We start from the raw sequence: 72089 nt of genomic DNA, 5'->3' as shown, positions 1-72089 counted from the left end.
CGAAAAGTCAAATACGTATTCTTCGGACCCTAAGGTGCTCGGGATTATAAGGCACATTAAGCGAAACAAAGCAGTCAGATAAATCAAACTTTATTCAACTCATACTTCTTGCTTCCTCCACTTCTGTACTATTTTTTTTTTTTCTTTTAAACCTGTCCCGTTTGGTTCTTTTGCCATCAGAATTATTGTCTAAAGGCGAAGAAAGATGCCCAACGGATTTACTTTACCAAATGGACCATCCCAGCCTTGCCGTAATGGTCCATTTGATTTACCTTTTATTGTTTATTTTATTTTATTTTATTTTATTTTTTTTACTTGCTAGATACGGGACAGGGGAAAAGAAAAGGGAGAAAGAAAGAGGGGGGAAAAAACAAAACAAAACAAAAAAAAACAGCGGAGAAGAGGGACGGGGATAAAGGGCAAAAAACAAAAACCAACAAAATAAGCAGACAAAAAATACATATATCGATCACCTGGATCACCTGTTGAGAAAGAAAAAAGAAAACAAGCAGAAGAAAACGAGAGTAATAGAATAAACAACATCACAATGATATATGGGAATATAACACTAAATACTTAATATTAAACATTATTGTGCAGCACGTAAGATCGACAGCGCACAGTGTGCTTTGAGGTAGGAGCCAAAAAGGGTGTAGTTTGTGTGTGTGATCACCTGTGTGTACACCTGTGAGCATGAGCGCGCTTGTATTTAAAAGGTTCCTTAATGTAATGATCTGCTAGAGGGTGTGGGGGGCCACAGTCCCATCCTCCAGGGCATGAAGCAGGTATGGAGGAGATCAAAACTCCAGACATCCAGAGGCCCCCAGAACACAAGAGACCAAGGAAGACCAACAGAGGGGCAGCCGCGCCACTGTCCCAGAAAGAGCTGAGGAGAGTCCCAGATGAGGGATCACTCAGCAGCCGCGGAGCAGAAGCCAGGGGGGGTTGCAGTGACGTGCCCGTGAGCCAGCTGTGCCTGAGTGACCGAGCCCCAGGCCGAGAGGCCGAGGGCACCCCACCCCCGAAGTGGCCCGAGCGAGCCCCAGGTTCCAGGCCCGGATAAGCAGCCACCAAGGAGTGAGCCGGTATGTACCCGGACGCCCACCCCCGGACACAAAGAACCACCAACGCATCGATGTCTGAGGGCGTCTGCCACCGGCAGGGGAAGTGGTGGGGGGAGATAGGCCTCCAAACCTTGGAGGGCCTGAGATGTCCCCAGAGAGGTGGCGTCTGATACCCAACCTGACATATAGACACAGACATACAGGCACACTCAAATACAAACATCCATTCCCACCCTCATGCTCTCATAGGCAATTACTCCACACTCAACCAACGTGGAGACAGACATAAAGAGACGCTGTACACACAATCACACTCCCCAAGCGTACTCTAAGAACCGGGTCTAGGTACCCTTGCCCCTGGAGGGGGAAACTGCACCCAGACCCAGGTGGTGTTACCCTTTTCCCTGCAGTGGGGAGAAGCAGACTGCCCCGACTCCGCAGCAGCAGGGAGGCCCCACACACCAGACCCCAGTCGGACGGCCAACTCCTCCTCCTAGCCCCCCCGCTCTAGCAGGCTGCAGAGACCGGGGGTGTGAGAAGACTCCAAACCTCCCTCTACCCGCTCATATGTAGTGTTGATGTATATGTGTTCTAAGGTGCAATTAAAACCCAGGAGGGCATGGAGCTACCTGCCAGAGAGCAGCAGGTAAGCGCATAGCCCCTCCTGATAGCCCTCAATGTCTACGTGTATTTAAAATTGAGAGGTGGGCAACGACGCCAGGGGTGCGGTGTACACCCTGATGGTAATTTGGAGTCCGTGTTGTGAGCCCACCCCCAAGATCCTATATGTATGTGTTATGAGAGTGTGAGTAATGTGAATGTCTAAGTTGTGAGATAAAATTGAGGCAGAGGCAGCCAGAAGGGGACAGAGGGGGGGGATGCCTCCTCTGCACCCTGGTGACACACCCCTACCCCAAGGCCCTGCATGTGTGGGTGATTGTGGTGGAGCGGGAAGAGGGAGGCAGCTGGAGATGGGGAGGGAAGAAAGGGAGGGGCAAGTGACCCCTCCCTGGGGCCAGCTCCCCCGCTGACCCCAGTAGGCACCCCCATGCTCTGCAACCCGCCAGGGAAAGGGGGCCCAGGCCCATCCGGACCAGGGCCCAGTGCAGCAGCGCCGCCCGGCCCCACAGAGCCCGGGACAGCCCACCCGACCCCACTACAGAGAAAACTGCACCCACCCCATCATCCACTCATCTTCCAGACTACACAAGACAATAGACGCCCAGGCTGAGATCTTCCTCCACCTCTCCTATATCTCCCCCTCCTGCAGAGAGAATTCCTGAGGAGAGGAAAGCTCCTGCAAGATGTGACAACCTCCCCCACCAGTTGAAGAGTCCCCCAGGTGGCTCGATGCACCGGCGGCGCCCTGCGCCAGGACTGGGCCCCCATACACCCACCCGCCCACAACCCCAGCAACACACCAACCAGGACCCGAGCCCCCGAGGCCCGGCCAGGGCCCCAGCCCAGAGACGGAGCGCCCCCAGAACCTCACGCCTGTCCCGGACCCACCCTGGGGCAGCCAGGCTACCAGGTCAGTAACCCACGTCCGTCAGCACAGACCCTCCCCTAGCCCCGCTGCACGCAGCCACGAGGAAACCGTCACCTAAGAGCCAACAGAGCCCTTAATTGGCCATGACCGCTACCCCGGGTTGAGCCCCCCAAGGAAGATGCTCCTGGGGAACCCCCCGACGCCCTAAGCCTGTCCCTACCCCCACACCAATCACAACAGTGAAGGTGGGACCAAACTATGAACCCCCACCCCCACTAGGTGATGGAGCTGATCAAAGGAGCCCAGAGCAATTGATCTGATGTGGTGGCAGAGGCTGTATCAAGACTAATGTAATCTAATAGATAATTTCTATACTGGTTAGAATTAAGATTATTTTTATTTTTCCAGTTCATGAGGACTGTTTTCTTGGCTATGCATAGGGCAGTGAAAACCATATGGGCTATATTCTTTTCTGAAGTGACATTATCTAAGCTGCCCAACAAACACACTAAAGGGGAAGTTGGAATGTTACATTTCAGACACTTCGATAAGTCTTCACATATCTCACGCCAAAACTTCTGAACTGGTGGACAGAGCCAAAGGGCGTGGATATAATTGTCCGGTGAATTGGTTTGACAGTGTGAGCAGTTGTTGGTAGACGTAAAGCCCATCTTGAACATCCGATGACCTGTATAGTGCACTCTATGTAGTATTTTGTATTGAATTAATTGAAGACTGGGATTTCTAATTAGATGAAAGGTTTTTAAGCAAATCTGAGACCAAAAGTTTTGGTCTAAGTTAACTGATAAATCCGCTTCCCATTTTGCAATAGTTAGTGATATTGATTCATCTATTTTAGAAAGCATTCTGTATATTTTGGATAGTAATTTGGGGGTTTTAAGAGTAAGAAATTGAACCACACTTGGTGGTGTTTGTAGTTCAACTTGACCCGGTTTAAATTTCTTTTTTACTATGGATTTAATTTGTTGATATTCTAAAAATCTTTTCTTGTTGATCCCATATTGTGTAACTAGTCTGTCAAATGAAATAAATTCTGTTCCTTCTAGTATATGTTCTAAATATTTGATTCCTTTACCACTCCAATCTGAAAAGTTTATCATATTATTGTTTTGTAATATGTCAGGGTTGTTCCAGATAGGTGTACGTTTGCATGGGATTAATGAAGACTCTGTCAACTTCAGAAACTCCCACCATGCTGTCAGAGAGGAGCTAATGTTGACGCTTTTGAAGCATTCATGTCGTTGAATGTTTGAGCTGATAAATGGTAGATCTGAAATCTCTAGATTATTGCAAAGTGCTTGTTCTACATCTAGCCAAGGTTCATCTAAGAGGGTATGTTTTAGCCATCCTGAGATAAATTGGAGCCTGTTGGCTAAGAAGTAGTGCTGAAAGTTAGGTAGTTCTAATCCTCCTTTATCCTTGGTCTTTTGTAGTGTTTTTAAGCTTATACGTGGGGGCTTATTTTTCCAAAGGAATTTGGACATATATGAATCTAGAGATCTGAACCAATCTTGTGGCGGTTTAGTTGGGATCATTGAGAATAAATAATTTATTTTTGGTAAGACCATCATTTTTATAGCGGCAACCCTTCCCATGAGTGATATGGGTAGACATTTCCACCTAGCCAGATCGCCTTCTACTTTCTTTAAAAGTGGGATATAGTTTAATTTAGTTAGATCTGCAAGCTTGGGAGAAACATTAATACCTAAATATTTTATATTTCCCAATTGCAGTGGAGTAGAAGAGGAATTATGGAAGGAGCAATTAATCGGAAGGACTGTAGATTTTGACCAGTTAATTGAGTAATCTGATATTCTTGCAAAAGAGTTTATCAATTCAATCACCCCAGAGATATTGGTTTGTGAATTTTGGAGAAAGAGTAAGTAGCACATCATCCGCATAAAGGCTGATTTTATGTTCCACGTTCTTGCATTTTATGCCCTTAATTACTGAATTCTGTCTAATTGCTGCTGCTAGTGGTTCAATAAAAATTGCAAACAGTGAAGGGGAGAGTGGGCATCCCTGCCTGGTGCCCCTCAGGAGACAGAAGCTGGAGGATGTCTGGTCATTTGTTCTGACACAAGCTGTTGGGGAATTAGAAGATCCAAAACCAAATTTGTGTAAAGTTGCAAATAGAAATTTCCAGTTAACTCTGTCAAACGCTTTTTCTTTAATATTGTAGTTTCAAGGTTTTTACTGTATGAGTAGTCTATCAAATTAAGTAATCTACGTGTATTAGTTGATGAGTGCCTACCTTTTATGAAACCAGTTTGGTCAGGATGAATTAAGAGGGGGGTTATTTTCTCTAGTCTCTTCGAGAGAGCTTTGCAGATTATTTTAAGGTCTACATTTATAAGGGATATTGGACGATAGCTTGAGGGATATACAGGGTCTTTGCCTGGTTTTAGCAGGAGATTAATGTTTGCAGAATTCATATTTGATGGGAGTCTGCCATTTTCTTTGATTTCCAACAGCGTTCTGTAAAAAATTGGGGCTAAAATCGTCCAGAATTCTTTGTAGAATTCTGCAGGAAAGCCATCTGGACCTGGAGCCTTATTATTGGGCATACTTATCAGGGCTTCCTGGAGTTCACCTGGTGTCAGTGGCGAATCCAATGCCATTGCTTGAGAGTCTAATAATTTTGGGAGAGTTATGTTGTCTTAAAACTGATCAATTTCCTTTTTAGATGGGTTTATTTGTGGTGAATACAACGTTTTATAGAAATCCCTGAAGATGTTGTTTATTTGTTTCGGGTCATATACTGTATTCCCAGATGAGTCTTGAACAGCACATAGAGTTGTTTTTTCTTTATTTATTTTTAGCTGGTTTGCTAGAAATTGACCGGATTTATTACCATGTTCATAATTTTGTAAGCGTAGTCTTTGTACTAAGAATTTTGTTTTTTTATCAATTATCTCATTTAATTCTAGTTTTGTTTTGCGTATTTTGTTCAATGTTTCCTGATCTTGGTCGAACGCATAGGCTTCTTCTAGTGATTTGATGGTTTTTTCTAATTCCTGGATATTTTTGTTTTCTTTTTTCTTTTTATGTGATGAGAAAGAAATTATTTTACCTCTCATCACAGCTTTCCCTGCTTCCCATAGAACAGAAGCTGATGTTCCGGGAGTGTCATTAAAGTCTAAATATGAAGTCCACTCTTTTTTAAAATATTTAATAAAGTCTTCATCTTTAAGCAGTGATGTGTTAAATCTCCAGTTTTTACTAGGCGTAGTATTATTCTTGTGCATTAGTGTTAAAGATACAGGAGCATGATCGCTGACAGCTATAGGGTGAATCTCAGTGTCTGAAATGTCCCTCAGCAGTGAGCTGCTGACCAAAAAATAATCCAGACGAGAGTAGGAGTGATGGACATGTGAGAAAAAAGTATATTCCTTACTGGTGGGGTGAAGGGAGCGCCATGCATCGCAAAGACCAAAGTCGCTCATATACTGTTTGATTATATTTATGGACTGCCAATTACGCTGAGTTCCTGCTGTATTGAGCCTATCCATTTCTTCATTTAGTCCAAGGTTGAGGTCGCCTCCAAGAACAAGTGTGCCATCTAAGTGTTCAGAGAGTGCACTGAAAAAACCGTGAAAGAATGAGGGATCATCAACATTTGGACCATATACACTTACAATACATAGCTTTTTATCAAGTATAGATAGTTTAATGATTAAGAATCTGCCCTCTGGATCTATAACTGTATCGAGTACTGTGAAATTAATATTTTTATGTATAAAAATTGCTACTCCCCTTTGTCTAGAATTATAACAAGCTGAGAACACATTAGGAAACTCAGGTGTTTTAAGTTCATTCGAACCTCTAAGAGGTCTGTGGGTCTCTTGTAAAAGGACAACATCTGCCTGTAGTTTTTTGAGTTGGTTAAATATTTTTAACCTCTTTTCTCTGGAGCCAGCTCCATTTACATTCCATGTAACGAATCTTAGTGCACCCATAGATGTCCGTGTATAACTAGGGGTGTGCGCTGTGTGTGTCGCTTAGACAGGTGGAGAGAATACATCACTTGTTCGTAAATAAAAAGAGGGGGAGAGAGAAAAAATGTGTGGTGAGATGCTCCCTGAGTCTGACTATGTGTGTGCATATTTACTAATATGAGTACGCTTGGTTTAAGTGTGTGTATCCTATACGACTGTGTGCGCTGTCTGATGTAAATGTGCTGCCGTTGAGCGCATGGCTGTGCGTGATCGTGCTGTGCGTATGTGTCCAAATAAAGGATGTTGTTTGTGTATGAGTGTGGAAACAGGTGATCGAAGCAGTGAAAGAAAGAAAAAAGAAAGAAAGAAACCAAGGACAAGGGTGAGCAGCATAAAAACAAGAGGGGGAAAAAAGAGAACAAAAAACGAGAAGAAAAAAAAAAAAATCCGGAAACATTCCGATCAAACCATTGACGGAGAGTGACGATGTTAATTCTGCTATGAAATCACACCTAAGATGTGATTTGATACTAGTAAGTTAAACAGATGTTAATGCAAGTTAGTGTGAGTGGGTGGGGAAAGGGTGTAGCGGATTCTTATCTGGTGTGAAGTTAATATAGCCACGGAATGATGTCGGGGTCGCGGTGGAGCTGTCCGTCCACGTACAGCCGGTCCACAGCGATGACAGCACGGGAGCCCTTCTGGATAAAGCTGCGTCGGATTGGGAAGAGGACCCTGCGTCGTTCCAGGATCTCTTTGGGGAACTGGTCGTTCACGCTGAAGTCCGTTCCTTTCAATTCCCTGCCGCGGCTTTTCACCTGTTCCTTTTGTTTGTAGTGGCCGAATTTGGCCACGATAGGACGTGGTCTCCCGGTCGCAGCCCGAATGGGGCCGAGGCGATGCACCCTATCAAAGACGATGTTCTTCACCGTGTCCTCGGGCAGCTTCAGGTGGGTTTTGATGAAGCTTTTTACCGTGGTCTCCGCGTCCTCTCCAGCGGCTTCTGGAATACCAGAAAATACCAGATTATCACGCATGCTACGAGCTTGTAGATCTATAACTGTTTCTTTTATTTTTTTATTTTCTCTATTTAGCTGAGTAACATTGTCTGTGAGACATTTCACCGACTCCCTTAGCGTGGCATTTTCAGCAGCGAGCGTTTCCACCTGCTGCTGGCTGAACTCCAGGGACTCTCGCAAGGATTTAAATTCCCGGTGAAGAATCTCCACCAAGGACAGCCTTGCATCGAAACTGGACAGTCGTTGGTCGATTGACTCCAGTATGTCGACAATATCTTTGCCGGCTGGCGATGTTGTCCCGGGGGAATCTGCCGGGCGAAGTCTTTTCGACGACGGCGTGTCAGGTTTGGCCGGGGAAGCTGCACTCTGAGCCTTCTTCATCACGAGATCCTGGAAGTACTGATCAATGTAATCTTGGAGAGCCTCTAAACTCTCCCCGTTGTTCTCCAGGGTGTTGGAGATGATTTAGACAAATGTTGTTAGTTATAAGACAATTGATAAGTGTATTTGGTTATGCTGAAGCTTAAAGGAATTTATTCAAATCTAAACTACCATTCGCTTTAATTTTCCGCCAAAATCTCCGGCGTCTGACGTCAGTTACAACATGAGTCGCTTACCTTGTCCGTCACTTCATTCACTTACCTCTCCTACACTTCTGTACTATTGATTCACTAATGTTGTATTCTATCACAGCTGCTCTATTCCCATGTTGTTGCAGTATATTAATGACTAAGATAAGATAACCTTTGTTAGTAGCATGCGTGGTAAATTTGTTTTGTTACAGCAGTGGACAGTGCAAAGTTGCATATAAAAATAATAGAAAGACTGGACTAAGATATCAATAAGATACCGTACACAATAGAATAGAATAAAATAAAATACTATATACAAATGACTAAAACAGAATAAATGAGAATACAAATGCTATATACAATATGAGTATAATACAACGATGCCAGAAAGAGTATTGCACTTAGTGTTATTACTATTGCTCTTAATGTGGATGTGTGTGTTTGATCAGCTGAAGTCCAACTTCGTATTGTGGATTTATTATCTCAGTTGTTCTCTTGACTGAAGTTTGGTACGTTTACAGCATTCTGCCATGCGATTGCATTTTTCTCTAACCATCAGGAACCTTCACGTTAACCTCCTAAGACCCGAACTCTTCCACGACATGCATTTTTAATTTCTCTTTGATATTTGGGCATATTGGGGCCCGATGAATGTAAAAACAAAAAATTTCCAGATTTTTTTTTTTTTACCTTATTTTTGTTTTTAAGAAAAATGAGAGCCACAAATGAGGATATTCATTTAAAAATGTGATAGAACAGTAGCAGTATAATGTCCTCGTAAGTGGATATCAGGCCCATGTAGAGCAAAATTGAGTATTTTGGTCTAAATAACACAAAATGTGATGTCCACACATGTGGACGGCAGGTCCTAGGAGGTTAACTTTTATAGATTGGAAAAGTGTTAGCGTTCATCCTCCAGCTTCACTGTTTATGTAATGCTAACATAGCTATGTAGCTAGCGATCATGTAGCACATCATTATTTATCACCTCAATCAATTTTCCTGTTGACTCCTGGGGGAGCATAGGTCCGCAACAACACCACGCCAACGGCCTCTGTTCTGGGCTGCTCTCTTCAGCTTATTTATCACCTAGCCCCCCAAAAATGTGCTTTGTTGTCTATCTGATGGACAAACACCAAACCAGTTCCACATCACTGAAGTTGCACCATTTTTACAAACCAATTCTGGTTCAACCCTTTCATTTCACGATCCGCCTTCCCCCTTCTCATTTTCCGTTGCCGCTAAGCTTTTTCGGGCATTGGGAATATGAAAACAGAGGATCTGTGCATGCCCATTTTACCCATATTCTATCACGATATTTTATTTTGTTATCGTTGCCTAACATTGTACTGGTATTACCGTGAACGGTATAATATGGCCCAGCCCTATCAGAGAGTGATCCGTACAGCAGAACGCTGCTGCAGGATTGCTACTGACATGTTTCTATCTTTGTTGTCACCTTACAGGATAAAACATGATCAGGAGAAGAAGCTAAACTTCACATTCTGAAATACATGAACGTCTGTTTTTGTCTTTAACAAACTATCAGAGTAGTTAATGATGAATTTTTCTTCATCAGTAGATCGTTTTTTAGTTTAATTAGAGGAAAACATGATATTTATAATCTTCTCGCATGTTTAGTTTGTAGATGTTAGACTTGAGGAAATGAACTTAGACACACTTCCTCCTCTGTGTTATCATGTTAGTGTAGTGGGATTTCTCAGTTCCCCAGGATATTAATCAGTACTGGGAATAATGGTGTTGTTCCTCCTCTGCATTACCATGGTAACTGACAAATAAACTGAGTACGGCGTCACTGATTGCAGACTTTTCTTCTCTGATTGCTTCTGTTGTTCTCCATAGATAAAGTTCAGCTAAGTCACTGTCAGCCTTTAGAGGTGCATGTAGATCAGAACAGACGCAGCTTTGCAAACAGAAGCTGTGCCGTCATGATGTTTTCAGAGAGAACAGGCTGGTAACAGTCCACACTGCTTCAGGCTTTTTCTGACTGTGTCATGAAATTGAACATTTCACCTGCTCATTGAGGCCTGTAGAGTCTCAGATGTATGTTGCTCTTTTGCTTTTTGGAGTTTCTCAGACTCGTGATGTTTTCCTGTATTCTGACCGTACACATGTTGTACAGGAGGTCATGACCTTTAATTCAGTGGAACAAGTATATATATAGTCAGAGACAGACAGAGCAGGGCGCTGTCTCTGCACATCTACCAGTTTTATCAAAACAACTTAACTTCCTTGCTTTGCATATGCAGGATTTGTTTGTCAAATATGTGAGTTTGCAGCAGGAGGAAACAGGGATGTGGCTGTTAATGTGATGGGCACTGATGTTACACAGATATAAGGCGGGACTGTATGAGCATAATGTCAGAGGGACATAAGAGGCAGTTTGGTCTGTGGGTACTTGGAGGAGAGTTCAGCTTACCCACAGATTTGAACTTGTTACTTCTTCAAAAACATTTTTGAACTATTTAATTTTTCAAAAGCTTTTTGCTTGTGTGGAATAAAACTTCAGTAAGTTACTTTTTAATGTAGATGGGATGTACAGATCACTTTTTTAACTTTAAGTGGATTTTTGTTCCATCCTGATGTTTAGAAGAGTGTTTGAAGGTTTCAGAGATGCTTCACAACAACAGTAAGTGTTTAAAATGAGCTTCTGGTCTTTTAGGTGATTGCAGTCACTTGATTTCCAGGAAGTGCTGCAGCAGCTGATGCATGCAGCAGCATGCTCTCTCTACTTGCAGACTATTTGCTGCTGTCTGTCTCTACATGATTTCTCTGTGTCTGTTTCTGCTGCTTCTTCGTCCTCACTGTAAACAGATGTACTGAGAGACTCCTGCACTGATGTTTCATAGGAAAGTCCAAACAGCCTCACTGGTTCTCCATGAAGGACAAAGATTTGCTCTCTGTGGCTCCAACAAACTAGAATACAATCAAAGGTGGACAAAGTTCTCCAAAACAGCTGTGCAGGAGGTCATGACCTTTGACTTTTATTCATTAGAACAAGTTTATTTGAATTTACTGACAGACAGAGTGGAAGGTTGTCTCTACACCTTGACCTATTTTCATGTTCATTTCCTGTTACTGTAATACCCCTTGTCACATTGCATATGTGGTCAAATGTAGGTGTGTTGGTTTTGCTAAGCAGAAACATCTGAGACGTGTCTGTAAAACAGGATGTCAAAGCGAAACGAGACAGTTGGTTCAGCTTTGTGGTGGAGTTGAGCTCATCTACAAAGTACTTTTGTTCACAATTGATTGTGTTGAACAAACCTTAATCATGTTCCTTTTAACCTACAGAAAGAGCAGATGGATTATACCAACCTCACACTTTTTTATCTTTATATGGATTTATTTCCCAACCTGATGATCAGGAGAGTGTTTGAGGGTTTAACAGATTTCTTAAGAACAACAGTAAGTGTTTGCTGTCTTTTTCTAAAGATCATTTTAAGTCTTTTAGGTAAAAAGATTCAGTTCATTTATAGTGGATGTTAACCTTGTAACGTTTGAAACAGTACATCATTTCTAGAAAACTCACATTTTATTGGTCCAAGATATCAAATGTCACTCCAACGTCATTCCGTACGAGATGTTGCATCGTTGAACTGTCGAGTGTGACGGAGCGGCTGAACGACAGATCGGTTCTAACAGTCAGTGATTTTCAGCTTTATTTAAACCTTAAATTTAATCTTGTGTCGTCAGGTTTAAACTCAGGTTCAGTTATTGAGTGAAAATACCAACAGACTCAGACATTTAGAACAAACTAAGAGTCAGATCAGCAAAAACAGAGAACACGGACATGTCTGCTGTAACTGTGTCACTCTGCTCCACTCTGCTGTTTGATGGAGTCTTCATGTTTGTCTCTGCAGGTGAGATTTAACTTTGACATAAAACAGGAAGCAAAGGTTTTGGCTGCATAGTAAAAATATTTCCCTGCAACTTATTGTCATATTGATTCAGTATTTCTTTGTGACGATGAAACGAAAATCAAACTGCCGTCAGAAACAAAACGTACTTCTGCTTCAGCGACTGAAACACAAACTGTTCATACATGACGACACATGAGAGGTTCTGATTTTGTTCTGTGGAGATCGTTCAAGAACTGAACACTAAACCTTCTCCACTTCGCCTCGTTTGTTGTGACGCACTTATTTCTGCGCATCCTCAGTCCAACCTACCAAACGTCACTCTAACGCGACGTCCTCAAAGACACGGAAGAGTTTGAACCAGATCGGCAGCTGAACGACAGATCGGTTCTAACAGTCAGTGACTTTCAGCTTTATTTAAACCTTAAATTTAATCTTGTGTCGTCAGGTTTAAACTCAGGTTCAGTTATTCAGTGAAAATACCAACAGACTCAGACATTTAGGACAAACTAAGAGTCAGATCAGCAGAAACAGAGAACACGGACATGTCTGCTGTAACTGCGTCACTCTGCTCTACGCTGTTGTTTGTCGTGTTGTCATATTGATTCAGGATTTCTTTGTGACGATGAAACGAGAATCAAACTGCCGTCAGAAACAAAATGTACTTTTGCTTCAAAGACTGTAACACGAACTGTTCATACATGACGACACGTGAGAGGTTCTGATTTTGTTCTGTGGAGATCGTTCAACAACTGAACACTAAAACTTTTCCACTTCGCCTCGTTTGCTCGGACGCACTTATTTCCGCTTGTCCTCAGTCCAACCCTCCTATACGTCAATCTAATGCGACGTCCTCAACAAACACGACAGAGTTTGAACTGCAGCTTTAGCTTTATTTAAACCTTAAATTTAATCTGATATATTCAGATTTAAACTCAGGTTCAGTTATTCAGTGAAAATACCAACAGACTCAGACATTTAGGACAAACTAAGAGTCAGATCAGCAGAAACAGAGAACACGGACATGTCTGCTGTAACTGCGTCACTCTGCTCCACTTTGCTGATGTTTGCTGTCTTTGTCTCTGCAGGTGAGATTTAACTGTTATCAAACAAAGTGAGTATCACTGTGGTTAAATTATTAATAATATTTCTCAAAGAATTATTTTCATATTGATTCAGTTTGTCTGTGTGTGTGAAGGAGACACGAGGCTGGTGGGGTCTGTGTTTCCACCCTGATGACCACAGAGGCCTTTGAGGGTTCCAGACGTCCTTCAGAACAACAGTAAGTGTTTTCTTTCTTTTTCTAAAACTCACTTTCATTCCTTTAAGTTAAAGAAAAGTTTGAATGTTTCAGTTTACAATTCACCTTAATGGAAAATGTGAAGAGAAAATTTAACAGAAAACCTCAAATTCTAAAACTGGTGAGCCTTTGTTCTTTAAATTGGACAGCACTGGATGAACTAGGGATTTACACAGTTTACTAGTTTTAAAAACTGGTGCACACTTCTGCTGTTTCTCAGGTTATGTTGGGCTTACACTCTGCGATTTTGGGCCCATTTTGAGTCGTGCGACCGTTTTGGTGATCGGCCCGATTTTGGCCTTCATCGTGCGTCGTGCAACGTGTAGTGTACGTGGGGTCACGAGAAGCGATTAACACCTCACGACCAAGCGATTGATGATCGGGAGCTGGTCGTGAGGTGTTAATCGCTTCTCGTGAGGATTTCAAACCGGTGTCATCACAACTAGTGATGTGTCGTCGCGAACGAAATGGCTCTTAGAGTCGGCTCCTTATCGCGAGCCGCGGGGTTTTTTTTCTTTCTCTCACCTTCTCTCTCGCACTTTTTTCCGCTTCACTCTGCATGCGAGCCTGTTGCTTTGCGCTGGGCGGAGGGGCGGTAGTTACACTGGCAGTAGCACAGGAACAGAGCAGACAGAGAAAGAGAGCCAGGGACAACAACGTCACATTAGAAAGGTATAGTAATCATCCACAACTATTTTCAGTTGCAGATGATAAAGGATTCAGAAAGTTTATTCATGCAGGCCCATATGACAGAGAATGTGCATCTTCTTTTTGTTTTCATATTTTAATTTATATTTAATTGTGTTGTGGTTTGCAGTGTTTTGTGTTGTTTCACTTTAAATTTGTTTAAAAGGAAAAAGCTGAAAATTAAAATAGTTAAAAGCTGAACTGTGAACAGTTGGTTTTTGTAATATATGATTTATTTATTACATTTTATGTGGAGTGAATAAATAAAAGTATATTTACGGTGGACCCTAGAGACAAAACACGTACAAACTCAGAAGCATGTAAAAACTCCAAAACATGTACAAAAGACAACAGAAGTGCTCCAGGATGCTAGGCGCAGTGTTGAGCTTTTGTTACCTAGTGGCCACACAAGCCAGGAAGTACCAACGACTGGATTTGGTGTGTGGTAGTAACAGGTAAATGAACATTTCTTTAAAAAAAATATTTGAGTGCTTGTGTATAATTACACAAACAATACACATATGCTTTCAATTGTGTAATTTAAGTGATCTAGGTAGCTCTGTTTTGGAAGTTCAGTTAACTTTAGGAATGTGTTTTGGAGTTTGTACGTGCTTTTTGGAGTTTGTACGTGCTTTGTCTCTAGGGGCCACCACATATATTTATATATAAACATATATAAATAAAAGCACTTTTTTTACATTAGTAATTCCTTTTGTGCATAATTTTATATTATTGTTAATAATAAATTACTTAAAGCAACAAAACAACCTGAAGAACTATGGCAAGCTCATCCGAGCCTTTTCGATGTGGCCTCACAAAATTATCACGGCCACAACAACCGTGAAAATAGTTGGATTTACACAGGCAATCACAGCTGCCTGTTCAGTGTTTTTCATTAGCAATTTAGCAAAGTTGATGGTGTGCGTGTCTGTGCGAGTGAAAGACAGAGAGGGAGAGTGAGAGACAGATTTCCTGTTATAACCTTCATTTTATGGAGACACAGTGTGAGCACTCAGGTCGCATCAGAGCATCGGGCCGTATAGTGTGAGACCCTGCATCGTGACCTGCAAACCTCTAACCCCTGCGAGTCAATCGTACAGTTTGAGCAGGAGCTGAATCGCGCGACTGAAAAAATCGCACTGTGAGCCCGGCATTACAGTCTTTGAAGCAGAAGTACGCTTTGTTTGTCTAAAGTCTTTTGGTATTTTCACTGAAGAACTGAACCTGAGTTTAAACCTGACTACATCAGATTAAGTTTTAAAGAAAACCAAACGCTACTGTTTGTTGGATCAGACGAAGCTTTTGTTTTTTTAAGGAAGCTACGTCATGGCGACGTTTGGTACTCTAATGCCTGGCTCACACTGTGCGATTTTTTCAGTCGCGCGATTCAGCTCCTGCTCAAACTGTACGATTGACTCGCAGGGGTTAGAAGTTCATAGGTCACGATGCAGGGTCTCACACTATACGGCCCGATGCTCTGATGCGACCTGAGTGCTCAAACTGTGCGTTCATAAAATGAAGGTTATAACAGAAATTCTGTCGCTCGCTCTCCCTCTCTGTCTTTCACTCGCACAGACACACCACCACCATCAACTTTGCTAAATTGCTAATGAAAAACATTGATCAGGCAGCTGTGATTAAGCAGCAATGTAAATCCAACTATTTACACGGTTGTTGTGGTCGTGATAATTTTGTGAGGCCACATTGAAAAGGCTCGGGTGAGCTTTCCAAAGTCCTACAAGTGCCTCCAGATCACACGCTGCACTGCTGTGCTGCTCCGTCTTTTTCACCGACGTCTTTGTGTTTGCGCGTGCGCAGCTTGAGCGGCTGCGGTGACAGCCTCACGACCAAGCGATTGATGATCGGGAGCTAGTCGTGAGGTGTTAATCGCTTCTCGTTACCCCACGTATAGCATAACATAACATAATATAGCATAACACAAACTGTTCATACATGACGACTGACACATGAGATCGTTCAACAATTGAACACTAAAACTTTTCCACTTCGCCTCGTTTGTTATGAGATACTTATTTCTGCTCATCCTCAGTCCAGCCTACCAAACGTCACTCTAACGCGACGTACGCAAGAGACATGGAAGAGTTTGAACCAGCAGCTTTAGCTTTATTTAAACCTTACATTTAATATTGTGTATTCAGGTGTAAACTCAGGTTCAGTTATTGAGTGAAAATACCAACAGACTCAGACTTTTAGGACAAACTAAGAGTCAGATCAGCAGAAACAGAGAACACGGACATGTCTGCTGTAACTGCGTCACTCTGCTCCACTTTGCTGTTTGTCCTGTTTGTCTCTGCAGGTGAGATTTAACCCGTAATAAAGCAAACCGTGTCCCTTTGAGATAAAACAGGAGACATCAGCTGCATAGAAAAAATATTTCCCGAACACTAATTTTATATACATATTGATTCAGTTCTTCCGTGAGTGTGAAGCTGGGTGGTATCTGTTTGTCTTGGTCAGCAGTGCAGTTTGCAGCACAGAGACAAAGAAGTGTAATGTGTGTGTCAGTGTGATGTGTTGTAGTGTCAGGAGTCAGTATACAGCTACAAAGATTTTTGTTCAGTGTATACAAACAGCTGTAGCTCCATAAAGGCAGCATGCAGAGACTCACAGTGTCTTATAATGAGAGGCTGCTTTCTCTCACACATTATGTTCGCTTATTATCAGCACATGTTGTTGTTCTGTGGAAGCTGCAGGAACTGTGGAGTCTTTCCAAAATGATCTTGTGCTGATATTAAAGCATTTCTGAGAACTGCAGTGCACCAATCACTTTATTACAGCAGTTATTGTTCTTCCTTTAGATCCTACCTACATTTAAGCAGTGACAGTGAAAAATGAGATTTGACACAAGTGACCTTCACTCTAATTGGCTGCTGTAGAGGTGAGCGGTTGTATGTTGACCTTTAACCTCTCTGCTCTGTGTTGTTTCCTCTTTCAGACGAGAAAATCATCACAGCTGAGTCTGGACAGAACGTCACTCTGACATGTCGAGTTACAAACGACAACAAAATGATCATAACTATAGAGTGGAGCAGAACTGACCTGGAGCCACAACATGTCCTTTTGCAACGGAATGGACAGTTTGTTCTAGATAGTCAGCATCCATCTTTCAAGAACCGGGTGGATCTGCAGGACAGACAGATGAAGGATGGAGACGTGTCTTTGATTCTGAAGAATGTGACCATTAATGACAATGGAACATACGAGTGTCGTGTTCAGAGACAGAGAGAAAGTTTAAGTCTCATCAGCACTCTTTACCTGAGAGTTGTTCCTCCAGGTGAGTGATCAGAGGTGAAAATGCTTGTTGTTTACTGATTATAAGTTGGAGGATATTGAGTGCTGAGCTAAATCGGGGGGTGTAGAAAATGGTACTTATTGCTACCGCTAGCTTGAGATTTAGATAGAAAAGCCTGCACTGACCTCTTAAATGTGTAAGCCTGGTGAACAGTGACCGTCTATATTTCTACTGTAATGGCGCTGATCCTGAAGCACATAAGAACAGAACACACCACTACTTTCCTTACCAAGAGGGGATACAGGGGATGCTGTCTGTCCAATTCGAAGTAAAGTCCAGGTTCAGGCTGAGGCCGATGTCTGTTAGTTACAGACAACTGAGAATTAGTGTGTTGCAAGTAAATGCAACAAAAAGGCATAAAAAAACATAGCAAAAGAAAATACACAAAAGGTGCACAGTAGTTGGGAGCACCTTCAGATCCCCTCCTGCTTAAAGACTTCCTAAGCAACCAGCCTCGATGATTCGACTCGGCCCTCACCTCTCTCCCCCCACTGTCACTCAGCACCAGATCCCCATAGGGCTGTGTTCTAAGCTCTCGACAGTACGCTGTGTACAACTATGACTGTACAACAACCCACCTGGACCCACAAGAAGAACGGGAAGTTTGTGCAGAAGGTTATTATCACTGCCCAAAAAAATCATTGGCTGCCCTCTGCCACCTCTGGAGACCTTCGCCAGATCCTCTTGTCTGAGTAACCCCCATAACTCAGGCAACTCAGAAAAGGACTCTATTCAGACTATTCAAGTCTTTTCTTTGCAATACTTTGAAGCACTTTGCAACTATTTTCTTCTCTAATGTGTGCCTTTCTCTTATTATAAATATTCTTACTGTCTGCTATTTATATTTTATTCCAGCACAATTGGTGTTTTTTCTGAACACCTCCCACCTGTTTCTTACCTGCAGGTCAATCGGGAGGACACAAAGAAGATAGAAGGAACAAAGATGGAGGGAAGGAGGATGGCTCTGTTGGACTGATAGTTGGTCTGTCAGTTTCTGCTGTGCTGCTTGTTGCTGTTGTTGGATTTTTGATCTACAGAAGACTTAAAAAGAAGCAGAGTCAGGATTCATACCGGCCTCCTGATGAACTGCAGCCTGTTTGAAATGAACTCTGAGTCTCCAGCTACAGACAGATGATCTCATCATCCAGCAGACAGACATCCAATTTGTCAAATTTTCAAACTATTGAAATATTTTTATTTTGCTCAGGAATGCAAGTAAATCACTATAATTTAGCATCATAATCAAGCAAAAAATAATATGATTTAGTTTTTTATAAAAACAATTCTGCTTTTGTTGTAAAATGGCACATTTGAAATGTCACAGATAACAATAATTATACTTTAGCATTAAAAATATTCATTAATCCACATGTGCAAAACTCCAAAAGTTACTCTTATGGTGCTAAACTGGTTCAAAAACATATCAGCTGAGAATCAGTTGTGTAGCAGTCAGTGCTGAGTGTGTCTCTCTACATCCTGAGGTTTTACAGTGTGTTAACCAAACAGTATCAAGTACATGAGTTAAAAAGATTCCTGTGTTATGACTAACATGGCATTCATGGTAGCCGCTATGTTGAGGTTACTTTTTGGTTATGCCATATTTAACAGTAATCATGTATTGGGAGCAAACGTTGTGGACAGTTTAAATTAAGTTGTCTGTAAATATGTGATTTTGAAATCATTTGCACTTTTGAAATAATGTTTTATGTAGCTTCATTATTTTTTTTTGGAAATGTTTTGGTTTATTCGATTTGTATTATGTTTGTGTAGATCAGAATACTTTATTAATCCCTGAGGACGCTGAGTGAGATTATTGAGTGAATGGATTCATTGCTAACTGCTAGAAAAATCATTAGTTATTCAACACTCTCTGAAATTAGAGCTATACAGCGCCTTTTACAGTAAGCTGAAGGAATATATCTCTGTCCCTGTTTCTCTTTCCCAATAATATGTCTTTCTCTCAGGCCTTGTTGTGGTTCCTCTGCCATCTGCAATCAGAATCAGTCAGATTCTCTCTGTTAATCCACACTTTTACAGAACGGGCTCTTGAGCCTGTGTGCTGCTTGCTGTCTTCAACATTATCATGACACCTGTTCAGACTGTGTTAGTGTGACTGTGAACTACTGTGTCTTCAGGATTTTCATTAAATTTTTTTAAAGGAGAAACAAAACTGTTTTGCATGAAGTTCAGAACTGCATTAACTCACATGTTCAGTGTTCTCACTCACTGATTCATGAAATCAGAATCAGTGGTGTGTTTGATTTTCTTTGTATTATCTTTACCCACAATGATACAATGATACTATACATATAATATTGAATTAACTTCATCTTCAAGTTCAGCAGCTGTTTGTAACATCAAACATCTTCTGTGAGGCTTGAAACACACAAACTAATCTTCATGTAGAAATCAGCTGTTATAGAATATTTACAAATACTGACCGAGCCAACTGACAAAAGAAACACTTTATGTGATTATGAACATATAAAATACTATGAATTATAGATCATCAATAATCTGATGGTGTTCAGTATCCCTTTGTCACTTTTAACTCAATGACTGAGTGTTACATTGTACACTATCATAAAACTAAAGAGAAGAATGTGTTAAATGTTGCTGCAGAGTCAGCCGTTTCTCCCTCGGATCCTTGAAGCTTTATTTGAATCTTCCTTCCATCCATCCTCTCCTAGATATCCTTTTCATGGTCATGGGGGGTGGGGCTGGATCCTATCCCAGCTACCATTGGGTGAGGGGAAGGGTACACCCTGGACAGGTTGCCAGCCTGATGCAGGGCTAACACAGACAGACAACCTTTCACACTCACATTTACAACTATGAGCAATTTAAATTCACCATTTAGCCTAACCCCACTAACTTTTTAACTCTTTCTTGCATGAGAAAGGATCTTCAGTCTGTTACTTTAACTTGAACATTTCAAGAGCTCTTTACACTCTGGTGATATTTTTTCATCCATGACTTTGTCCATTACTTAACAATGCTTAAGATTTGCATATATTGGCACTGGATGTTTGTAGTCATTCATTTGTTTTATGTGGCTCTAAAACGTTTTCAGACCTGTTCAACCAGCTGATCCAGATGCTTTGTGATCTAGAATCAGCCCAAAGAAGCCGCTGAGCAGGCAGGAAGAACAGAGGCAACCAAGAAAAACATTGAAATCCTTTTGAGACTGTCCCCATGGGATGAGAATTAGCATAGAGTGTGGACTGCTAATTTATCAGCTAATGCTAATTATCTTTGTTTATCATGCTCCACACTTAGACTCTGTACAGGACAGATAATGTCAGCTCTCTCTCTCTGTTTTTTTCAGTACACACACAGCTCCTTCTTGCTAAAAGGGGAAGTATATCCAGGCTGTATTCCATCACTTTGATCTGTATTCCAAACACTAATAATATTTCTTAAAACTATGTTAAGGACAAGTGAAACATTCTTTATGAATATATTTGCTGAGTTTGCAGTTGTTGTTATTGTTGCTGTTTTTGCTTTTAAAAAAACAACAGACTCCTATGACGTTGCACATGTGTGGATCAGCAGACTGTAAGCAGACAGTACTTTTTACTGCTGACTGTTTTTGTGAAATATGTTAAATGTACTATGGAATAAACAATTTATGGTAGAAGTATTACAACCTGGTCAGAAGGTGGACTGAACTCCACAGTCAAATGTCAGTATTTTAGGTCCAACATCTCCCTCTAGTGGCCATTTATAAACCATGTAGGAGGATGGCGTTAATGTAAAATGTGAATATTTATATATTTAATTGAAACCTTGGCAGTTCATGAGATATGAGCATGAGTGTGTTATTGAGCACAACACTGTATACAGTTGTTGTGTATTAACATCTTAGTGTCTACTATATGGAACAAGCATGTTAAACAAGCCAATAATCATATTAAATTATTGGAATATTATTGAGAATACTTACAAGTTGTTTGTTTGTTTTTTAACTTTTGTGCTTTAACCCTCTACAGCATAGCGTTGCCCTGAGGCAACAAACCACATTTTCATGCCTTACACTGGCCCTTCAAAAAAAAAAACCACTTTTTTTTTTTCAAATAATGCTACCAGACACATCTCTTTCCAATAAAATGATGAGTTGAAGGTAGTGTGACTTTCATTTTGGGGGGGGGAGGACCCCTTTCTGCAAGTTGCACTACATCAGAGACATCTCGATTAGGAGGCAAGATAAAGATCACTATTTTACATGTTTATAATGAAATAAACTTATTTAAAAAATACTTGTATGTGCATGAATATGTTAAGAAGCATATTTGATTGTTTGTTCTACTTTTTTAAATTTATTTATACAGTAAAACTGTTAATTTTCATTCGTTGCCTCAAGGCAACACTGCGCAGTTAGCCCAATTTTTTTCAGGCAATATAATGCATTTGCATATGTATGTAGAGATGTGTTTGTGTGCATTTATATGATCATAGACAATGTTTTTTACTTTACAATCTACTCATAATTACAGGACATGGATGTAAATACCTTTTATGGAAGGAAACCAAGGGAATGTGCACTTTCTGTCCTCAGAAAGTGAGGACAGTGAGCTTCCAGGGAGTGACATTGAAGTAGAGGGGTGGATCCCTGAATGAGGTTTGGGGAATACTTAGGAGCTCAGGGGTCAGGGGTCAGTTAGTAAAGTAACTGTGTCTGTGTGTGTGTTAGTGCCCACATAGCAAGCAGGTCTGGCCAGGATCTGGTATCAAGTCGGCACTGCTGGCTGACTTCTGGCATGATAAGATGTATGTCATCCAGATAAGGGCCAGGCCTGGCATAGATGGCACTGTCTATGTGATGGCATGCCATATCTGGCTTGATTGTGGCTTGGTTTATGTGGCCCAGGCCTACAGAAAATAGGTCTGGCCCAGATCTGGCATCAAGCTGGCACTTCTGACTGACTGATGTTTTGGCAGAATGTATGTCAACCAGATGTGTGCCAGGTCTGGCAATGACCCCACTGTTTATGCGATGGCATGCCATATCTCAGGTGGTAGAGCAGGTTACAAACTGATCGGAAGGCTAGTGGTTCGATCCCTGGCTCCTCCAGTCTGCATGTCAAGAGTGTGAATGTGTATGAATGTAGTTAGGAAGCACTCAGTTTGGCGAAAGTGGATGAATGTGGCATGTTGTATAGAGCACTTTGAGTAATCTGGGAGAGTAGAAAAGCATTATATAAGAATCAGTCTGTTCACTGTCTGAACAGAGTTTCGGCATGTTACTTTTGCACTGTTTTGCATGTTCTGGCACATGTTGTTATTACATGGCTTGATTAAGGTACACATTAGGCTGACATCTGGGGCCAGAACTGAAACTGTTCTGGGCCAGCACAGGGCCAGCAGTGTGTCTACAACTGGCCTTGTGCTGGCCCATGTGTGGGCCACCTCTGGTAAACCAGGTCTGGGCCACCAAAGGGCCGTCATTCTTTGCGGTATGTGGGCCATGTGTAAGCACATTGTGTGGGCCTGATCCGGGCCATACCAATTTTGCTGTGTGGGTGTGTGTGTGTGTGTGCGTGTATTACTTATTGTTGTAGGGACACAAATTTGTTTACACACTCACATTGTGAGGTCTCGCCTACTTTATGGGGACAAATTGCAAGGTAAATCATTCAATTTTAATGTGAAGGCTTTAGTCAGGGTTAGGGTAAGGTTCAGGCAGGGAATAGTGATGGGTAGAGTCAGGATAACTCTCCAGAAAATGAATGTAAGTTAATGAAATGTCCCCAAAAGTGATGGAAACACAACGTGTGTGTGTGCGCGCGCGTGCATGGGGTTAGGGTCAAATGTTGGATATTTTGGTGTTTTATTGTTCTGTGGAATGTTTACATTGTTTATTTGTTGTGTATTTATTTGTTCATCCTTGTTGTACTAATACAACTTATTATAGAATAACTTGGCATTTTACTACCCTTGTCGCACAGTGTTGCCTTGAAGCAACAAACCAATATCTGTTTGGGGGGGGGCAGGGTGTCAAATTTTTTGATTGATATATTATTAGGGACCCTAAAGCTCCCCCAAAATAGGTAGAAATATTTTTTTCCCCAAAAATTAAAAAGTCATGCAGTAGAGGGTTAACACTGATACAGTACCCAGGCTAGCTAGCTTCTGTGGTACTTAAACATGCTTTTCTTTTCTTATCCACATAATAAACATAATCTCTAAAAGACAAACAAACCTTTATCTATGATTTTCTATTCACCACAGAGTTGAGGCGTTAACCAAGCATAGTTACAACATCACCGCTGAGCGGATCTTTGATCTGAGACAGCTTCCAGTGTGTAGAAAGGAACCAGGAATAAACTTAGACTCAAAGGGAAGAACACAAAGTTTGATCATCTTAAATAACTCATAAAAAAGACAAGTACATTTATAATTAGTTCTTCCTACATCACTGTTTAAATATCTGAGGCCTTTTCACTTGAAATCTAGAAAGGAAGATCATGAAACAAAAAAAAAACCTGACTTTAAAATCGGAGAGCAACCAGTACAACCAACTGTCAAAGTGGCACATTAAAAAACAAAGTACTTTTACTGCTGTCCATTTTCACTGTACCATGTATTATTGTATATATTGTATATATTGTATATATATATTATATTATATGTATAACATGATCAGGAAGTACACTAACAGTTAGTCTATTTCATGAATGTTCTTATATCCATTTAAATAAATTAAGTTCATATTTAGTGACAGTTAAATACATACTCGTGTTCAACATACATTTGATATAAAATAAATGATTATCATACAAGCATCACTCATGATCTGTTTGTATCCATGTTAGTGTTTAAAGTCCAACATCTCCCTCTAGTGGCCATATATAAAGCATGTGTGAGGATGGTGTTAATGTAAAATGTGAACCATAGTGTTCCAGTCAGTCATCAGTGTGTCTCTGCACAGCTGTAATTAAAATGTGTTCAGAGGGCCTCAGTGTCTGAATGGTTCCAGTTCAGCTCCATAACAGCAGCGTCCCTGGTTTGATTCCTGTGTTTCAGCTCATATCTGCCTCTCTCACTGAGGGGGACGTAACTACATGGACATGGATTTGTTCATCAACCAAACTACAGATCACTGAGACCTGAAAGGACTTCATTTTCTTTCTTTTAAAATTCTTTATTTTCATTTATGTGAAATAATAAATGATAGAGAGCATCATTATATTAATTAATTAATTAATCAAATTGTGTGAAAATATTTCTTATGTATAATTGTTTTACCTTATAGACAAGAGTGGATTTTCTGTATACACTTATGTTTTCCTGGTCTTTGTTTAAGAGTAGCTCTTTGTTTGCATAGCAGTTTCAAGCTACAATCTTTTAATTTCAGGGTTTTTCACACAAAGGAAAATGTTAGCTTTCAACCACTTTCTTTGAACCAATAGAAAAGCTGGTGCTCAGAGGAAGAGGGCGGGCTTTACTTGGTGTCAGTGACAGAAATGAAAAAAAGCTCAAATGAGTGAGAAGGACGATGAAGGAAACATCTGTGCTGTGTCTGCTCTGTAAGTAGAATCTCTGTGTTTGTTTGAATTCTTGTACTTTGACTGTCTGCTCTCCTGATAACTGATGATGGAGGAGAAGACATGAAAAACAAATCAGGCTGAATTCAAGTTCAAAACACCACGAGGACCAACTGCAGGTCTGAACTGACTCTTTATCTTTGCTCAGGAGTCGAGGAAACACAGCAGGCAGTGAATAAATGGCTAAAAACTTCTACCGGCTGTTTTTTTTTTTTTTCAACTAAAAAATGAGCAGATATATATCAAAGAGACGGGTTTGTGTGTTTGTCAGCTGTTTTTGTGGTGTTGTTATTTATGTTCACTTCAAATCAACCTGAGTGTCATTTCTCTTTAGTTCTGATCTCACTGCTGAGCTGCACAACAAACCAAGGTCAGTAACCTTCTTCTGTCACAGTTTAAAATGCTCACAGGTATGACCTGATTGGGTTCATGGTTCAGAATAGATTTCAATAAAACTTTGAAAAAGAAACAAACATTTATGACGCACTGACAGTGTGCATTTCACCATCCCCTTTGGTGTCACTTGGTCATGCTCTTGGCACTTGCATGCCTAATGGCACCACTCACTTAGCCAAATGCTAAGTGGGAATGTTGCTGACATGGGCACCCTGGCAGAGCCGCCGAATGAAGTCGGAAATGGTTTGGTAGATATAGGCTATGTGTTAAACTGTGTTAAACTTCCAGGATTTCTGGAGTTTATGTTCAGATGCATAATCACACATGCACGGACATGCATAAATAAACACCACACACCTCTCAGATGCATCTGTATATTCCCGTGTGCTGCCGTTGGCAAACCCACTACAGGAGTGCACATTGTATTTAGCATTTCTGATCAAATGCATCAAAGCGGTTTCTATAAATATCTTGACAGAGGATTCACCAACAGTTCAGCACAAATTGATGCCAAAATTGTGGATGTAAAGAAGTTGCTCTCGCTAAAAGCAATCATGCATAACCAGTTCAACCTTTCTGCAAATGTGCTACTCAAAGAGAAGGAAAAGATTATGCTGTCACCCATCTGGATTATGAACAGCATCCTCCATCAACAAATATGGAGTTTCCTGCTGAAGTATTGAAGAATTCCCATGATGGGTTGGAGAGGGTAGCTGAGATGTACTATTATTAAACGCAGGGTAGTTTGGGCCCAGAAGCAGGATTCGTCACGTCATCACTTAAAGACCGAATCGCCCAAAAGACTAGTGGGAAACAGAGAGCCTACGACAAGCCCAGCGGGACAGGTTTGCTGAAGACTACACTCATTCAGCCCTATACCTTGGTCACTGCCAGTTGTTTGCTTGCTCTTGCCCCTGAGTATTACTAGGCCACAAGGTTGATCAGCGAAGGATGATGGCACAGTTGCAGCAAGCAGCTGCTGCTCATTCAAACAAGATACTGAAACTCCTCATTCATGAGGTGGCTCTGTGGCACCAAAGTTCTGAATGCCTTTTTACGAGGTCTGGAGGTGGTTTTGTACAGTACTTGGACATAATGCTATTAAATGACATCAACACTCCATTTCTGACTGTACAATGTAGAGGGCTTCTCTATCAAGGCCCAAGATGGCAGACCTGCATCCAGGACAGCTATGCATATTTACGTCTTCCTATTACCTTCTGTAATACAGGGGTTGATTCTTTAGGACTGTCCTTTGTAAAAATTAACCATCACGCTGAGAAAACATGGTGGAAATTTTAAGTGTATGATAACTCAAGGCAGACGGACACTGCAACTCAGTAACATTGTTATGGTGGTAGACTGTCCAGCCATAAGCCCTGCAATATTTTTATGAAGACTGATTATTCATCCCAAAACTGTGCAACAACACAACACACACACACACATATACTTGTGTACAAGTATACCTGACCTTGGGCGTTTTTAATTAAATGCATTACGGTGGCATCTACACATGTTTTTTAACCAAAAATTAGCCAGGCTATAGGTGGAAAAGAGGAAAAACTAAGTAACTAAATACAATTAAGTATTTAGTTACCTACTTTTAGTAAATAAGTAAATACAAACTATTTGTCACAGTCTATGGTGGCAGACTGTGGGGTTGGGGAAGTTGGACCCCAACGCAGCGCTCTCTGGATAAAGACACACGCACAAACACACACACACACACAGCAGTAAAAAGGAAAACAGGAAAAAGCAGCACAAAGCAAAAACATGCCAGGTCATTCTGCGAGGACCGCCAGCTCAAGACAGACCAGCAAATATAGTCCATGAGCCATAAATCCATAAACACTAATTTTAATGCAACATTGTTTTCACTGTTGTTTCATCATAAGAATAAATTTAACAGATAATAAGATTTTTTTTAAACTCTCACAGCTCATCTGACTGTAAGTCCCAGCAGCTCTCAGTTCTTTAGAAGAGACTTTGTGTCTCTGAGCTGTGAGGAGGACGACAGCTCTGCTGGATGGACTCTGAGGAGAAACACAAGCAAACCAAACATCACTCAGTGTGGAGATGGGTGGGGAGAAAGTGCTGGTTCTTCCTGTAACATCACTGTTTTCCAATTGGACAGTGGAGTTTACTGGTGTGAGTCCAGAGAGGGTCCCATCAGTAACATGGTTAACCTGACAGTCACTGGTAAGCTGAGTGTGTGGAGTTAGTGTTGATGAAGCTGTGTGTAAATGGATGAAATGCTGTAGTTTGTCTCTGTGTTGAGGTGGATCAGTGATCCTGCAGAGTCCTGTCCTCCCTGTGATGGAGGGAGATGACGTCACTCTGCTCTGTAAAACAAAGACCACTCCCTCCAACCTCCCAGCTGCTTTCTATAAAGATGGCTCCCTCATCAGGAAGCAGCCTACAGGTCACATGACCATCCAGCATGTTTCCAGGTCTGATGAAGGCCTCTACAAGTGTGACATCAGCGGTCATGGAGAGTCTCCATCCAGCTGGATCACTGTCACAGGTGACACACTCACCTGTCTGTGTTTCTGCAGCTTTCAACATTCACAATGTGACGACAACTTAATGACTGTGTTTGCTTTATTTTAGGGGAGCACACCACCACACCTCCACCTACATCCACACCTCCACCTACATCCACCTCTGCTCCTGGCTCCAGCCCTGGTTCCCCTCTCATGCCTGTGATATCATGTGTTGGATCAGTCTGTGTTGTGGTTCTACTGGTGTTACTGGTTCTGCTGGTGAGACGATGTGTTCACAGGAAACCTGAAGGTGAGACTCAGACTTCCTGATCTTTCATGTCTGAGTTTGTTTAGAAGAATAAAGTTCACATCCATTATGATTATACCCAGACAGCACACAAATGTACTGTAGGGACTTCTTGATCTTACACCGATGGTTTTGTTTTGCTGAATAAGCTACACAATGATCATTGTTACACATCATGAAATAGAAATGTCTTTCTAAACAATCTCCTTAGATTTTTTTAACATTTGAACTATGTACAGCAATTTATATGTTGTGTAATTCTTTAATCATTTCAGCAGAAAAAGAAAATGCTTTAGAAAATGAAGTCAGAGATGACATCACATACAGTGACATCCAAATGTTACACTGTCCGCAGCAGCCAATCAAAAGAAGCGGAGGTAATATTGGTGTTGTTTCTTTGGTTTTGTTTTTATAGGAGCTTTTGGGGTGGGGTGCAAAGCTACTGTGTGAGGTTAAGTTTAGTTTTTTTCAAGTAAATATAATTTTAAGTTCTCTATAATTTCAGGAGATTTGTAAAGACATGAGATGGTGGAAAAGAAATTTTAGCTATTTTAGCAATTTCTTTTTCACAAGTGGGTGCCACAGCACAGATCTCCACCGTGTTATGGGGGATACACTTCCTCAATCAAACCAATGCTCGTTCACTTACCCTGTCACTGTCTTAACCACTATACAAAGGAGGGACTGATATCCTGAGAAAGAAAGTACTATGATCCATCCATCCATCCATCCATCTTCTACTTATCCGAGGCAGGGTTGCGATGGCAGCAGCCCGGAATACCTCACCCACGAGGCATGCTTGTCAGATGCCTGAACCACCTCAGCTGGCTCCTTTTGTTGTGGAGGAGCAGCAGCACTACTTTGAGCCCCTCCCGGATGGCTGAACTTCTCACCCTGTCTCTAAGGGAGAGGCCAGTCACCCTTCGGAGAAAGCTCATTTCCGCCGCGTGTATCCGCGATCTTGTTCTTTCAGTCACTACCAACAGTTCATGACCATAGGTGAGGGTAGGGACCTAGATCAACCGGTAAATTGAGAGCTTCGCTTTTGCGCTCAGCTCTCTCTCCACCACAATGGACCGGTACAGCATCCGCATCACTGCAGGACCAATCCATCTGTCGATCTCCGGCTCCCTTCTCCCATCACTCACACAAGACCCTGGGATATTTAAACCCCTTTACTTGGGGCAGAAACTCGTCCCTGATCCAGAGTGGGCACTCCATCCCTTTCCAGCTGAGAACCATGGCCTCAGATTTTGAGGTGCTGATCCTCATTCCCTTTGCTTCACACTCGGCTGAAAACCATTGCTCGCTGGAGGCCATTACCCAATGAAGCCAACAGAACCATATCATCTGTAAAAAGCAGAGATGAGATCCTGAGATCACCCAAGTGAAAGCCTTTTGCCACTTGGCTATGCCTAGAAATCCTGTCCATACACCCCGAGGGACACAGTCAAATGCCTTCTCCAAGTCCACAAAACACATGTAGACTGGTTGGGCAAACTCCCATGCACCCTCAAGTATCCTTTTGAGCAGGGGTCCCCAATCCCAGTCCACGAGGGCTGGTGTCCCTGCAGGTTTTAGATGTGTCCTTGATCCATCACAGCTGATTTAAATGGATAAATTACCTTCTCAACATGTCTTGAAGTTCTCCAGAGGCCTGGTAATGAACTAATCATGCGATTCAGGTGTGCTGACCCAGGGTGAGATCTAAAACCTGCAGGGACACCGACCCTCGTGGACTGGGATTGGGGACCCCTGCTCAAGAGGATAAAGAGCTGGTTCAGTGTTCTGCGACCAGGTCGAAAACTGCATTGATCCTCCTGTATTCGAGGTTCAACTAAAATAGGGACTCTCCTTTCCAGCACCCAGGCATAGATTTCCCAGGGAGGCTGAAGAGTGTGATCCCCCTGTAGTTGGAACACACCTTCCAGTCCCCTTTCTTAAAAATGGGGACCACCACCCCGGTCTGCCAGTCCAGGGGTACCACCCCTGATCTCCACTCAACATTGCAGAGGCATGGCAGCCAGGACAGCCCTACAACACCCAGAGCCTTCAAGAACTCCGGGCGGACCTCATCCATCCTCATCTGCCACCAAGGATTTGTTTCCTCCTGGGGAGTGTTAGTGGGATTAAGGAGGTCCTCAAAGTATTCCTTCCACCGGCCGACAATTTTCTCAGTCAAAGTCAGCAGCGCTCCACCAGCACTATACACAGTACAGGTAGAGCACCACTTTCCCCTCCTGAGTTGCCAGATGGTTTGCCAGAATCTGAAAGTCTTTTTCCATGGCCTCTCCGAATTCCTCCCACACCCAAGTTTTTGTCTCAGCCACTGCCCGAGCCACATTCCACTTGGCCTGTCGGTACCTATAAGCTGTCTCCAAAGACCCACAGGCTAACCAAGCCCAACAGAACTCCTTCTTCAGCCTGGTGGCTCCCTTCATCTCTGGTGTCCACCATGTGGTTCAGGGATTACCACAACAATAGGCACCAACCACTTGCGGCTGCAGCTCAGTGCAGCACCTTCAGCAGTGGAGGTGATGAACATGGTCCATTTGGACTTGGAATGCTGTTGAATCTCTACTGGAGGTGTGCGTTGAAGATCTCGTGCACTGGGGCCTCTGCTAGGCGTTCCAAGCGTGCCCTCACTTTATGTTTAGGCGCACCGGGTCTGTCCAGCATCCCCCCCTCCCCCCCCCCCCCCCCACCACCACCTGATCCAACTCACCACCAGGTGATGATCAGTTGACACCTCAGCCCCTCTCTTTACCCAAGTGTCCAGAACATATGGCGCAGGTCTGGTGATTTGATTACAAACTCGATCATTGACCTGCAACCTAGAGCGTCCTTGTGCCGCGTGCACTTATGGACACTCTTATCCTCAAACATGGTGTTCGTTATGTTGGTTTGAACAGAAGTCCAATAACAAAAAACACCACTCGGGCTCAGATTAGGGAGACCGTTCCTCCCAATCATACCCCTCCAGGTCTCACTGTCTATTGTCCCAGTAGGACAACAGAGTCTCCAGGCGGAGCACCTTCTGGCACCCCACCCAGGGACTCTAAACAGGCTGGGTACTCTGAGCTGCCACTTAGCACATAAGCGCAGATGACAGTCAGGACCCATTCCCCAACTCAAAGGCGCAAGGAACAAACCCTCTCATCCACTGGGAAAAACCCCAATGTACCGGCAGAAAGCCTTCAGGCATATTAGAATACCCACCCCAGCTCACCACCTCTCACCTTGGGCAACTCTAGATTGAGACAGAGTCCAGCCCCTCTCCAGGACACTGATTCCAGAGCTCAAGCCATGTGTTGAGGCGAGCCTGACTATATCTAGCCCTCACAACCTCACGCACTAACTCACGCTCCTTCCCCAGCGGAGAGGTGACAATCCATGTCCCAGTTGTCAGTCTTGGTAGCCAGGAATCAATCCGCCTGGGCCTCCGCTCCTGACCGCTGCCTGGCACACACTGCACTCGACTGCTACGGCACCTCCTGTGTGTGGTGGGCCTGCAGAAGGATGGGCCCATGTCCCTTTTTCGGGCTGTGCCCGGCCGGGTCCCATGGACTAAGGCCCGGCCACCAGACGCTCACCCTTGGGCACCCCGCCCGGGACTGGCTCCAGGGCGGGGACCCGGTAACCCTCTCCCGGGCAGGGAAAACGGTTCCCTCGGTGACTTTAGCATAAGTGTCTTCTGAATCGCTCTTTGTCTGGTCCCTCACCCAGGACCAATTTGCCATGGGAGACCCTACGGGGGGGGGGCAAAAGCCCCCAGAAAACACAAGTTACAGTGCGATGCAAAAGTTTGGACAACCTTGTTAATAGTCATTATTTTCCTGTATAAAAATAATGGTTGGTTGTTACAATAAAAAATGTCACTTAAATATATCATATAGGAGACACAGTGATATTTGAGAAGTGAAATTAAGTTTATTGGATTTACAGAAAGTGTGCAATAATTGTTTAAACAAAATCAGGCAGGTACATAAATTTGGGCACCACAAAATAAAGAAATGAAATCAATATTTAGTAGATGTCAGGGCTCTGTGTGCGGGCAGGTGGGGAGGAGGATCCAAACGCAGGACTCTGACACTGAATTGTAACTTAAAACCTCAGCTTTATTGCTGGCACGAAAACAAAACATAAACTGAGCAATGGTACTGAAATACTGAATACTGAAACACTGGCACAGAAACACACAGGCATATACTGATGGTACGACGCGACACTGGGTTGAGGAAAACACAGGGCTTAAATACACAGGGTAGTAATGAGGGAACGGGCAACAGAAGGGAGACACAGCTGGGAGAGATCAGGGCTGACGAGACAGGGGAACCAAACTTCACACACTCTAACATAAGACAAAGACTTTCACAATAAAACAGGAAACATGAACCCAACACAAAGACGCAGACTCGACACTGAGAGACAGACAGAAAATGACACCTGGCACTAAACCCACACAAAACATGAGAACATAAATCCTAATCACAAATAAACAGAAACATGAAACTCTAATAATAGACATCATCATAACAACAACAAGAGAACAATAAAACAATCCCAGATGCAAAATAAACCAAAGCATAATAAACTCAAAATACTGGGTCCAACGGACCCAGAACCGTGACAGTAGATCCGCCTTTTGCTGAAATTACAGCCTCTAAACACTTCCTGTAGGTTCCAATGAGAGTCTGGATTGTGGTTGAAGGTATTTTGGACCATTCCTCTTTACAAAACATCTCTAGTTCATTCAGGTTTGATGGCTTCCAAGCATGGACAGCTCTCTAACTTACACCACAGATTTTTAATAATATTCAGGTCTGGGGACTGAGATGGCCGTTCCAGAACATTGTACTTGTTCCTCTGCATGAATGCCTTAGTGGATTTTGAGCAGTGTTTCGGGTCGTTGTCTTGTTGAAAGATCCATCCCAGGCGCAGCTTCAGCTTTGTCACTGATTCCTGGACATTGGTGTCCAGAATCTGTTGATACTGAGAGGAATCCATGTGTCCCTCGACAAGATTCCCAGTCCCTGCACTGGCCACACAGCCCCACAGCATGATGGAACCACCACCATATTTTACTGTAGGTAGCAGGTGTTTTTCTTGGAATGCTGTGTTCTTTTTCCTCCATGCATAACGCCCCTTGTTATGCCCAAATAACTCAATTTTAGTTTCATCAGTCACAGCACCTTATTCCAGAATGAAGCTGGCTTGTCCAAATGTGCTTTAGCATAACTCAAGCGGCTCTGTTTGTGGTGTGGATGGAGAAAAGGCTTCTTCTGCATCAGTCTCGCATACAGCATCTCCTTGTGTAAAGTGCGCCGAATGGATGAACGATGCACAGTGACTCCATCTGCTGCAAGATGATGTTGTAGGTCTTTGGTGCTGGTCTGTGGGTTGACTCTGACTGTTCTCACCATTCGTTGCTTCTGTCTATCTGAGATTTTTCTTGGTCTGCCACTTCGAGCCTTAACTTGAACTGAGCCTGTGGTCTTCCATTTTCTCAATATGTTCCTAACTGTGGAAACAGACAGCTTAAATCTCTGAGACAGCTTTCTGTATCCTTCCCCTAAACCATGATGGTGAACAATCTTTGTCTTCAGGTCATTTGAGAGTTGTTTTGAGACCCCCATGTTGCTACTCGTCAGAGAAAATTAAAAGAGGAGGGAAACTTACAATTGACCCCCTTAATTGCTCTTTCTCATTATTGGATTCACCTGTGTATGTAGGTCAGGGGTCACTGAGCTTACCAAGCCAATTTGAGTTCCAATAATTAGTTCTAAAGGTTTTGGAATCAGTAAAATGACAACAGTGCCCAAATTTATGCACCTGCCTGATTTTGTTTAAACAATTATTGCACACTTTCTGTAAATCCAATAAACTTCATTTCACTTCTCAAATATCACTGTGTGTGTCTCCTATATGATATATTTAACTGACATTTTTTATTGTAACAACCAACGATTTATACAGGGAAATAATGACTATTAACAAGGTTGCCCAACTTTTGCATCCCACTATCTGCCCCATAGATGTAACATGTATAACTGCTGAGTATTTGTTCCAACTATTTTTGGAATCTGGCTACTCTTTATCACTATGAGGACTTGTTCTCTGCTATTTACCTCACCAAGAGGCTTACTTGGTTTTAGTCGCTATAAGTTTGGTTTTAGTTCTGTCTAATATTATGATTTATCTGAAAACATCCTGGGACATGTGAGAGATGATCAGAAGTATACAATTGAGTGTAAACAGAAAAAACTTTTTTTTTTTTTTTACAGATGTGATATTTAAGCTTAACTCTGAAATCACAGTTATTATTTTGATAGAGTTTACTTTCATACTTTACAATTTAGCTGTGTTATCATCCTAATCAGATTATAGTGTGTTTATTTAAAGTTGTGTGTTGACCATTACTATTGGTGTGCTGGACTGTGTGTTTTGTTTGCTTCATTTAAAAGAGACAAACAGCTTTGCAGTTGTCCATCTTACCATTTCCTGTTAAAAAGATTCAGCTTCAGTCATTTCAACACAGGACTGTTTCAAAAGAAAAACACAATTTATTAACAGGTATATTTCAATCTCTGTGTCTCTATCCCTTAAAAAGGATGGTAACATGTCCAGTAATTACACTGGACCAATCCAGGATGTACACTTGACTGGTAACAGCTGGGATACTGTCCATTACCTCTGTTACCCTGAATTTGATAATTGGAGGCAAACTGATAGACATTGATAGACATCCTGGCATGTTGACCAGATGTAGTCATAGTTATGAAGAGTCTTGGTGTCAGCAGAAATATGATTTGTTTAAAATGATCTCGTACAGCGATCACCACAGTGGATCATCTGACTTCGTCTCACCACACCCCTATGCTCCTCTGTCACACTAACACTTTGCACTACATCTGTTAACCTTTTCTGTTGTCTTTCTTCTTTCTTTCTGCCTGGCAGCTCCATCTTCAGCATCCTTTGTCCAACATAACCACTACTCCTCCTCTGCACATGTCCAAATTCTCCCAGCCTTGCCTCTTTAACTTTGCCTCCAATGCCATTCTGCTGCTTACTGATCATCACCTTTCTTCTTAACCTAGCTTCAGCAATTCTTTCATATTGCTTCATAGTGTGGCTTATCAATTTTATCCCTACGTAGTTACTGCAGCTCTGTACATCAGCCTTGTTCTTGAAAATCAGTACCAGTAGACTTCTTAATTCCTCAGGCATCCTCTCACCCCAAGATTTTATTCAACAATCTGGGTAAAAAGTCCCATCCCATCTCTCCTAGACATCTCTATACTGCCATATTTATATCATCTGGGTGAAATCCCTTTCCTTTCTTTGTCATCCTCATAGCTGCCTACCCTTTCTTCATTCTAATCATCTGTACTTCAAGACTCTTCTTTCTTCATTCATGTCCTATACTGTTAAAATAATATGAATAGTAGATTAAAAAAAACGACTCCAGATCTGAATGTTTTTTGTGTTTGAATTTATGCAGGAGCAGCACTTTCTATATGAGCAGCTCTGCTCTCTCACAGTGATGTCCTTGTGTGTGTGTTTCACTGTACAGAGAGTGATCCAGCTGCAGTCTACTCAGTGAAAACAGGAGATGTCAGTTATGGTGAAATTATCATCAAAGACAAGAAAAAACAAACAAGGATGAGAGGTACAGCTGCTCTTCTTTGTTTCCACCACGGTTCATGGTTTGATTTTGCTTAAGGCTAAACAGTAACTTTTAATTTTCAAATGTTTGATAGGTCTTGTATGTTCATCATGTTAACATCATGCTAATATTTTCCAATTAGCATGAGGCTGATTGGAATATTGTTAGTTTTATTGGTTGTTTAAGAAGGTAACAAAAATTCTGTAAACAAAAATGAACAATTACAATTGTGTGTGCACAAGACAAATCGTAAATCGTAAAATTTATTTGCATCCATCGATTTTCTCCTGTTCATCTTGGGCTACAAAGATGCCCAGACCTCTCTCTCCTGACTCTCTCATGATTTGCCAGGCCAGCTGAGAGACATAATCTCTCCCAGAGAAATTATCTTTCCACTGTGTCTTGAGTTATTCCAAGGTCTCAAGGCCTCCAAGGGAACAGCCAACTTAGCAATGGAGATACAGAATATGGTCCAGTCAAATCTTCCTTGAACAGCAGCATCTAGGTTTGGTATGTTTAAAAGAAGAACAGATCCAGACGTTAAAGAAAAATCTATAATAATTACTGTAGGACAAATAGTTGGCATAACTTTTGACAAAAATTCAGTTGCTTCAAGGGCCAGTGTTTCCCCACTGGAAATGTGTTGCTTAAATATGATTATATTAAGAAGGTCCGTGGTTTAGCAGCTGATAGGATTCATCAGTGTACAAATTAAAGCCTCCAATTATAATCACTTCATCCATTTTAATATTAGGAGTCAAAAGTTAGAAAACTCTGTTAAAAGTGATTCTGTTGAATTAGAATTGAAACACAATGAAACAGCTTTAGTTAACTAACCTTTTAAATTGTACTTCAGAAGAATTAAAAGATTTGGTGCCAAAAAATAGTGAAAAATAAATATTCCTGATACTTGAAAGACCTAAAACATGGTAAAGGACACGTAAAGGATTCCATTTTACATTCAGCAGCTACTTATGTGCACCTTACAGTATGTTGTTGGACAAAAGTTTTTATTTATTCTAAATCAAGTTATTAGACTGTGTCACTGCTGCATGTAACAGGTAGCACCCACTGACAACTATACATGTGTCCTATGAGCAGGAAAAGAATGATTAGACAAGATGCGGCTTGTCATTGCTGAATAAGTCACGATGTTGAGTCTACTTAACTACAGTTAGAAGCCATGTTTTTTGATTTGGCTAAGAATAGTCTTATTGTTGTGAGAAAATGTTTGCTTAGTCCCCTGTGGTGAAATGTGTTACCTTGTACTGAGAGAACATGGCAGCTTTGTGGTTGTTCACCTTCAGTTTTCACACAAACATCACGCAGGTCTTTGTCATCCGTTAGCGTTTCTCTGCAGAGGTGTTAAGAAGTGGGAAAAAAACTGTGAAAAGCTAACTGCTGTTAGTAAAAGTTAGTAAACTGCTGTTTGTAAAAGTTAAGACTTACTTGCTTCATAAACAAGAATTAAAAACATTTTTCCATAGACGCTGTGTACTATTATTACATTACCATTACCATTACTATTGTATCTGCAGTGATTAAAGTTGTCACGGTCCCCGTGCCTCACCGGTTGATTCCGTGTTTGGCAACATTTGTTTTGTTCTTGTGCTCTCTCTCCCTCTTTCCCCGGCCACAGCGGTGCTCACTGTGGGCTCCGCCCCTGGCCCACACACCTGTGCTCATCATCACACCTGGCGCTGGTTACTACAATCAGAAGGGCTTTTTAAGATGGCAGACCTACACTACTCGTCGCTGGAACGTTGAGTCACCCGCGTTAGTGCTTCAGCAATCTGTCTAGTCTGTGAGTTTCCTTATGATCTTGTGCTGACTGGATTTTCTCTGTGTATGCATAGATTCCCCTCGGACCCGTCCTTGTACCCCCGAGTGAGTGAGAGGAGCGACTGGAGTGGAAAAGAGTGTGGTTTTGGACCCTTCCCCCTGGAGCCCCGGACCCCTTCCCCGAGCACCTTGTATATATATAATCACCCGGTGACACCACTGTAAATAAACGCACTATCAGTTTCTGCAAAGGTCTCCTGGTCTGCGCCTGAGTCCGTTTACAAAACCGTGTCAGAACGTTCCAGCCATCATGGACTCAGCAGGTCAGGACCCCGTCGGTCAGGCTGTTGGACAGGCACTGGCCGCTCAGGAAGCCGCGCTAGCCCGCCATGAGCAAATGCTTATGCAGTTGCGGAACGAGATCTCCGGGCTGACGCAGGCCGTTGCCCGATTAATTCCGCTGGAAAACCCCCCACCGCCATCGGATTCCCAGCCGGCTAATCCAGCCTCTCGGGACTCCCCGGCCCCAGCTGCGGCGGCTAGCTCATCTCCGGAGGGACCCCTCCCTACGCCAGAGCCTTTTTCTGGTGAGTCAGATAAATGTGCTGGATTTCTGGCTCAGTGCTCCCTTGTCTTCCGGGAGCAACGACGTTTTCATAATAATGACGGGGCAAAAATCACCTTTTTTGTGCAACTCCTTAGGGACCGTGCGCTTAAATGGGCTCAAGTTGTGCTAAATGCTGACCCTGATATAACTTACGTTGACTTCCTGTCTAAGTTTAAGACTGTGTTTAATAGAGGTTCGGGCGCTGAAGCCGCGGCACTACGCCTGCTCAACTTCAAGCAAGGTAAGCGGAGCATGTCCGATTACTCTATTGATTTTTGGATTTTGGCTGAAGAGACCGGCTGGGGGCCGGAAGCGCTACGAAGCGCGTTGCTGAACAATGTTCGTGACGAATTAAAAGACGAGTTGATCATGCGTGATCTCCCTGCCTCTTTTGACGAATTAATGTCATTATGCATCAAGGTAGACGAACGGCTGCGCACTCGCCGGGCGGCACGGAACTACAACCCCCATGAGGCCGCGGGGCACCTCGGTGCGGCCTCCTCAGCTGAACACGGACCCTCCCGAACACTTGAGGGCGCTGGCGGGGAGGAACCAATGCAGGTTGGCAGCTCACATCTCTCTGCAGCTGAGCGCCAGCGTCGCATCTCGGCCGGTGAGTGCCTCTATTGTGGTCGTAAGGGACATATTGCCGCCATCTGCCCGTCAAAAGTAAAAGGCTATGCCCGCCAGTGAGGGTAGGAGTGCTGGTGGGCGAACTCAGTCAAGATAAATCTCCTCCACGCTTAACGTTATCAGCCCGGATTTCTGTTCGCTCCGAGTCCAAATCGCTCCCCGTCTTAATTGATTCTGGAGCTGAACAGAACTTTATTGACTCTGGTTTAGTCCAGCAACTCGGCTTAGGGACAGAACCCCTGCCTCATGCTCTACGTGTCACTGCTATATCGGGGCAGCGTCTCCCAGACATCACACACATCACCGAGTCGTTACTTCTCTCCCTTTCCGGCAACCATTCAGAGGAGATTCGTTTCTTAGTATTCAAAGCCACCCGAACCCCCCTAGTTCTGGGGCACCCTTGGCTGCAGCATCACAACCCTCACATTAACTGGCATAGGGGATGCATCACCGGGTGGGGGGAGGGCTGTCACATGACTTGCCTTAAAGCGGCCTCACCTCCTAGTGCGTTGGTCTCCTCTGAGCAGCCTGTGTCCACTGACTTGTCAAATGTCCCTCCCGTTTACCACGACCTTGCAGAGGCCTTTCGGAAGGACCGGGCGCAATCATTGCCTCCACACAGACCTTACGATTGCGCTATTGATCTGCTCCCTGGCGCCACGCTACCAACTAGCCGTCTCTATAGCCTCTCGCTTCCCGAACGAGAAGTTATGGAGAAATATATTACGGCGTCTCTAGCTGCCGGCATCATCCGCGCCTCCTCCTCTCCTGTAGCAGCAGGGTTCTTCTTTGTAGAAAAGAAAGACAAGACGCTTCGACCGTGTATAGACTATCGCGGACTGAATAACATAACAGTTAAAAACAAGTACCCGCTGCCGCTCCTCACCTCTGCCTTTGAGCTCCTTCAGGGGGCCACGATCTTTAGTAAGCTGGATCTCAGAAATGCCTACCATTTGGTCCGTGTTCGCCAGGGCGATGAATGGAAAACGGCGTTCAACACCCACCTGGGACACTTTGAGTATTTGGTCATGCCATTTGGCCTTACTAACGCCCCAGCAGTTTTCCAGGCCCTGGTAAACGACGTTCTGAGGGACTACATCAATCGGTTTGTGTTTGTGTATCTTGATGATATTCTGATCTTCTCCAAAACCCAGGCCGAGCACGAAACCCAGGTCCGACAGGTTCTGCAGCGTCTCCTGGAGAACCGATTATTCGTCAAGAGCGAAAAGTGTGAGTTCCATGTCTCCACGGTCGCATTCCTGGGATATATAATAGAAAAGGGGGACCTCCGCCCGGATCCAGCAAAGGTCAAAGTTGTGGTGGAATGGCCTGAACCCCCCAATCGGCGCCAGCTGCAACGGTTCCTCGGGTTTGCGAACTTCTATAGAAGATTTATTCGGGATTTCAGTAAGGTGGCCCTACCACTCACCCAATTAACATCACCCAAGGTTCCCTTTCAGTGGCACGATTCCGCCCGGTCAGCTTTTCAGGATCTCAAGAGGAGGTTTGCCTCAGCACCAATCCTGATTCGGCCCGACCTCACACAGCAGTTCGTGGTGGAGGTGGACGCCTCCGACTCCGGGGTGGGTGCAGTTCTATCTCAACAGAGGGAAGGTAAGCTGCACCCCTGTGCTTTCTTCTCTCGCCGTCTTTCTCCAGCAGAGCGCAATTATGATGTCGGGGACCGGGAGCTACTGGCCATCAAACTCGCCCTGGAGGAGTGGCGGCACTGGCTTGAGGGCGCGGCTCAACCCTTCGTCGTCTGGACGGATCATAAGAATCTGGCTTACCTACAAACCGCAAAGAGGCTCAACGCCCGACAAGCAAGGTGGGCCCTGTTTTTCACTCGTTTCCAGTTTTCAATCTCTTACAGACCTGGATCACGTAACGTTAAGGCCGACGCCCTATCCCGGCAACATTCTGATTCTGAGGACAAGACTGACCCTGCACCCATCTTACCTGCAACCTGCACTGTGGGAGCCATCTCCTGGGGGATTGAGGCGGCTGTTCGGGAGGCTCAGAAGACAGAACCCGACCCAGGAGGAGGGCCTGCCCGACGGCTATTCGTTCCCCAGTCAGTCAGGTCTCAAGTTCTTCATTGGGCCCATACGGCTCGTTTCTCCTGTCACCCAGGAACACACCGAACCATTCGGTTTCTGCAACGTTATTTCTGGTGGCCCTCTTTGACCCGAGACGCTCGAGAATACGTCTCTGCCTGTCCAGTTTGCGCCAGAAACAAGTCTACGAACCAGTCACCGGCAGGACAACTCCACCCTCTTCCTACACCCTCCAGACCGTGGTCCCACATTGCACTCGACTTTGTGACTGGCCTGCCTCCCTCAGCAGGTAACACTGTAATCCTTACCATAATTGACCGTTTCTCCAAAGCTGCCCATTTCGTGGCTCTCACCAAACTTCCCACGGCTCTGGAGACTGCGCAGCTGCTCACCCAACATGTCTTTCGTCTGCATGGGATCCCGGAGGACATTGTGTCGGATCGGGGACCTCAGTTTGCTTCCCGCGTCTGGAAGGAATTCTGCACCTCCTTGGGGGCCAAGGTCAGTCTCACCTCAGGCTATCATCCGCAGAGCAATGGCCAGTCTGAGCGGGCGAACCAGGAGCTGAAGGCCGCCCTGCGCTGTGTCGCCTCCTCCAATCAATCCATCTGGAGTGAGGAACTGCCGTGGATAGAATATGCACACAACAGCCTGACGGCCTCTGCCACTGGCCGGTCCCCCTTTGAGGCCTCCCTGGGATTTCAACCCCCCTTGTTTCCCTCAGTGGAAGGTGAGCTTTCTGTGCCCTCGGTCCAAACTCATCTGCGCAGGTGTCGGCGGGTGTGGCGGGCGACCCAGGCAGCCCTGCTGCGCACAAGGGACCGCAACAAGGCCGTCGCAGATCGCAAACGGACTCCTGCACCCGAATATGCCATAGGACAGAAGGTATGGCTCTCCACACGTTTCGTTCCTCTCAGAACAGAGTCCAAAAAACTCGCTCCCACCTACATCGGTCCGTTTGAGGTGTCGGCCCTGGTCAACCCTGTTTCTGTGAGGCTCAAGTTGCCCCGTAATATGAAGATCCACAACGTTTTTCATGTCTCTCAGCTCAAACCTGTCCGGTCCAGTCCTCTGTGCCCTCCTTCCAGGCCCCCTCCTCCCGCCCGGCTTGTGGATGGCCTGCCTGCTTACTCGATCACCCGCATTATGGATTCGCGCCGCCGGGGGCGCGGCTGTCAGTACCTGGTCGACTGGGAGGGCTACGGCGTGGAGGAGCGCTCTTGGGTCCCGCGTGCGGCTGTCCTGGACCGGCGCATGCTGCGTGTGTTCCACCGTCTGCACCCTGGTAAGCCTGGTGGGTCGCCGGGAGGCTCCCGTTGAGGGGGGGGTACTGTCACGGTCCCCGTGCCTCACCGGTTGATTCCGTGTTTGGCAACATTTGTTTTGTTCTTGTGCTCTCTCTCCCTCTTTCCCCGGCCACAGCGGTGCTCACTGTGGGCTCCGCCCCTGGCCCACACACCTGTGCTCATCATCACACCTGGCGCTGGTTACTACAATCAGAAGGGCTTTTTAAGATGGCAGACCTACACTACTCGTCGCTGGAACGTTGAGTCACCCGCGTTAGTGCTTCAGCAATCTGTCTAGTCTGTGAGTTTCCTTATGATCTTGTGCTGACTGGATTTTCTCTGTGTATGCATAGATTCCCCTCGGACCCGTCCTTGTACCCCCGAGTGAGTGAGAGGAGCGACTGGAGTGGAAAAGAGTGTGGTTTTGGACCCTTCCCCCTGGAGCCCCGGACCCCTTCCCCGAGCACCTTGTATATATATAATCACCCGGTGACACCACTGTAAATAAACGCACTATCAGTTTCTGCAAAGGTCTCCTGGTCTGCGCCTGAGTCCGTTTACAAAACCGTGTCAAAAGTGTTTTGTTTAACTAGTTTTAAATCCCTGTAGAACTGGAACCACATAAGCTAGCACAATAATTCTTTTTGCATATGAAACTGGAGGAGTTGTACTTCTTGTAGGCCAGTTGTGTAAAGCCTTATGAGTGCTCAGATAGAGTAGAAAAGTGCCGTATGAGAACCAGTCCATTTACCATTTTCAGTTTCTTTTTTTGTTCACATTACACCGATTTAAGGCATTTCTTGTCACATCACTAAAAGCTACATTTTTCTGGTTGAGGATTCCCTTTGTCACCTGCAATCCATGATTTCTTATTGTGGAACCAGCATACAATCTTTCTCGGTATGATTGTGTCTCTACAGGCATTCATGTCCTCAGTAAAACTGTTAACCTTTTTGTCGATGTCCATACTGATCTCGTCTGTTTGCAGCCCAATCTGTTTATTCAAAGCAGTCCCTTAGAACATTGGGAGTATAAGATGTCCATTTCCTGACAGTGAGTTCAGTTGTAGGCTGTCTCTGCACACAGGGATGGTAACATGCTTACAGAAAAACCAAGTTGTTGTCTGATCTGCCAAGTGATGCTATGAAGCTCTGTAAACTTCTTTAACATTGGTGTACAAAAAGTTCAGAGACCTATTTTCTCTTGTAGGACAGTCAACAAATTGTGTAAATCTACTAAGGTAGGATGAGAGGTAACCCTGACTGAAGTCTGTTTATACTATGAAGCGGGCCTCTGGATGTTTAATCTGTATGCTAGCAGCAGTTTAATTGAGGACTTCATGTGGAACTTCAGCTGTTCCCTTGGAGGAAATGTACAAAAGTATGACATAACTGAATTCTCTTGGTATAAAATGTGGTTGCATACTAACTGCTGATAATTCAATGTCAGGATCATACATCTTCTCCTTAATAGTTATAGTTGCAGGATTAAACCATCTTTGGTTCACATATAAAACCAGCCCCCCCACTTTTTTCTTGCCACCAGCTATTGCATCTCTGTCAGACTGTATAAGAGTGAAACCAAGTACATCCATATTGGAGTCTAAGATGTTTTGATCCAACCATGTTTCAGTAAAAAACATGAGACTGCTATAGAGTCGTCACTAATATCTCCAGCTCATCACTTTTGTTGGGGAGAGCGTTAACATTTCCTATGATGACTGTTGGCAGAAAGCCTGAAAACAGTTGATACTGTTCATCTGGACGTAGCGTTTTCAGTGGTGGAAACATTTCATCACTTATCCAAGTGACTTCTTCAGTCTAAGATGACTGCAGGTTTCTCCAACTTTATAAAGAGTATGTTGCATAATTACTGAAACCAGCACCACAGTCTAAAAATGGGCCTTGAGGTCAGTTTCATGATCATTAATATGCAAATTGTCATGACAATTGATCAATGGCCATGACTACCGCTCATGGAGAGTTGGGATATGGGTTCAATCACAGCAGAAAGGGCTTATATCTCCACTGCCAAACCTTCACTTTTGTACCAGCACAGCAACCATGAAAACACATCTTTAGGTCAGCTGGAATAGGGTGGTATTGTCCAGAAAAAACTCTTCTCAAGTGTATTCTTCTACAAGGGCATTAAGATAAGATGGTGCCTGATTATTCAAGACCTTGAGGAACAGGATTTCAAATAGATTCTGGATTGAACTGAAATGGATATGCCAGTGGAGGGGCAAAAGGCTCCCCACCTGTGAACATGCCCAGTCCTTTTTGACAACCCAACAGATGGTCTTTTATGAGGGTCTTGGCTGTCTTCAGGCTCACTGGCCAGTGGAAGTGTATCTACTCCATCATTCTAATTAGTAGCCACTCTACTACCTGCTCCAGGACCAGAAGTTCCCTGCTTTCAGGCAAGAGCTGCAAAAGTGGTGTCAGTGTTTTGTTTTTGTTTTTTTGTTTTTTTTGTTTGTTTGTTTTTTGGGGGGGGGGGGGGGGGGGTAGCCCAAGTGATCTGGAATAGCATTATGGATTTCCTACAGATGCTGAGTGTAGGCTGAACGCTGCTTCCCAGAACCTCCAATAGACACTTTGTTTGGGCCTCCACAGACAGCAAGGGAAGTAACCACACCACCCATTGTGCTTCAAGCCAATTGCATGCCACTGCCATGGCCTCAAACATGTACATAAATCGCATCATGGGTAGTGGGGTTGGTGGAACCATGGGACCCCAGACTGGATCACAAGTTTTCCAAAAACCTGAGTGTACCATGGTTTTGACTTCATGAACTTGTGAATTTTTGATTATTATTAAGTCGTCTCTATTTGGATCTTTGTTTACATTTATATCTTCATGTATTTCCTTAGTATTTTGAGTCTTTAGTTCTTAGCTTCAGTTATTGATTGTTAGCTTATTATTCCTTTCAGCATTTTCTGTTGTTTTCCTGTTGTTTGAATTGTGTGTATTTGTGTTCAGACTTTAAACCAGAGCCAGACGTCTTCTACTCCTCACTAAAGTACAACTGACAACCACTGACATCCAACTGCTGGTCTCTAACTGGTCCCCCCAGCACCACAGACCAGACGATATGCACATGTTAAAAAGATTTGTATGTATTTTGCATCATCTTTTATTTTTTAACTTGAGTTTTCAAAGTGTATTTTACTGTACAATCAGCAGTGCGATAAAAACAATGTTCATTTTTTATGTCCTCAGTAAGCTCACTGTTATTTATATTCTATTCCTGTTTGGCAACAAGACCAGAGTATAGCAAAGTAGCAATTTAGGTCCTCTGCAAGATTAATAAATGTTTGTTCTCACTTGTTTTCCACGTGTGGTTGTGTGGGTTTCACTGAGGTGTCAGATGGAAAATTTGACTTGTTTGAGTTTGGTTGTGGCTAACCGACACACCTCTCTTCAATGCAGAAAAGTGCCAGACTAAAGACAGCAGAAGTGTCACTCAGTGGTTTCAAACAACACTGAAAAGCTACAGTGCACAATGTGTGTGTTTGAAACTGATATCTGACATTTTACAGCTGTACTATGTGAAAATATGTTGGTATAGAGAGTACATATGGTTCAGTCAGAAGACAGTATTTATTTATTTTTACAAAGCATTAATTTTTCTCCCCAAGGAAGACACTTCTAGTATCTCACTCAGTAGTTTAATGCAAATATACCCAACTGAAGCATTTTAGTGTGTGTTAAACTACAAACTGATGAACATGTGACTCAGAGAGGACTTCCTACTTGATCACATCTCCTGAACAAGCTCAGAGTTCCTCCTGTCAAACACTCAGTGTAGCTTGGAATAGACACATTTAAAGTTTGCTGCAATCTACTGGTAATGTGCTCATGCTCAATCATCCAGGTAAGGAACTGATTCTGTTCGTAGCGTTTTCAGTGGGAGAAACGTTTCATCACTCTTCTTCAGTCTCAGCTGACTGCAGCTAGATTTACAGTGGGGATGAAGACTGAGATACAGTATGGTGGATGCAAGAGTTATTAATTTGCCTACATATATATAACGCCATGGCAATTAATGGCAGATCAAGCCTTCAAATAGCAACAACAATCACTCTCTAATCTAATGAGAAATGGTAGCCTCATCTACTCTCAGCTGTTAAGGACATAGCAAAGAAAGTTCATTCGGTGTTTTTAACAAATATATCCTCTTGAGCCCCTTAAGATGCTGTTTCATTTTCCACGAAGTGAAGCCTTTTATGTAAACACCAGCATGTGTGATAGAAAACCTCTGAATCACAGCTTAAAGTCCATATAAACCATTTCTACGACCACAAGATGCAGAGAAAACAAACAACTGAAAGAGAAGTTGCGTCATTTCGCAAAATGTGCCTGAACAGAAACAATGAAGCCACAAATTTACTCGACTTGATGTAAACAAGCAAACTACACATTTTCTAAAAACTGGCATCTCACAGATTCCAAAACTGAGAGTTTCATCACGCTCTGGTTCAATGAACCAGCCAAAAAAGGATGCCACAAATATTTTTCATGTTTGATAAACAATACCATGGAAACGGAAGTACGTGCTCTGTTTCTCTCGCCAAGAGCTCATGTCACTTGTTGTCCTGAATACGGCAGTGGAAACACAAATCTTCAGCGCCATTTTTGTCAACAACCACCATTTTCAGCCTGGCTACAGACATGATTGGATGAGAAAGTGTGCAGTAAATTTAGTGTCATGTGGATTTCTCGCCTTGCAACTTCTGACTGGTGGAATTCACATAAACACAGTCATGTTACTGTGATTCTATTGGCTCAAACAAGGAGTCAATCATGGAAATCGACCAAGAGCAGCAGAAGTTATAGAGTTAAAAAGAAAAGGCTTTTTAAAGTGACTACGGCACTAGGTACAAAAGGTCCAATGTACACAAGTGTGTGGGAATTTTTTTTAAATATCCAAAAACCAAATATTTTAAGGCATTTAAATAAAGTAAAATCATTTCTGCTGTTCAATACCTAAAAACAATTCAACTCACAGATGTTGCCAAAATGAGTTTAAACTGCTGTAACACTTCTGTGTTTCGTTTCAGCAGCATCAGTCTTTGCACATTGATTACTGCTGATTTAGTGGTTTTCTGGAGTTTGTCTGCTGTAGCATTTCAAAGTGTTCATACGAAATAAAATTCAAAAATGCCTCAGCAACTTTGATAGTAACGTCTGCTGTAATATTTATACCTCTGATGAAATCTCACAAGTGTTTGCTTTATTTCGATAAGAAGCTTGTTTACACAGAGTTTGTAATCGCAGAGAAATTCCTTTTGGGCACGTCATTTTCCAGCAGGAACCCCTGAAGACTCTTGGGGTTCAGACCTGTGCATGTGTCTCTGCGTAGCTGTAATTAAAATGTGTTCAGAGGGCCTCAGTGTCTGAATGGTTCCAGTTCAGCTCCATAACAGCAGCGTCCCTGGTTTGATTGAACAATTGAACAAGTGAATCACCCACCACTGCCTGTGAACCAATAGAAAGCTGGTGCTCAGAGGAAGAGGGCGGGCTTTACTTGGTGTCAGTGAGAGAAATGAAAAAAAGCTCAAATGAGTGAGAAGGACGATGAAGGAAACATCTGTGCTGTGTCTGCTCTGTAAGTAGAATCTCTGTGTTTGTTTGAATTCTTGTACTTTGACTGTCTGCTCTCCTGATAACTGATGATGGAGGAGAAGACATGAAAAACAAATCAGGCTGAATTCAAGTTCAAAACACCACGAGGACCAACTGCAGGTCTGAACTGACTCTTTATCTTTGCTCAGGAGTCGAGGAAACACAGCAGGCAGTGAAAAGCTCAAATCATTCACTCATTATATCAACACAGCTGCACAGTGGACACATGACTTTATTGGGTTATCTAAAAGTAGTGGAGAGTTTGCATAGACTCACAGTGTAGTCAGTATATATAAACATATTGAATGCTTTAACATCTGCTTTTTAGATTAAAAGTTCAAATTGGAGGAGATGAGAATGAACAGTTCTGTCAGTAATATACTTCAGTAACAATCATAAAGGAAAAATAAAGATCCAGAGAATGTGGTGTAAAATGTTTTTTTGACATAAGACACATGATGTTAAATGGTGATACTAAGCAGGCAGGATGTGAAATGGCTGGAAGTCTATTTACCACCTTTTTCAGCTTTTTGTTTTCTAAATGTCGACAGATTTAGAAACATAAATATAAAACGAGCGAGAGAAAAGTTTGTGTGTTTGTCAGCTGTTTGTGTGGAGTTGTTCTTTATGTTCACCTCAAATCAACCTGAGTGTCATTTCTCTTTAGTTCTGATCTCACTGCTGAGCTGCACAACAAACCAAGGTCAGTAACCTTCTTCTTTCACAGTTTAAACCTGAGAAATGCTCACTGATATGACCTGATTGGGTTCATGTGTCACAATGTAAAAAATAAACAGATTTTAACCCTCACAGCTCGTCTGACTGTGAGTCCCAGCAGCTCTCAGTTCTTTAGACGAGACTTTGTGTCTCTGAGCTGTGAGGAGGACGACAGCTCTGCTGGATGGACTCTGAGGAGAAACACAAGCAAACCAAACATCACTCAGTGTGGAGATGGGTGGGGAGAAAGTGCTGGTTCTTCCTGTAACATCACTGTTTTCCAATTGGACAGTGGAGTTTACTGGTGTGAGTCCAGAGAGGGTCCCATCAGTAACATGGTTAACCTGACAGTCACTGGTAAGCTGAGTGTGTGGAGTTAGTGTTGATGAAGCTGTGTGTAAATGGATGAAATGCTGTAGTTTGTCTCTGTGTTGAGGTGGATCAGTGATCCTGCAGAGTCCTGTCCTCCCTGTGATGGAGGGAGATGACGTCACTCTGCTCTGTAAAACAAAGACCACTCCCTCCAACCTCCCAGCTGCTTTCTATAAAGATGGCTCCCTCATCAGGAAGCAGCCTACAGGTCACATGACCATCCAGCATGTTTCCAGGTCTGATGAAGGCCTCTACAAGTGTGACATCAGCGGTCATGGAGAGTCTCCATCCAGCTGGATCACTGTCACAGGTGACACACTCACCTGTCTGTGTTTCTGCAGCTTTCAACATTCACAATGTGACGACAACTTAATGACTGTGTTTGCTTTATTTTAGGGGAGCACACCACCACACCTCCACCTACATCCACACCTCCACCTACATCCACACCTCCTCCTGGATCCAACTCTCCTCCTGGCTCCAGCCCTGGTTCCCCTCTCATACCTGTGATGTCATATGTTGGATCAGTCTGTGTTGTGGTTCTACTGGTGTTACTGGTTCTGCTGGTGAGACGATGTGTTCACAGGAAACCTGCAGGTGAGACTCAGACTTCCTGATCTTTCATGTCTGAGTTTGTTTAGTAGAATAAAGTTCACATTCATTATGACTACACCCAGACAGCAGTATTCCGTTATTTTACCATTTACCATAACTATTAAACTTTAAATGAAGAAATAAAGATATATAACTGACACATTCTCATTCCAAGACATAACATACCAAATCTACAAATCATTTGTATGCTTCACGTTTGGAGGTATGAGAGCCATTTGGAATGAATCTAAACATGTAAGGCTATGGTTAGGACTGGAATAGATGGCTGGAGTTTGCGGCTGTTACCGCCGCGAGCGGCATTCTGTTGGAGTCTATCCACAATCCAAAGCGGATCATACTGTACATGTACATACATGTGGAAGGGAACCATTCGTGTTAGTATGATACTCCTTGGACGTGACTAATCATCGGTATATTACCCACCTGTGGGACTAATAAAGGTCATCTTATCTTATCTTATTATGTGTTGGGAATGAGAATGTTCTGGGATAACACCTTTACATAACACCTTGGGATAATACTTTTACAGTTATGTACTACAATTCAGTGTGTAAGCTACTACAAACATTCGGTCAGTATTGAAAAATGATCAGTCCATCCATAGTTCCCACATGCACTGCATTTAACCCCTTTACACGTAGGCCATATAAATCCAGGTGACATCTAATTCAGTCGTGCTTAATGCTGGATGGAGCTCACTTTACTGATTATTTCTGTAAATGCCGACATTGCAGCGAATATCTGTTTAGGTATTTAATTGAACTATTTTCCATATTGGATCATTTCATCAGATCAAGAAGAAACTGGAGAAGATGACATCATCACTCATGTCATGTACAACATCAAAACATCCAATCATCAACAACAACCAGTCAGACAAAGAGGAGGTAATTTTGTGTTTTCTTCATAAGGGGGGGGGGGTGTTGGTTCGTAGTAAAGATGTTGGTCAGTGTACTTGTTGTTTTGTTTGATTACTGAATTGGAAATGTGGTTGTCTGAGGGGATGGATTCACTTTTGAAACACTGGAGGAATTGCAGTTTTTGTCAGTTCATTTTTCAGCTCTGGAAGTTTCTGTTTGGTTTGTTTGATATTTTTATTAATTTTTTTTATTTAACCTTTATTTAACCAGGAAGGTCATTTTGAGATTAAAAACCTCTTTTTCAAGGAAGACCTGGCCAAGACAGGCAGCAGCAGTTGTATCACAGTTACAGAAATTACTTAATTAAACACAGACAGCAACAACACACATGCAACAATAAATGAGAAAAAAAAATAAACAATCAAATCAAGAAAAATAAAGTAAAGTAAGTAAAATTCAATAAAGTTCAACAACAATCAATAAAATTCAAATAAAAATAAAATCAGTTAAAATGATAATCAATCTAATTGAAACAACTGCATGTTATGAAATTATCCTCAAGGATTCTTAGTTTTGATTTAAAAGCACTTAATGAAGTGAATTCAGTCATTTTCCATTCGCTCTGCAGTTTGTTCCAAGGCAAGGGTGCTAAATGGACAAAAGCTCTTTTACTAAATTCAGTTCAGGGAAATGGAACAGAAAGCAACAGGTAACCATGCGCATGAAGAGAATCCGACCAGCATGTTTCATTGCAAGCAGGGAACATATATAAGAAGGCAGCAACCCAAGTATCGCCTTATATATAAAACTGTATAAATGAGAGTTCCTCTGACGTACCAAAGCAGGCCATTCTACCTGAGATGAGTCTGAGATTTACTGTTAGTGATGAACCTCACAGAAGCATGATACACAGAATCAACCATTCGAAGACACTGAGCAGAAGTATTCATATATAGAGTATCTCCATAATCCAGCACAGGCAAAAATGCCATTATGGTGTTGTCAGTTTGGCTGCTACATGGTTAAATTAGCTTCTACGGTCTTAACAGTGGGATCATTAATGCAACATAAGAGTGATGGTATTTAAAAAAATATCACATTGAGATCAGGTGTGCTCAGGATGGTATGGCCGTAAGCATAGAAGATGGAGTAGCTCAGGTGGAAGCGCAGGTCACCTACTAAGGTTGGTGGTTCGATCCAGTCTGAATGCCAAATATCCTTGCAGGAGATACTAACGCCATGTTGATCTCAGACATATCTATTGGAGTATGCATGTTGAGCACGTTCTTCCAGTAGTTTTCCTTCCTTCCTTCTTCCAAAAGTTGATTCTGTTCATCTGGACGTAACGTTTTCAATGGTAGAAACGTTTCGTTCTTCAGTCTCAGCTGACTGCAGGTTTCCCCAATCTTATCAACATTACATTTGCACAATGACTGAAACCAGCCCACTGAAGGAAAATGGGCTGGGAGGTCAGTTCTTTGATCATTAATATGCAAAAGTTTAATGACCAATGGCCATGAGTACCATTCACAGAGAGTTGGGGAATGGCTGCAATCTCAGCATTCTAAGATGGTGAACGATGTACCCTTAGGCCCCCTCCTCGAGAACATTTATGCAACATAGGAGTAGCATTTTCAAGCATTTTTCAACACGTTGTGATCGGTATTAGCAAGAAATTTGTCATCGCTGTGAGACGTCTAAAGAGGCAGACTGAACAGACACGTATTTAATTAAATGAATCATTTAACTTTTTTTAAAGTTATGTATTTTCTGTCTGTACCTAATGAAGGACCCAGATTTGCTCATGTGTGGAAGTTGTATTATATCTCCTCACAAAGGTCTGCATGTAAAACCGGAGCAGCAACTTCCTGTTGTTGACTACAGTTAACTGTAGTCTGAAGCTGATGAGACTTCTAACCACAGTTTCTCCTGGTTGGGCCGGAAAAGTGTTTGTGCTGTGAGAACATGTTTGCTTTGTTGTCTGTGGTGAAGTGCTTCATCTGCAATGGAGGAAGATGGCAGCTTTGTGGTCCTCACCCTTTTCACAGTTACTCCTCCCAGTTCTTTGAGGTCACCCTGTGTTTGACTGCAGAGGCACTTAAAAAAAGAAAGGTTTCTGTGGTTTGTAAAAGACATCACTTACTGTACTCATAATGGTGTGGGAAAAAACAACAGATAACAACATTGTTTTGTAGTGCAGCCCAGAATGTTAGACACACAAACATCAACATGAAAACACACAGCATGGGCAAAAATGCCACGCTCACTTTGATAACTTAAATGACAGAGCATATATATTTTTTATGTTATACCAAAGTAGTTTTTATTGTACTGATGATGGGAGGGTTGGACAACTAAACTCAAAGATTCTAAGTGTGTTTAAGGTCTTTCTAGTGGCGGTCAATCCATGAGCAAAAATGATCTCTCATCCTCTTTCCACCATTAGTTTTGACAGTGAATCCTGAGCTCATTATTTTGACCACATAACTTTGCTGAACCTTAGCCTGACCAACCAAAGTAACCCCAAACCTCACACAGTAGACAGGAAACACGATGGGGTCACGTCATCAGCCTCTCTGATGTGCCCATCAGACAGGAAAATCTGGGTTTATCAGATCACATAACCTTTTTCCATTGGTCCACAGTCCAATCTTCAAGCTCCTTAATAAACTAAAGCTTTCTCTTTTTTTGATTAGCATCTCCAACAAATGGTTTTCACGGCTGTTTAGTCCCAATCATTGAGTTCTCTTTGCACTGTGCATGTGGAAATGATTTCTCTTTTATTATTACAAATAACTGAGTCCTACTTCTAATTTTTTATGATCTGATTTTTTTTTTAATCATGAAATCAAGTGCATTTAGGGATGCAGGCCCAACAGTCTGAGTATTGTTGCTGACCATGTCCATCCCTTTATAACCACAGTGGACCCATCTTCTAATGGCTTGTGTGCACCCTGTTTTTGTTTTGTGGTTGTGGGTTTCACCAACAGTCAGTTCGACTGTGGCTAACCGATACATGCTTCTCTTTAGTAGAACATAAAGAAACACTGAACCTCAACCACAGGCTAAAAACAGCAAGGACATCATTAGGTAGCTGCAAACTAAAAAGAAAAGCTGCAGTGTAGGATGTGTTTGTGTTTGAGACTGAAGAGCTTTTGTTCTTATTTTCCTTAGTCACTTAAAAATGATCAATATTATCAATAGAATCATTCCAGCTTTTGATCAGCACCATGGACAGCAACTAAGGTTAAAGGTCAGGGGAACAGCCACATGCATCTAATGTAATACTCTTCAGCCAGGCTAGCATAAGCCCATAGTGATTCAACCATGCTAAAGTAACATAAAGACAGCTGTTTTTAGGCATGGGACAAATAAAGTAGCCCGTTAAGCACAGGTCGTCTGAGACGGACCGGATGGGTATCACCTTACCAAAAAGGTTCACTCATTTATAGTAATACTCATTCAGCAAATGTTTCCAGTGGACCAACATCTAGATATATTACACATATATTACAGTATAACTACAAATATTCAACATATAAGTTGTAGCAGTGTTTCAGACCTTTACAAAAACACAAATTACTCACCCATGAGAACTTCATCCTTTAGGCTTTGACCTTTACCATCACTGCTCAAACGCTCTCATCTCTCCTTCCTCTTCCTCTCCTGAGCAACATTTCTTTTCATTGCTTGCTCAACATAATTTTAAATGCTGCTACTACTAACAGGAAGCAAAGGTACGAAGTACAAGTAATATATTTCCTTGTAAGCTGTGCCTTTAAAAAAAAAAAAAATTGATGAACTATAAATGAACATGTGACTCATGCCATGCACCCTTGAGGAACACATTTCAGAGCTGCTCGTGTTAAACCTCTCAGTGAAACTAGGAATGCACATGGATCATATTTAAAGTCTGCTGCCATCTACTGGTTAAACTTGGTGTTACAGCAGAGCAGCGTTAACAATAACAACAATTTAACCTTTTAATGTCCACCACGTCCCCATTTAAAGGCAGGAATAGGGTTTGGTTGCATTTTCCATTTTTACACGCTAAATGTCACATTTCAAATCAGCAATAAAAATTCCACATACAGGGTTGCTCCACCTCCACAAACTGCAGTGATTTTGTATTTCATATAATCTCAGCATGAAGTATGAAATAGTTGCCAGGAAAAATAACAAGATGAATAGCATGGGTCTCAGCACAGAACCCTGTTTAACTCCATAACTACATATGAAGAAAAAAAAGGTGCCCCACCCCCCTCAGTATAATGTTTGAATGCACTTAAGCTAAAAAAAGACTAAAATGTACACTGAGCTGTAAAATGAAATGTAAAATTGTTGTCATCTCCATAACCTGCTTAATTAATCCAAATGGGCTTTTCTGGTTTATGAATGTGCAAATCTTCCTCTTTCCTTTGTTGCTTTTTTATTGTTCTTCTGCCACACATTTCCCCCCTCATCCTTCTCATCTGCATCCTGCTTTTGTGCATGCGCGGTCATTTTTACACTGGTTAGGGAAGCAGGAGGCACTGAAGGTGCTGTAGCACCCCCTGGTGGATGATTGAAGAGTTGTGTGTCCACAGTTACTGATTAAAACACAAGGAAGTTTCATTAATTTAGTTTGTTTTTGGATTTTAATGATGTTTTGATTCCAGTAAATATTCTAGTACTTTTAACCGCATTTGCGGAAAACAACACAACAGCACAAAATAATGGTTGCTGTCTTTGTGTGCTTGTTACCCAGGTAAAAACCATGCTGCCATAATTTACTTTTAAATCTTCTATTCATAATTATTGTTAATGGATGCAGCCTGGTCACCAGAATTAGTTGATAACTTCATCACTTCATTATCTCGTTCAAAAACGGTCAATTCTGTCTATAAGGGAAAAAAAAACATGAAAGTTACCATCATGCAAATATTAAGCTGATATCACATCGATGACAGCCTTCTTTTATATACAATCTAAAATTTACCCCATGTTTGGTATATCCAGCAGCTTTGTTAGCTCCCTGGTGTCTCACAGGAAGCTGACATGTTTTTATCATCATGGGCTGCTCTCATTTTTACTAAGAGACAAACACTTTTACTGCTTTTATAGTTACGTACCGTGATGGGAATAACGGCGTTAAAAGTAACGCGAGTGCACATGAGTGCTGCTGATTGGTTTAACATGGATACTATATTCCTCAGCCAATCACATGAACAATTTAAGATGACATAGCAACAAGATGCTACATCAACCAAAGACAACCGTGACTCTAGAAAATATGTGTTAAAAGTGTTGACTTCAAACTACATACCAAGTTTTAAATTGTGTTGATAGGCCATTGATAGGCCAAACCAGCACGCGAGCAATGCAGTTTTACTTTAATACAGTATGTCAAATTGAAAAAATAACAGTAAATTCAGACATGTGAGGTTGTGCTGAAAAGAATGACACCTAAACAAGGCAAGTTTTTAAAGGGGTAATGTAGCGGTAATATCAAAAGTAGTTAAAAACATCCAATTATACCCTGGACATCGGAGGGTTAACAAACGCAATAGTTACTTTTCTTAGTAACAAGTTGCTTTAAGAATATATTAACCCAATGACTAACTCAGTTAGTTACTTTTTTGAAGAAGTAACTAGTAACTAATTAATTACAGGGTTTTGCGCTCCAGCCAATATACTTTATGTTACACACACTTCCTTTAGACATTGAAAACCTATTTTCATTGCAATGGAGATACCAAGTTATCTTCATCGATGAAGCCAGACGATGCTAATGAGTTAATTATAAGGATCTCTTAAAGACGTGGATGTGTACATATCTGTGATCCTTTTCATATCTTTAGATTTAGATCTATTTACATTGTACACTCAGATGGTGAAAACATGTGCCGATTCTACTCTATTATAAAGAAAACTCAAAAGAATAGTGTGCAGCAGGCTGATCAGGGACAGACGGGCTTTATTCCAGCAACTCCCAGTTATTCCAAGACCAGGTGAGATGAACAGTAAAATCTCACCTGTTAGGTACTCTAACCTCCTGATTAGATTAGATAAACCTTTATTAGTCCCACACGTGGGAAATTTGTTATCCACACACTGGTGATTCTTTTACTGTCATTGATTTTTTTCTATCTATGTGTTGTACCTAATTTGAAAGTAGAAGATAACTGATTTAAAATGTGACATCTTCTAGTAGAGGTTAAAGTGCTGTCATTTTTAAAGCAACCGCTCTGTTGTAACACCCGGTTTAACCAGTAGAGGGCAGCAGACTTTAAATTTGCCATTTCAGCTTTACTGAGAGGTTTACCTGTTTGACTCTGTGCTAGTTCAGGGGCCAGTCAGAGTCACGTGGTCATAAGTGTGTATTTTATTAGACACCAAAGTGTTTCAGTTTCATGTTTTATCCTAAAATACTGAGTGTGACAATAATACTAAATAATTAACCATCAAACACGGTTCACATACTGATAGCACAGGGTGTTCTTCTTCTTTCATTCTCTACATAACTGTAAAATGCAGACTATAATGAAAACTAACTATTCAGGTTTGTTATATTGTTGACCCCAAAACATATTCATGTTTGAGAGAAAACTGAGAGAAACTGCTGCCAGAAACCACATTGATTTAAATGTAAAAGTGTCTCCATGCCAGCTGTTGTGCAGTTGGTTTCTGGATCCCTACAGCAGTAAAACTCTTCCTCCATCAAGCATGCTGACGCTGCTCTGTGCAGTTTGCAGTGCCTGCTGCGTTGAGTCTTTGGCTGTGGTTTAATATACATCTTTTTTGTTTTGTTTTCTGCACTGAAGCCAGGCATGTATTGGTAAGCCACAACAAAAGCGGAGAAAATCAAGTTTTCCATCTCCCCCATGTTTGAAACCCACAGAACCACACGAGGAGCATGAGAGAGCAAAATTGAATCAATCCCACAGAGATACCCCCGACCCATGGGGGTGCGTGGGAACAGGACAAATGTAAATAATTACCACAAAACATCTGGAAGTTTTTAATGTTACATAGAAATATCCCTATTTACATTATTTATATAACTATTTCACATTGCTGATTTTGCATCAAAATGCAAATTATGAATCACGGGTCTAACAACAGGAGATTAAGACACAAAATATATTTAATAAAATCTGTAACATGTGGATGTCCTCTGGTCTGAGGTGCTGGGGGAACCAGTCTAACCAGCAGCTGGACATCAGTGGTTGGACTGGTGGACTATTTCAATGAAGAGTAGACGACGTCTGGCTCTGGTTTAAAGTCTGAACACAAACAGTTGAAACAACAGGAAACATGATTAATGATCAGTAATGAACAGCTCATCAGCTTCACTTAATGACATTTAAATTTAAACTGACAGATTTTATCAGACAGGACGAGCAGAGACGCTTAAAAACAGGAACCAGAGTCTGCCGCCTGTTTGCAACTCAGCAAGATTTTCAGAGGAAACTGTGTAATTCTCACATGAAACACAGAAATAGTTTCCACACCATCATCTGAGGCGTTGCTGTTTTTTGGGGTTTTTTCTTACTGTTTTACCCTGCTTTAACTTTTTTACCGACTGAAACAAACTTTAAGCATCAAATGATCAACTTCCCTATTTAGTCTTACTGTGGTGACCAAATTAGTGGTTTGACACTAAAAGCTGAGGCTACATGTTGTCTACAATGTACCAGGATGGTCCACTGGTAACTAGATGTGTTGTTGATTTATGTTTTTCATGAAATATCCTGCAAAACAGACTTAAGTATCCATATATACTCTATGCTGCACTGTACACAGCAGGCTGTGGTGTTCATGTAGGTTGCAGCAAAGGCAGTGGGCATCGATCTAAATTCAAGGTGATGATGCTCACTCAGTAAACCCCACCTTTTAAATTAGCTGTCTCTTATCAGGGGTTTAAAATTCATGAAAGCTCATGAAACATCTGCTTTTACGTGTTTAAATCAGCTGGCTCAGTTCACAAAGATCAGTGAATATCAGTCACAGCCTGTACCCACAGTAAAGTCTACCACATGATACATATGTGATTTACTTTTAAGTAACTCTTTTCCCCCAGCTGCGCCACTACAGCCAAACTTAAGGTTTCCCCACCTGCCAAATCACACATTAACCCCTGCCCTTCACTAAAATGTGACTACTGAGATATTTCCTTGTTGTGTGGGTTGATTTTGACCAGATTTTGGCATTTATTTTGTCAGTTTTCTTAAATTTGGCTCAAATTGGTGCAGCACTTGAAATTGAAAGTCGTTCTCAACAAAGAAAAATCCTTCTTTATCTTACGTTGGGCCTTGAGCTGATTGGTTCGTCTTCGGTCTAAAAACACGCTAGTTTAGTCATTTCAAAACTTGTTATCAGTGTAGTATGCTTATGCATCACACTAAGAGGAGGAGGAAGTTGTTTGGTTCCTGCGTCTTTCAAGATGCGAGGGTTGATATCCTGAGCTTGAGTGAGAACATGGCTAGCTTAGCTTAGCATGACATGGCTAGCTTTGCTCTGTTTAAAGTGAGAGGTAAAGAGCCGCTGTACCTCTCGTCCTCTTTGGGCTGATGGCTACTTGTTCATAACTGAGATCTTTAGTTTTCACTGAGGAGTAGACCGCCATGCTGTCGCTCTCTGTAAAATAAAACACATTTAAATTACTGCAGGTACAACAACTGCAACACCACAGCTACTACAAAACACTTTATTTGTTATGTTGCATCATGAAGAATACAAGTGATGAGTATTTTTTAAACTCCAATGGGGTTTTCACATCTTTTCTCCTCTTCACACCTCTGCTGTGAGCCAATGAGTGACCTGATAGAAGCGTGAGGTGTTTATGTGCAAAACAAAGGTGACATCCACAAAACCGCCGTGCTCTTTTACTGCAAACTGCCACACTTTCCCCACAGCGCATGAAGCAAACATCTTATTGCAACACTCCACTGTTGGCCAACCCAAAGCAGACTGCACTGCAGCTGGCCTCAGGCTACAGGAGGAACTTTCTGCTGTGGTTTGACACGCAAATTAAAAAAAGATAAGTTAATGAATCGTATTAAAGGACTGCTTGAGAAGCTCCTTGGAACCACCTCTGACACAAATCACAGTTTCCATGCTGCCCACACTTTAACTGTTATTTGAATCATCCATGAAATTAACAAAGAGCGACATTAAAAAGTCAAACACTCGTTGATTCCAACTTCTCTCTTTTTTTCCACCCTGACAGATAGGCGGAGGTGTGAGACGTAAAAACAGGAACCGCCTCTAAAGTCTGCTGCCTGTCTGCATCGCAAGAGTCAGCAAGATTTTCTAAAGACACTACGTCCTTCCTCAGAAGAAACTATCCCGAAACTATTTTTTGTTTCTTTCTTTAACTTTATCTGTCTTCTGTTTTTATGATAAGAATAACTCGTGTCTCAGACAGAAAACGACCCTGCTTACACTTACTGCTGTGATCGTGCAGCGTTAGTTATGGCACATGAATTTATTTTTTCCTAATATTTACTTTGTTTGATTATAATATACATTTACATTGCATCGTCATAAGTTTTACATATTTAACTACTTCATACACACCATCTTGTAGGAGGTAATTTTTGTTCCTACCTAGTGTTTACAGAGGGTTTTATGGAGTGTACCGTGTCCTGTGTGCCATGTGTCAAGGAGACGACAGAGTGAAAGGTTGAGTTTACACCGTCCTGCCATGTTGGTGTTTTTTTTGTTGTTTTTTTGTTTTTTAAAATAGAAGATTATTTTAAGAGAAAGCCCAACACACACCCATAGCCCAGAAAGACCAGAGAGCATGGTTACAATTGCACAATTGTGTTAACACAGGCCTGAACGGTCTAATAATAACTAGGACTCTGCAGGTATGTTCAGATATTTGTTCTTTAGGCAGGTGTTCAGTTGTTAGTTTGACTTCTTTGTCCAACTTCCCTCCTGATCATTATTCTCCCGCTGAAGTGAAGGATTATGTCATTGTTTCTGTTTGTTGTCAGTTTGTTAGCAGTCTAGTGTCCACGGTTTTCAATATATCATGTTCAAATTTTGTGTGACTGTAGATACCAGTAACAGCTCAGGCTGAATTAATTTAGGTGAAAATCAGGTCTCACCAAATGTGAAAATCTGTAAAAACTTTATATTACCCCAATTTTACTTCAAGAGTATCTAATAGCCTCTGGGGGACATAGGTACCTTTAATGTCAAAGCTTTTGACCGTGACCTTCATTGTTAGTACCCAAGTTCCTAATTTACCCAGTCACAAGCACCTACAGTACTTTTATCTATGCCTAAGCATTCTGGCATTCACACACTCAGTCACACTCTGATCGATGTTTCAGGGAGAAGTCATGGGTTGATCTGCTGACCTTGTGACTGGTATTACCCGAATCTACCACAGCCACAGACGTCCTATCCTCCTGATACAGACTAAGTAATGGAATCACACAAAGTGAGTTTTATATAAATGTATTTTTTAGCTGATTTTTTAGCTGATTCAGTCTTAACACGACAGTTATCTCTGTAGTATTAAGCTGATGCCAGCTTTATGACAACATTTACAGTCACATGACCGAGATCATTTAAAACAGCTGCTTGGCTTTTAGAATCACTCGGTCTTTTGGGAAGTGATATCTGTATGGCTCTGGTGTAACAATAAAGAAGATGTTGTGTGGGGGTTTTTAAAGGGAAGAACTTAAATAGAAAGAAAAATAGGACCTAAGGTTGAACCTTGTGGTGCACCACAGACAGTGGGAGCTGTAGATAAAGAGAAGTAATCCATGGTGACCAAAAGGTTTCTTCCTAAAAGGAAAGAATAAAAAATACCCCCAAAACTTAGTGATGCCAGTCCATGTTTTACTTTGATTGATGCGCCTGAAGAATTACAGTTGCTTTTTCTCCCATTTCAACTTTTAAATGAACATTATTTGTCAGCTTAAGTGGGCAAGTTTCTGTACTGTGTAGAGCTTTAATGTAGCTAAAAAATGAAGCACAGCTGTCGTCTAATGCTTGTTGAATGGTAATGTTAGACTTAGACTTAGAGCTTTTTATTGTCATTGTGCAGTTTCTTGCACAGAAAAATTGGGTAGCTGGACCACAAAGGTGCTAAAGTAAGAAAAAGAGAAACCAATATACATCGAAGGTGGAAATAAATAAATAAATAGAATAAACAGAATAAAATAAAAAGCAGTGTATATATATATATATATACATGTGTGAGTGGAACTATATACATGGTGTATGTGTAGGAACATTGTTCACTGTGTCCGCATGAGAGCTACAGTTAAGTAAGTGCACAGCTACCTGTGTTCAAACAACACCCCAGCAAACATGTTCTCTTGGGCTCTCCACTGAGGAGGGGTAGAAGGCCAGCAGCAGCTTCTGGCTATTTTTCGTCAGGACACGGAGGAAGTGCTGGGCCTTCTTTACCAGCGTGTTTAAGGGAATTCAGCTTGAGGTAAATTTATGAGCACCACCAGGACATGTTCACTACCTCCTGTGTGCGGTTTTATCTTCATCATACTTGACGGTGATGTTGGTTGGGTGAGTTGGTGTACAGTCACAGTCGTACAGGGTGTAGAGTGGGGGGTTGAGAAGGCGGCGCTGTGGGGATCTGTTGCTGAGTGACAGTTGGGGGTAGAGATGGTCCAGTTTGGGATTATGGTGTTGACCAACAAGAGGAAAGTTTGTCATTTATCCTCAAAGACAATCTATAACTGACCTCATATGCTGCTCACATGTCTTTATTAAAAGGTTGCTTTCGGAGAAAGATGAGAAGTTTGATATCATTTACAATTCTGACCAAAGCCTAAGAGTGAGTCATAATGTCACTCATAATAGTGACTGCAAGAGGAAGTACGGGGAAGAAGAGGAAGTAAATCTACTCTGTTCACGGTTAAACATAACGAGGAGCTTTATCCCTGGACCTCGTTGATCCGACCTGCTTAGTTTTTTCCAAAACTGATTCCAGAACTGCTTTTGATATGATTACTGGGAATAACTGTTAGGTCACGAAAAATATGTCAAAACTGTATTTGTAATGTTGCATCATGTAGAAAGTACGTGAACGTCATACACTGCAGCAGAACCTCACAGTTTTTTTTCTCCTCTTAACACCTCTCTGCTCTGAGCCAATGAATGACTGGATAGACCTGTGAGATGCTTTGTGTGAAAAAGAAAGGTGACATCCACCAAGCTGCTGCTTCTACAATCTAAATGACACACTTCACCACAAGCTGCATTCTTACAACATGAACACGATTACTATCCAAGCCAGAGCACATAGCAGACAGAAATCTCACCTGCTTCAGACTAACTGGTTTCAACCACAGGACGTTGCTTCTCTATCTTGTGTGTGTACCAAGGCACATCTGGGCCTAATGTGGGCTGCTTTTGGCATGTATTGCTCAATTACAGCATGACCGATGTTCTGTGGTAGAGAAGTGGCCCAAATGTTACTGCACACATGGCATCTGGTCAATTCACAGTGCGCCTGTGGCTGAACTGAGGCAGACAGTTAGAGAGCAACATGTCGCTCAAAGAAAATGGCAGATGTGCCATATTTGTGCTAAAATCACATCAGAAAGCACAACTATTGAGCTGGATGACCTGTCTGTTCATCATCATAACAACATGCTTACACACACCATCCCGCAGCAACAAGTGTGTATTAATCTGCTGCTAAAGAAAATTGACAACAAGTGCACCGTTTCCTGTTTCTTTGAGTGAAGCAACACAGAGGAAGTTTGTAGGTTAGATTTTTAGTGTTTTAACATTTTGTATATTCGGTTGGAACCAATGAGCCGCCACAGACAGTCATGCTGTCAGGAAGTGCTGAAAGAACCAATAATACATTTTTGTCTTTGGCCTTTCTCTAAGGTTACTGTCAACAGGAATTAATAAAAAACATTAAAAAGTTAAAAGTGTGACATTTACAGACTGAAAATGTATCCATACATTTTCAGTTGCTTAAGCAGTGATGCTACATTTCCATCCTCCAGCTCCTCTGAGTGGGACACCACAATGTTCCCAACCCAGCTGAGGGACGTCCTTTTCTTGAACTGCTTGAACCAGTTCAACTGGTCCCTTACCATGTGGAGAACCCCCACTAAATAATTGAGTCTACTTCCGGCGCCCCCCGTGTGCGGCAGCCTGTTACAGCAGCTCTGCTCATTCTGAGTTTCTTTCTTTCTTATCTTTTCTTCTCGTAATTTTTCTATAACTAACGTATTAGTAATTAGACTCTGTAACCATGTTCTACCGTTTTGTGCTAGTTCTGGTCGTTTTTCTTAGTTTTTTTCTACTTTTTTCACCCGTGTCTGGGGACCCAGAGCAGGGATCCTTTGTTTTTTTAATGTTCCAGATCAATGCCAGTAAAACAAAGGAGCTGGTGGTAGACTTCCGCAGGCACAAACATCCTCCACTGCAACCACTGAACATCCAAGGTATGGACATTGAGGCTGTGGACAGCTACAGGTACCTTGGTGTTCATCTGAACAGCAAACTGGACTGGACTCATAACTCAGACGCCCTCTACAGGAAAGGGCAGAGCAGACTGTACCTGCTGCGGAGACTCAGGTCTTTTGGAGTGGAGGGCCGACTCCTGAAGACCTTCTATGATTCTGTGGTGGCCTCAGCCATCTTTTATGGTGTGGTCTGCTGGGGCGGCAGCATCTCTTCTGGGGACAGGAAGAGACTGAACAGGCTGATCTGCAGGGCCAGCTCTGTTCTAGGATGCCCTCTGGACCCAGTGGAGGTTGTGAGTGACAGGAGAATGGTGGCTAAGCTGTCATCCCTGTTGGACAACATCTCCCACCCCATGCATGAGACTGTGACAGCACTGAGCAGCTCCTTCAGTGGGAGACTGCGGCACCCACGGTGTGGGACGGAGAGATTTCGCAGGTCTTTCCTCCCCACTGCTGTCAGACTGCACAACAAAGACTCCAACTGATCAACACACACATTCACACATGTGCAATAATCTTTTCTGGTATCGTTGTATTTTTACTGAGTTGTATATAGCACTTGTATTCTATTTTTATCTTATTGCATATTTTATTCTATTTTATTCTACTGTATATAGTATTTTATTTTATTCTATTCTGTACAGTTGTATACTGTATTTATTCTTATTTTATTTTATTCTAATTTTTGCTTCATAACTTTTGCACTGTCCACTTCCTGCTGTGACAAAACAAATTTCCCACATGTGGGACTAATAAAGGTTATCTTATCTTATCTTATCTTATCTTAGCTCCTCGCCCTATGTCTAAGAGAGAGCCCAGGCAGCTCTGCAAGTTGTATCCAGACCCTACTCACAGCTTGTGGCTGTAGAAGGAGAGACAATTAGCTCAAATTGTAGCATCAACCCTGCTGACATCCTCAGATGTTACTACCTCTCCAATCTGCTGTGCCTTTTTTGGGGTAATGACATGCAACCCGTTCTCACTCCCAAATCGTAACATTTTACGCTAGGTGACAAATCGTCAACATATTACGTTTTCGGGCACCCAAGGCGTTCCTACGTCACGACATCGGAAAACTGCGGACACATGAGAACCGTTTGGACTCAATCTACACATCTTCACTTTTTCCCTTAAAATCGCTTTAGAAAACACTATTTCACCTCATTAAAGTGCTGGTTAAGGTTAGGAATAAGGTTATGGTTAGGTTTAGCGATAAGGTTAGGTTTAGGCTTAGGTATACGGTTATGGTTAGGTTTAGGCATAAGGTTATGGTTAGGTTTAGGCATAAGGTTATGGTTAGGTTTAGGGATAAGGTTAGGTTTAGGCGTAGGGATACGGTTATGGTTAAGGTTAGGAATAAGGTTATGGTTAGGCTTAGTGATAAGGTTAAGTTTAGGGCTGCAGTACAGGGCTGGAAACCGCCGCGTACCATAACAACGTGGAAGGTCACCTTTCGCGTTCCTCAGGAACGCCGCAGGACGTGACAAAACGTCGGGATGTTACGCCTCGGGAGTGAGAACGGGCTCTGACATGACCAGTGGCAGCTGTTTAGGATTGATTGACAGCAAAATTACAACTTACAGCAACTGTTTTGGGGGTGACGCCACAAGTTACAGTGGCTGTTGTGTGTAACTGTTAAGAGAGACTGACACAGTGAGCTGAGCTTAATGCCAGATTTTTTTTAGTGTCATGAAGGTGATTCTGTTCTCTGGTTATGTCAGATGATATTGACAGACAAGATTTTGCAGGGTAATAAAAGTTACATGTTTTTTTTAATTCTTTCTTCACACAAAATCCTCATTTGGTCTCACAGTGACAGACCTTAATGTATGTGAACTGCAGGATATAACTGCTGCTGATTTATTCCTCCCTTATAAAGCTCCTGTAAATAATCGAGCCACTGTTTGGATTTACAGTCACATAACACAGGAAGTACAACCTCATTGTGTCCACAGGAATTTCTAAGGTAAGCAGCCAAACACTAATCAAATATACTTAATTAACTGATCATCAGTAAGTGTTTACCGCAATTTCCCCAGCAGTCAACATCCCAGCAAATTGACCCCAAACTGCAAAACATCCAACAGCTACACTTCAGACTCTACAGGTCTTACATGCTAAATGTCAAAGTTCATTATGGTAAAATTAAAACAATTCAAATAAAAAAAGACTTTCCAGGGGAAAACGCCTTCTCTCTTTATGTTTTGTTTTGGGATTTTTCGCTTCTGAACAAACCAAGAAATCAAAAATCAAGATTTCTAAATGACAAGACTGTGAAAGTCATATAGATATGAAGAAGATGAAGAAAAGAAGATAAAAAAATGAGATATACTTAATTTTTCATGAAAACAGCTGAGGATTCTGTGAAAATGTTCATCATCACATGACCGTAGGAAACTAATCAGGAAACTGGCACATGTATGTACTATCAGAAAAATCTAATTTACCTCACTGTCTAAAAGCAGCAGTATGTTGTTTGTTTCTTGTGTTCACGATGCTTGGCAATTACTAAATATTAGCTAAATTAACTAAATATCTGCTACTAAGATGGTGAACATGTGAAGTTTCAATTTTATGAGATATTGTATTTTATTGTAGAAACAAACCCAGATGGAGAAAAAGAGGAGCAGCTTTACCTTTTGTCTTTGACTTTCTCTTCTTGTCTTTGATGACGATTTCTCCATAACTGACGTCTTCAATTCTCGTTTCTGAGTAGACTGTAGAAGAATCTCTCTCTACACAATAAAACACAAACTATTTAGATGATTTAGAATGTTTAAAATTGTTTGAGCAGAAGATTGAATCACTGAAAAGGCTTCTTTTACATATAATATGTACACAAGGAACTGAGTGACCACAGATCAGATAAACGTGCCACGATATCACACAACCAACAAATGATTACCTTGGTAAAAGGTAGATTCAGAGTCTAAACAAAGATACTGAGATTAATGGAATTGAAAATAAGATAAGATGAGATGAAACTTTAATCATCCCCCGAGTAGGTTCCTCTGGGATATTTGGTTTCCAAATAGCACAGCACCTACAGAAGTTACAGAGCGTGAGCGGAATATTATATATACACATATATAAATACAGAGACATATATAGATAAGAGAATAAAAATGAGATTAAAAATAAATAGGAATCAGAATACAAAGGAATTGCACATTTCAAGTATTGAAGTCTATTGCACTGCTGTTTATTAACAAAAAGTATTGCACAGTGAAAAGGTACTACAGCTTAGTTGTTCCCACCTCCTCCCCTACAGTTTGATGGGACTTTTTAAGTCTGCTGGTTCTTGTCTTTGGGAGAAGCAACCTGTCACTGAACAGACTCATACAGAAGTTCTTCTCTGGTTTTAAACTAACAGCCCTGTGTTGAAACACCTGCAACTGAAGTGTTTTCTTTATGTCACAAACAGGATGCTGAACAACTGCGGAGATGTTAGCTTCAGCTAACCACAGACAACAGACAGTCCAGCATGCAAAGAACAATTCTCACTTAGTATGGTGTGAAGCTTTACATAGAGATATATTTCACTAAGATGGTGTTACATACTAAACAACATTAACTACCTATGAAAAAGTCATTTGAATAATCTGTATCATTAAATGTGTAAGGTATGAAGGTGAACTAGATGCCTAACATGCTTCATAATGTTCTCGCGATCTCATAAACGCACAACGTTAGATAGACTAACACCAAGTCTTAACCTCTTGAAAAGATGAAGCTCCTGATGATCCAGGCGTGCTCAAAATGCACCCCGTCACATGCTACCAGTTTCTTATCTTCTTCGAACTGTGTCATAGATTTCCGTATTCTCCTGTAGAGTAACTCTGTTACTGAAGGTCTTTACCTGAGGCGACTGTTCCTGTCATTCAGAGTCACATGAAGTCAACTCTAAATGCTTTTCAAAGATTTGCTTTATATATTTGGAAATGTTGTAATGGTATAAAACTGGCACATCTCCCTTATCATAAACATACAGCTTTCTGACACCATCTCCTGCCAAAATGTCCCCTAACATTACCTCTGCTGTGTTTCACAGGCTGCTGCCGACCATGTGATATTTTGACGTCACTGTATGTGACATCTTCTCCTGCAGCTTTGTCTTGATCTGCTGAAATTTAACAGTCACATACTTTATTGCATAAATGCAAATGTTATTGTCACAGACAGATAAAATAAAAATGGAAACCTAAATGTAAAAAAAAAAATGTTTAAATTGTTCAGCTAATCAAACTCCACACATAAAAGATCAGACAGTCTGAGACTCACCTTTAGGTTTTCTGTGATTATTTTTTCTCACCAGCAGAACCAGTAACACCAGTAGAACCACAACACAGACTGAACCAACAGGGATTAACACATTAAGAAGAGAAGTACCAGGGGGAGAGGCTAATGTAGGAATAGAGGTGGATGTAGGAATAGAGGTGGATGTAGATACAGGTGTGGGAGTAGATGGAGATGTGGTTGTAGATATCCCTTAAACGAACAACATATAATCATTAGCTTATTGTGAATGTTGAAAGCTGCAGAAACACAGACAGGTGAGTGTGTCACCTGTGACAGTGATCCAGCTGGATGGAGACTCTCCATGACCGCTGATGTCACACTTGTAGAGGCCTTCATCAGACCTGGAAACATGCTGGATGGTCATGTGACCTGTAGGCTGCTTCCTGATGAGGGAGCCATCTTTATAGAAAGCAGCTGGGAGGTTGGAGGGAGTGGTCTTTGTTTTACAGAGCAGAGTGACGTCATCTCCCTCCATCACAGGGAGGACAGGACTCTGCAGGATCACTGATCCACCTCAACACAGAGACAAACTACAGCATTTCATCCATTTACACACAGCTTCATCAACACTAACTCCACACACTCAGCTTACCAGTGACTGTCAGGTTAACCATGTTACTGATGGGACCCTCTCTGGACTCACACCAGTAAACTCCACTGTCATGAGGTTCCATTACACTGATGTTACAGGATGAGCCAGCTAGTTTCCCCCACCCATCTTTTCCACACTGAGTCCTCTGCCGTGAGCTTGTGTTTCTCCTCAGAGTCCATCCAGCAGAGCTGTCGTCATCCTCACAGCTCAGAGACACAAAGTGTCCTTTAAAGAACTGAGAGCTGCTGGGACTCACAGTCAGACGAGCTGTGAGGGTTAAAATGAAAAACTGATGATCACGTCTTTGATCTTTACTGAAATTTTTAATCCAAATATGTAAAACCTGTCAGAGTTTATCAGGTTTAAACTGTGACAGAAGAAGGTTACTGACCTTGGTTTGTTGTGCAGCTCAGCAGTGAGATCAGAACTAAAGAGAAATGACACTCAGGTTGATTTGGCATAAACACACAAAGGTGATCACTCAGAACAACTTTGTATAATTTGATGTTTCCCTCTAAGACAGAAACTTCAAACTCTCCATGTTGTGTCGCCTTCAGCCCAGTTTGATCTTCCTGTCAGAGGAAAAGTGGATCTAAACCAGGTCAGCAAAAAGCTGCTCGTACTAAACCAGAGACTCCAGGATTTCACTTTTATGCTTCTCAATGAACAGAATTAAAAAATAAAACTGATCACATCATTTCATGTTTCATGAGCCGCTTCTGTAGTTACTGTAGAACAAGGAAGTACTTGAAGTTACATTATAGTTACACTGAATACATACAAACAACTAGCACTGAACTAGCTCTGTCCTCTGCTCTGTTCATACAAACACCAACATTTTAATTTTCACTCATAAATTCATCAGTAACTCTGTTAAACTTCAGACCTGCAGTTGGTCCTCGTGGTGTTTTGAACTTGAATTCAGCCTGATTTGTTTTTCATGTCTTCTCCTCCATCATCAGTTATCAGGAGAGCAGACAGTCAAAGTACAAGAATTCAAACAAACACAGAGATTCTACTTACAGAGCAGACACAGCACAGATGTTTCCTTCATCGTCCTTCTCACTCATTTGAGCTTTTTTCATTTCTGTCACTGACACCAAGTAAAGCCCGCCCTCTTCCTCTGAGTTGGTTTCTTCCTTTGTTTGTACAGAGATCGTGGTGGATTTCTAACCTCTTAATGATTCATGTGATAAATTTATTCTAGAATATGAACTTAGACACTCTGCAATTCCTCCTTTGTTGCAAAACATTTAAAATTAAACAGAAACACATAAAAATTCTAACCCTTTCAAAAGTTAAGAAACCAGCAACATTGTTTTGATATAATTTGAGGTTAACTGAGATGATTACATGACATTTGAGTTTCTCTGTGATAATCGATAAAGCACATCCTGACATTTATGACTTCATTCACAACAAATCAATTCAAAAGTATAATTTAAAACGTCGACTCCACTCCAGTCTGCTGTCAGTGTTGCAGCTTAGTTAATGAAACAAACTACAACCATGTTCATTTAGTGGGCGTCTCCCTGGGGCAGCATGGTGATCCTGTTGTCTGACTGGAAGAAGGTGCTGGGTTTGAATCCAGCCTCCATCTTTCTGTGTGGGGTCTGCATGGTTGTTTCTGGACACTCTGATTCTCCCACAGTCCACAGTCCACAGTCAGGCAGTTAGATTAACCTGTGAGTCTAAACTGGTCGTAGATGTGAATGTTTGTGTGTCTGTGTTAGACACAAGACTGATAGGAGACATATGGCCACCAGAGGGAGATGTTTGACTTTACATACTAACATGGACGCAAGCAAATCATCAGTCTGTCATACTTTGTTGTCACCGTAATCAGATTTTGTGTATTAAACTCTTGGTTTAAATATATTTGACCTTTGAGTTCTGTTTGCTTTTTATTGTTTTCTTTGAAATGTTTTATAAGTGTAGAATATGTTGAGTGTCTGAGCAGAGGAGCTCTGGGCCATAAATGCTCAAATATTGTACTAACATATTTTGTTGGGGGACACAGGCTGAAGCTGGTCAGATACCAGTTATGTACCCTGGCATAACTGGTACCTGAACCAGTACCAGTGGTCAGCACACACAGCATCATACAGTGTGTCAGCACTGAGATCATCTCCACCTGCAGGTGACGCTCCTCACAGCTGCTGCTCATAGTCTTTCTCCACAGCATCACAGGAGATCTGTTTCATCGCTGTTGGCTACATATCAGTCATCTCCAGCTTCTCCTCCTGCACCATCTACAGATTTAACCCCTTCAGTGAATGTCGGGAATTCCCTTTTTCTACATTTCACAGCTCTGATGTTTCGGGTCTCGGTGTGTTTCAGGTCTCGGTGTGTCACTCCTCAGACGGAGGTTGTTTCATAATCTTTCTGTGGTTTTATGAAACAATAAGGAAGAAAAACTGATTGTTTCACAGTTGTGGGTAGTTTCACACTGTGTTATCAGGCTGCTGAGGATGTTTGTCTGAGTGTTTGTGTTATCAATCATTGCTGCTGCAGCGTGGTGCTGATGCAGGCCTCACACTGTCACAGGAAGGAGGAAGTGAAACTGACACAGACGTTAAAACCTTCTTGTTACAGCGTTTCTCTCGTCTGCAGGGGAAGAAGAATCATTACACAACACTGAGAAGCTATTTTGGAACTGAACAGATGGAAAAGTGTTGCATTGGAGCGCTTTCATAATCAATGTGACCTTTTGGCGCATGAGGTCAGCTCACCATCGCCCCCTGTTGGTTTTTTTGTGAGCTGAAGTTTAATGCAGGTCACACAAAAGGCTGGAAGTTTTTAATAAGAAGGAATAAACATCGTGAGAGAGAAATGAAATGTTGAATTAAGTCAAACATAAACGTATTTTTTAAAACATTCCCCCGAAGGTTAACTTTGTTTTAAAGCCAATCATATCACAGCAGTTGTTTGAAATCAGCTGTAGGTTAAAATTTATATTTTTAACTTTTTATGCTCAGTGTTTTCAGAGAGCCTCACACCAAATAAGGAGTTCACATTTAGTGTTTCTTAACTTTCATTTCTTTATTATTTGCTTGTTTGTTTTTCCTTCCACACTAAAAACTGTCACACGGATTTATTAAGTCATACAGGTTCCAGTTATCACCATCTCCACCCAGAAAATGATGACATAGTTACAGTCAAGGGGTGTGTCAGTGTGGTTTACTGATAAAGAGAACACGAATTACAAAGTAGAACAGAACTGGAAATTAATAATGCAAAACAAGTCAGCTTCAAATTGGTCTCGGCCACTAGAGGGCAGCACATAGTCAGAAACATCCTAACAGCCTTTCTCCACATTTTATGCCCACATGACCCCTCAAACAGGTTTTAGTGATTCACAAAAAGGCCTTTTATTTTCCTTTTGTGTGATGTGCAAGCACATTTTAGTTTTAAATAAATAACCCGCTTTAACACCTAACCTGTACTGACTTTTATTTCCTCTTAAATAAGGCCCCTTCATCATTCTCTATGATGTTTCTCTGGTGC

At 42.1% G+C, this 72089-nt stretch overlaps 2 protein-coding genes across 2 annotated transcripts; one reads left to right on the top strand and one right to left on the bottom strand.

Annotated features, from left to right (window-relative positions):
- The first annotated feature begins 16070 nt into the window (after positions 1–16070).
- LOC134618038 (coxsackievirus and adenovirus receptor-like) lies at positions 16071–19441 on the top strand. The gene is made up of 3 exons (XM_063463220.1): positions 16071–16288; positions 16928–17266; positions 18189–19441. The coding sequence occupies exons 1-3, from the start codon at positions 16228–16230 to the stop codon at positions 18383–18385; spliced, it is 597 nt and encodes a 198-aa protein (XP_063319290.1). The 5' UTR covers positions 16071–16227; the 3' UTR covers positions 18386–19441.
- Positions 19442–57213: 37772 nt separating this feature from the next.
- Positions 57214–69014, bottom strand: LOC134618029 (Fc receptor-like protein 5). The gene is made up of 8 exons (XM_063463207.1): positions 68974–69014; positions 68583–68849; positions 68258–68503; positions 67973–68179; positions 67725–67811; positions 66328–66426; positions 58776–58862; positions 57214–57508 (listed from the first exon to the last, which is right to left on the bottom strand). The coding sequence occupies exons 2-8, from the start codon at positions 68662–68664 to the stop codon at positions 57465–57467; spliced, it is 852 nt and encodes a 283-aa protein (XP_063319277.1). The 5' UTR covers positions 68665–68849; positions 68974–69014; the 3' UTR covers positions 57214–57464.
- Between the last annotated feature and the right edge of the window lie 3075 nt (positions 69015–72089).

The sequence above is a fragment of the Pelmatolapia mariae genome, linkage group LG3_W, assembly GCF_036321145.2.
Source record: "Pelmatolapia mariae isolate MD_Pm_ZW linkage group LG3_W, Pm_UMD_F_2, whole genome shotgun sequence".
NCBI lineage: Eukaryota > Metazoa > Chordata > Actinopteri > Cichliformes > Cichlidae > Pelmatolapia > Pelmatolapia mariae.
Note: the sequence above shows the minus strand (reverse complement) of the source record. Positions and strands in the feature narration are given on the sequence as shown.

What these genes read in the sequence shown, in the direction of transcription:
- LOC134618038 (XM_063463220.1), top strand. Translation starts at nt 16,228, where the DNA reads ATGTCTGCTGTAACTGCGTCACTCTGCTCCACTTTGCTGTTTGTCCTG. An exon ending in TGTCCTGTTTGTCTCTGCAG is followed by an intron (nt 16,289 to 16,927) that starts GTGAGATTTAAC and finishes TTCCTCTTTCAG; the next exon opens with ACGAGAAAATCATCACAGCT. An exon ending in CCTGAGAGTTGTTCCTCCAG is followed by an intron (nt 17,267 to 18,188) that starts GTGAGTGATCAG and finishes TCTTACCTGCAG; the next exon opens with GTCAATCGGGAGGACACAAA.
- LOC134618029 (XM_063463207.1), bottom strand. Translation starts at nt 68,664, where the DNA reads ATGGAACCTCATGACAGTGGAGTTTACTGGTGTGAGTCCAGAGAGGGT. An exon ending in GAGAAAGTCAAAGACAAAAG is followed by an intron (nt 58,863 to 66,327) that starts GTAAAGCTGCTC and finishes TTTATTTTACAG; the next exon opens with AGAGCGACAGCATGGCGGTC. An exon ending in CAGCCCAAAGAGGACGAGAG is followed by an intron (nt 57,509 to 58,775) that starts GTACAGCGGCTC and finishes GTTTGTGTTCAG; the next exon opens with ACTTTAAACCAGAGCCAGAC.